The sequence below is a fragment of the Delphinapterus leucas genome, chromosome 17 (assembly GCF_059928025.1).
Source record: "Delphinapterus leucas isolate spDelLeu-1000000601 "Yukka" chromosome 17, BTC_Dleu_Yukka2, whole genome shotgun sequence".
Taxonomy (NCBI): Eukaryota; Metazoa; Chordata; class Mammalia; order Artiodactyla; family Monodontidae; genus Delphinapterus; species Delphinapterus leucas.
The window spans coordinates 80,645,324-80,717,412 of NC_143145.1; the positions used below are offsets into that span (position 1 = coordinate 80,645,324).

The 72,089-nt window shown below is 41.2% G+C and overlaps 1 long non-coding RNA gene across 2 annotated transcripts; it reads left to right on the forward strand.

The window, feature by feature from the left end:
* Positions 1-13,581: 13,581 nt before the first annotated feature.
* Positions 13,582-37,673, forward strand: LOC149747062 (uncharacterized). 2 transcript variants are annotated; one of them, XR_016388562.1, is made up of 6 exons: positions 13,582-14,034; positions 17,927-18,040; positions 19,995-22,246; positions 32,466-35,960; positions 36,648-36,748; positions 36,885-37,673. It is a non-coding gene; the product is annotated as an uncharacterized LOC149747062 (long non-coding RNA). The 2 variants fall into 2 exon arrangements; XR_016388561.1 differs by having other exon boundaries at positions 13,583-14,034; positions 32,466-36,748.
* Positions 37,674-72,089: the final 34,416 nt, after the last annotated feature.

Here is a 72,089-nt window from a genome sequence, read left to right on the forward strand (position 1 = left end):
TCTTTTGAATTTCAAATCCTTCTGATCTAGCCATGGTGCTATAAGTAAAATGAGTTCGTTATTTCTGACTGTCACAGAGTATTCTACTGAATGTGCACAGCACACTAATTATATTTTCCTCCAGTAATGAACCCCTGTGTTGCTTCCAACTCCTTACCATTGCCAATGCTATGATGAATATTCTTCTATGGATGTCATGATGGATTCAAGCAGGAATTTCTCTAAGATAGACCTAGGGATGGAATTGCTAGATTCCATCCATACTTAGTTTCTCCAAGTATTTTTAGATTTCTCTTTAGCTGAGCTATACCACTTTATACTTCCACCCACAATTCATAGTATTTTCTTTCTCCACATCCTGACCAGCATTTGCTATTATTCAAAGGTTTAAATTTTGCCAATATGAGCGATACAAAGGCTGACATGTTTATGATAAGATGCCCAGCTCATTGAACATCAGACATAGAACTCTCACTCCACACATTTCTACCATTATTTTCTGGGAGAGAGCTGGGAGTGTGGTAGCTGTGGGCAGCATCCAGGCAGGTCATGCGGGGAGAGCCTGCCCACACTTCCTTCTCTGGAGATACCTGTTGCCCAGCACGGGGAGACCATAGCTGATGGTGTGACGTGGTGGCTGATCGGAGGGAAAAAACTCAATATTTTTCAAAAGTCTTAAACTAAGAAAGTGTCAAATCATTGTACTGATTCAAAAATATATCATTGTAATACATAGATATATGAATATGTTGATCAATATAGTTTTTAAACCTCAATTTAAAGTATCTCTCAAATTAGAAGTTATAAAATATTTCATATATCCTAAAGTAATTTAAATTTCTGTTTTTCCTAGTCTCTTATTATTTAGCTTCAGAAGTTTTACCTTTCATATGTAGATATTTTATAAATTTGAAATTTGTGGATGATTTTTGAGGTAGGAATCTAGCTTTATTTTGATATTATATATCAACCATTGTTACCAACACCATCTACTTAATAATCTATATTTTCCCTAATAATTTATGATGACACATCTAACATGTACCACGTTTCCAAGTCTGTTTCTGGGATCATGATCTTGTTTCATTATTCTATATGTACTTGTGCTGGACTAACCTTATTACTCTTATTTCTGAAAAGGTTTCTTAATTAATTATTTGAGGACATTTACTAGTTTGTATAATTTTAAAATATAATTTATATAATTTTTAGAACCAATAGAAAATTTCCCTCCAAAATTCTTCTGAGATATTTATTCTAATTGGTTTAATTGAATAATTTATGGAGATTGACACCTTTATAATTTTAGGTATCCCATCTATGAACCAAGTATATATTCTATTTGTTTAGGTTTTCTTTTATGTTCTTTAATATAGAGTTTGAATGCTTTTCTCCATAAAGGTTGTAAGTCTTCTGTGTTAGGGTATTTCCCATTCTTCATAGTTTTTCTTACTTGTGAGTGGTATCATTTTCTTTTATAATTTCTAGTTGACTGTTACTGGTTATAGAGAATTACTACTGATCCTTTATACTGCACCCATGGTGGCCTTTAATTATTTGACTATTTTATTATTCTCTTCTGATCCTTATTCCACCTATTCCTTTTCTATATCTTTTCTCTTTGGCTATCAGTACTATATTTACACCTACAGGAAATGCTTCTAAAGTTTCTTCACTAAAAACTAAGATTTGATATGGCTTTTAGTTGTTAGATTCTTAGTTTAAGGGTTTTTAGCCCAAATAGGTGTTGAATTTTTTACGTACTTTTTTCTACATCTGTTGGGATCACCATGCGGTTTTTCTCCTCTAGATGCTTTTTTTTTTTTTTTTTTTTGTGGTACGCGGGCCTCTCGTTGCTGTGGCCTCTCCTGTTGCGGAGCACAGGCTCCGGACGCGCAGGCTCAGCGGCCATGGCTCACGGGCCCAGCCACTCTGTGGCATGTGGGATCCTCCCAGACGGGGGCATGAACCCGTGTCCCCTGCATCGGCAGGCGGACTCTCAACCACTGCGCCACCAGGGAAGCCCTAGATGCTTTTTCTGATGTTAAACTATTCTTGAATTCCTGGGATAAGACATAACTTAGTATGATGCATTTTTTCCCTATAAACTATTAGATAATTCAGTATATTACTTAAATGTTTGCAATTATGTGAAATTGTCTTACAATTTTTTTTCTTTGTACTGTCCTTATAGTAGCATCATAAAATAAGTTTGGAAGCTTTATCTTTTTTCTATTTTTTGAATCTAGTGTAAGATAATCTGTTCCTGGAAAGTTTGGTACAATTCAGCTATAAATCCCCGTAGTATTGCCAGTTATTTTGAGGTTGGGGGGAAGACGTGAGAGTGTGGTTTCTGACCAGCAATTCAATTTATTTAATGGCTATTGTTCCATTTATTTCCTTATAATTTTAACATTTCTATAACAAATCTAGTTAAAAACCTTCTTTCATGATTATTTTGCTTGTATATATTTTTTCTATATTTTTTTCTTGATAATGTTTGGACAGAAGTGTTTTAAAATTATTAATCTTTTTTAAAGAATCCAATTTGTGTTTTGTTAACTATTTCTACTGTTGTATTTTTGTTCTCTATCTCAATTTTTGCCATGATTTTTATTCATTTTTTCTTATTTATCTTCATTCAGTTGGCCTTTTCTGCCCTTTTCCCCCCCACCATCCTTTCTTACTTTGCAGTTTAAGCTATAAATTTCCCTCTAAGTATTTTTAAACTATTTCTCATAAATAATGTAATATTTTCATTATCATTCAGTGATTAATATTTTTAAATCTTTCCTATGATGTCTCATTAACTCAATGGTTATTTTAATGATGGTTTCAGTTTATTTTAAAATTTCAGGTGCATATAAAGTTATTTAACTAGCCATTACTAATGATTTTTATTGCCCTATTGCCTGATTATCAAAAAACATAATCTATATGTTATTGATTCTTTTCATTTATTGAGTTTTTCTCTCTACCTTGTGAGTGCATATAGTCAACTTTTGTGATTGTTTTGTGTGCTCAAGAAGAATATGGGGCTTCCCTGGTGGCGCAGTGGTTGAGAGTCCGCCTGCTGATGCAGGGGACGCAGGTTCGTGCCCTGGTCCGGGAGGATCCCACATGCCGCGGAGCGGCTGGGCCCGTGAGCCACGGCCGCTGAGCCTGCGCGTCCGGAGCCCGTGCTCCGCAACGCGAGAGGCCACAACAGTGAGGCCCGCGTATTGAAAAAAAAAAAAAGAAGAATATGTATTCTGTGCTTTGAGGATGTAAAATGTTCTGCTCATCTATTAGCACAAGCACATCAATTTGTTCCCTTCTGTGTCTTTTTCAACTATTTTGACTGTTGGCCAATTAATTCTCAGGAGGAATTTATTTAAAATCCCGTCAGTTGTCAATTCAGCTATTTTTTCCCCTGTAATTCTGTCCATTGTTGAAACTATATTTCTAGGTGCGTATGGGCTTACAGTTTTGAGGTCTTCTGGATTATTTGTTCTCTTACTAACATTTAACAATCTTTATCTTTTCTGATTTTGTTTACACTCTAAATTTTGTTTTGTCATGTTAAAGCTTTTTCCCTGAGTGTATGGAAAAAGGTCATATTTGGTTCATGTTTCATGAGTATATCTTTTTCTTTACTTTTCTTTTCAAACTTTCTCTGGGCTTTTGTTTAAGTGTGTTTCTTTTAAGTAATATACTGACAGTTTTCATTTTTATTCAATGTGGGTTTTCCTCTTGGTTAATTTAGGCTTTATTTGGTAATTCCTGTCATTTAAAAATAATTTAAACCATTTTAATTCATATCTTTATTTACCTCGTATCTTTCTGTCTTTCTTGTAATTTCCAACCTTCAATTGGATCTAGTAAGTTTCTTTCTTATTTTTAAGAAAAGGTCAACATGTTGTCATCATTACCATGGCAATTTCCCAATTACCAAACTTTTGTTTATTTTTCTTGACATTTTCTAAAGCTTTTCAATAACCAAGTCTTCCTCTCAACGGAGCTCTTGGTTAGTATCTTTCTCCTAGTGTCTCCCCCATACTTGTCACATAAAAATACTTTTAGAGTTCTAAACAGACATATATGTTAGCCATTTCTAACTTAGATAATAGTGACATTATTGAGCTTCTGGTCACTCATATTTTTTTGCACCTGCTTCCTGTTCTTTCTGAAGAGCTCTGTCAAGAGTCCCCCGAGAGCCTTTGTATGATCAACTCTGCAGGCTTAGTGTGCACGATAATATCTTCATTTTGTCCTCACTTTAGATAAGAGTTTAGCTCTTTGTCTTTTGTGCTTTGAAACTATTACTCCGTTGCTTTCTTCCATCCACTGTTACTGTTGTGAAATCCGGTGTCTCTTTGAAGTGCTCTCCTATTCCTTTCCAGAAGATTTTAGAATGGTCTCGTTCATTGGTTTCGCTGAACATTACCCTAATGGGTCTGGCAGTTGAGGTTTTCTTATCTCCGCTATTCAGCATTCTTTGTTTGAATCTGGAAAATTTTAAGGAAATGTTTTCTCATGTATCCCCTGTCCCCCACCCACCTGACTTGTTAATTCTTTTCTTCTGGGACGCCTGTTAGGTCCGTACTGACACTTGTCCCTCTATCCTTATCTCTTGAGGTTTCCCTCATACTTTCTATCACTTTATCCTTTTCTGATGACTAAGACTCCCTCAGCTGTACCCCCCAGCATGGAAACATGTTGCTTTCTCTGTATAGTCTATCATTCAACCTGTTGATTGTGTTCTTTATTTCAACAGTTACCGTTTTCTCATCAATAACCCGAACTAAACATTCTGTTACTTCAAGCACTGGCCTCCTGTTTCCAGTGTTCTTCTTAGATCCCTGAAGATATTTATTTGTGCTTAACGTGAAATTCCTGTTCCAGCCTCTGTCAATTCATTCTGTGACCCTTGTTAGGTTTACTTTCTTGCTCTTCAAAGTGCTGACGCTTCTCAATTATTATTACTTTTTTCCCCTTTGAGTTCTTATTCCCCTTGGAACTCTCTGTTACCTGGGGCTGGTGATATGGGTCTGGGAACAGGGAAAAAACCTGAAATCCCAGTTTGCTCTTTCTCCTAGGAGGTTTGGATTTGGGGTGAGCGTGGGGTCTCAGGACAGAGGTGCCCCAGACCTGCAATATAAACTCCACAAATCTGCATTTCCTCTCTTCCTCCTCTGAAGAGCCTTCCTCCTAGAGAAACCCCTGTAGCTCTGCCATGTCCTGTTCTTCTGCATGATGCCATCCTCTGATAATTTCTTAATCCACAGGGTGCGGTTAGGGAGATGGAGAGAAGAGAGGTTCCCCAGAGGTGACCATCGCTCATGCAGCTCTTGCCCTGTGCCGGCCCCAGGACCTTGTCTCCTGCTGGCACAGGGCAGTGTATGGCTCTCCTTTTCCACAGAAGGCACTGGGCAGACCGTGGCCACCCTTATGTGTGGAAAAAGGGAGCAAAAGAGGAAAGGGCGCAGCTGGAGTGGCCCTTCCCAGCCTGTCTCCTGCCTTGGACAACGGGGTCTCTAAGCTACTGTTTCTCTTCCAAACAGGAATAAAATTCTCTCTCAAAGCATTCCTCATGGCTTTATGTTATGTTCAGAGATGAATTAAGCCCCTCACTTCTGTGTTCTCTCCTGACTGGGTTCAGAAGAAGTCAGCAGCTCCTGCAAGCTTACCATCTTCTCTAGAACTAGAAACCCTGGTGACTTTAGGAGAACGTTCCTGAGATAGCACCTCTTGTTTTATATATTCATTGATTTATTTTTGAGAATAATGACTGCAGTGTTAGCATAGTGAGGTGCAGAGATTTACTGACGTTCAATGTCAACACCATCAGTTAATCCCTATGCTTCTCTGGGCCTTGCACTTCTTTGCGTTTCAGTTTCCTCATTTGCAAGTTGGAAAAAATAACATGAATACACTTTTATTCAGCAGACACTGTGTGTCAGGCACTAATATGAGGCCCAGACTAGTTCTCCAGATGGCTGGGACAATCAAAGGAGACAGTATGTGAAATAGCTAGATTGGCCAAAGAATCCTCAATTGAAGCAGGAAAAGTGCATAGAACTTAAGGACTTGGGCTCTGGAGTGAGAAAGAGGGTTCAAATCTTGTCATTTCATGCTGTTATTTTTGAGCATGTTACCTAAAGCATCTGTGTATTCGTTTCTTAAACTGTCAAGTGGAGGTAATGCCTACATCAAAAGATTGCTGTGGATTTAAATGAGATAATCTGATGGCACACTTAGTGCTTACCCAGCGCCTGACCTCTCTTATGTATTCAACAAACCCTGGCTGTTATTCATGTGATATTTGCTCCTTTCTGGAATGGCTGTGCTCCAAAAGCTTCATCACTTCTCAAGGGAAATTAAAGGGACATTAGCCTTAAATAATTTGGTGATGCAGAATATAAAGGTAGTAGGTCCTTCATTAAATAATGAATCACTATGATCACTCTTTTTGGCATAAAAGCATCTCTTGAATTCTTGAGTTATCTGGCTCAATACATGGTCTTTGGAGCAATAGGTAAAGCTGTTTGAACCATTGCCTAAGAACTTGGTCTTGAGGGACACTGCAGTATGTTGAAAAAGGAAATGCTTTGAATACTGACAATTCAAAACTTAAAGAAAATGTGTCTGGACTGGATTAGTCAATGGGGGATGTGAGTGGAAATAAAGACAGAGGCTATAAGCTGAAGAGCAAGAATGCCATTATAAGACGCCGGGTCCAATGATTCCAATGTTTCCGGTGTGGATTATGAATGAAATTGTGGGAATGCAGAGTCATATTCCACAATAGCATTAATTTCTCCTGTCCCATACAGTAGCTACTGGCCACATGTGGCTATTAAACACTTGAAATATGGTTAGCATGATGGAGGTGAACTTAAATTTTATTTGATTTTCGTTGAAATTGAAATAGCCACATGGAGCCGGTGGTTACTGTATTGAACAGTGCAATTGTTTCCTTTTCCTAAAAAAGGAAATTGGCAAAAGAATGATGTCAGATTAAAAGTGGGTAATGAAGGAGGGAGAAAGATAGGTGTTTACAAAGACCCTCAGGGGAAGGCTTCAGGGAGCCGGGAGATATGGATATCTTTTGTTTCCTTCAGGGTCCTTTAGAGAACCATCTGTCATCACCACTTTCAAAACCCTATGCCTCTGTGACTTTGTCATCACCCTGCAATGCCTGCTACCATTTTCCCTTGTCACAAACATACCCCTGTGCTCAGAACCCAGGGGAGAAACACTCCATACGGCACGGGTTCTACCAAGGCCAGAAGAGCAGCGCTGACGCCAGCGCATGGAGATTAGTATTCACAGCATCAAAGGATGTCCTCCTGGACGCGTAACACATACCACCCCATATGCTGGCACGCAAAGGGCAGAAAGCCGCCCTGTGAGATGGCAGTGTGATCTCCCCAGACTTCGTCATACAAAGCCAGAGTCTGTAATTTTCTAAGAAGAAATTTTAGCTCAATTTCTTGTGTGTTTGGGCAGGATGTATATTTAGATATGGGACATACTTTTGTGCGTGTGGTTAAAAACACATAGTAAAGTGCAGTAGATAATAGCACTTTTTGCACAGCGAGTTTAAAGAAAGGAAAAGAGGTACTTCCTCTCGTAGAAAAAATGTTGTGAGGATGACCTCACGCTTGTTTGGTGCTGTGGCTTCTCAGCCTTTTCCTGCGTATCTGGTGCTGTGCTGAGGTTTATGCTCAAGGCTTCCCAGGTTGAAATAGCAAGGTGAGGATGTTCCCAGGAGCACTCGCGACCTCACCTGAGTGCCCCCCTTCCAGCACCTATGTAGTGGGGAGATGTTCTCTAAGCAGCAGATGAGTGGTTTGCCAGTTTTTCCCAGGCAATTCTGACTGCACTAGTGAAAGCAGGAAATGTGGGCTAGAGAGAGATTAACATGTAGAGGGAAAATCTCCCAGGTCACAAGGAGACCTCCCCAGACAAAAGCAGAGAGCGGGTCAACCCGATAAGAGGGTGCAGTAGGGATGCATTGATTGTTAAGACTCATTGCCACATGGTGACAGCTTTTAATAGAGAACTTTTGTGGTTTCAGGGACACCTAACTGTCTTCTGTAGTTATGGTAAAAAGCGTTTTTCCCCATCCCCTGAATGATGCTCAGATATTTACAATATATTACGGAGGTGAATGTTGTCGTTTACAGAAACACGAAAAACTACAGTTGGATATATTGTTGGCCTAAACCCTAAATTAATATAAAGTTCACAAAGAAAAATAATTTAAGATGAAAAATTTCTCTCTTCTTTTATTATGAAATGAAGTTACTATATTTAGACCTGTGAACTTTATTTTTTTTAATTAATTAATTCTATTTTTGGCTGAGTTGGGTCTTTGTTGCTGTGCGCGGCCTTCTCGTTGCAGTGGCTTCTCTTGTTGAGGAGCACGGGCTCTAGGCACGCGGGCTTCAGTAGCTGTGGCTCGTGGGCTCAGTAGTTGTGGCGCATGGGCTTAGTTGCTCCGCAGCGTGTGGGATCCTCCCAGACCAGGGATCAAACCCATGTCCCCTGCACTGGCAGGTGGATTCCTAACTACTGCGTCACCAGGGAAGTCCCAGGTTCACTGTTTAAGAATTCTAGGATTGTATAAAAAGAAAGATTCTAGTCATATTTCTTATAGCCCAGTCATGAGATAGGATCCTTTCTTTTTTTAAAAAAAATAATTAATTTATTCTTTCTTTCTTTCTTTTTTAATTTGTGGCTGCACTGGGTCTTCGTTGCTGCGGGCCGGCTTTCTCTAGTTGCGGCGAGCGGGGGCTACTCTTCGTTGTGGTGCGCTGGCTTCTCACTGCAGTGGCTTCTCTTGTCGCGGAGCACGGGCTCTAGGCACGTGGGCTTCAGTAGTTGTGGCACGCAGCCTCAGTAGTTGTGGCGCACAGACTTAGTTGCTCCATGGTGTGTGGGATCTTCCCGGACCAGGGCTTGAACCCGTGTCCCTGCATTGGCAGGCGGATTCTTAACCACTGCGCCACCAGGGAAGCCCCCACTTTATCATTATTTATTTACCCTCTGGGGCAGGACCCAGACTTCTGTGCAATAAAAAATGGTTGCCGGCAGTGAAGAATGGGTAACAGTTTCAAAGAAAGTCTACTTCTTTCACTTGTTGTTTTTAAAGTTGACTGTACCTACACCCCTAATTATCCAATATTCCTAAACACATGCCGGTAGGTGTTATGGGAGGTGGATGCAAAGCGTTTGAGTTCTCCCTCCACTGTGTGGTACGCTGGGAGTTTTCCTGATAAAATTTGGTTGACCCCTGTTTTATGAGCCCTTTTATTTTATTTTTCTGGCTGTTACTGCTGTACAGCTTCTACAGATCTTGTGTGGCTCTGTCTTTCCCGTTTCCTTTCACCCTAAAAACATACCTATTAGATTCTCATCAGTGAGAACTTCCATGAAACTTCAGTTTCCTTCATTTCACTTCATTACCATGTGATAATGCAGGCTTTTTCTCTTATACATTATTTCTATCAATAAACCACTCCACTGTAAAAGTGATTTTTCTCCGGAATCTCAATGTGAGGAAAATAATCTAATTAGGAACTTTCCTTTTAGGTTATTTTGACTTCATTGTCTGCATCAGAACTTTCTAGACTCTTCACTTTTTTTTTGGCTGCACTACAGGGCTTGTGGGATCTTAGTTCCATGACCAGGGATCGAACCCACACCCCCTGCAGTGGAATTGTGGAGTCTTAACCACTGGACCTCCAGGGAAGTCCCCTTTCTTTTTTTTTTTACGCGGGCCTCTCACTGTTGTGGCCCCTTCCGGACGTGCAGCCTCAGCGGCCATGGCTCACGGGCCCAGCCGCTCCGCGGCATGTGGGATCTTCCCGGACCGGGGCAGGAACCCGTGTCCCCTGCATCGGCAGGCGGACTCTCAACCACTGTGCCACCAGGGAAGCCCGGAAGTCCCCTTTCTATACTCTTCAAATGGAAGAACAACAAAGTAGCACAACTTGCAATTAATTATGAGTTAAAAAAAATTGTTTTGGAATCGATATCAGATAAGTTCAAGATAAAAGATATTTTCCTACTCGAAAAATAAGTCTGATTGTTATGAAAAGGTACTAATATCTTAAATCTTAAATATATTTGAAATTAATAGGTTTGAATTTAATATATAATTAAACAACTAACCCGAGAAACCTGTATTTTGGCAAACTTATTATTAAATATGTGCTCCTTTACCTGTCACAGATTTTGGTGACTTATTCTTGAAATGGATTTTAGAATTCCAAAGACAGTAGAATACTTCAGCAACTTAGCTCTTTGTTGTTTTTTTTCCTCCTTATTCTGTTTTTTCAGGAATTTAAATCAACACTGTCTCTGAATCATATATCACACAAAGTTTTCTTTAAATCCTTTTATTTATAAGTTACTTTCTCTTCTAAAATTGACTAAAGGAAAACAATGATAATGGAAAACATTTACATAATGCTTATTATTCTAGGTACTTTATAGAGAGTAAATCATTTATTATTTATTTATCTAAAGAAAACAAAACACTAATTTGAAAACATACATGCACCCTATGTTCGTTGCAGGATTACTTACATAACCAAGATATGGGCACAATCTAAGTGCCCATCAATAGATGAATGGATAAAGAAGATATGATATATATATACACACAGACACGTACACACTGCAATATTACTCAACCATAAAAAATGAGTTCTTTTAATTTGCAACAACATGGATGGACCTAGAAGGTATTTTGCTAAGTTAAGCAAGTCAGACAGAGAAAGAAAATATGAATTCACTTATATGTGGAATCTAAAAACAAAACAAATGAACAAATATAACTAAACAGAAACAGAGTCATAGATACAAAGAGAAAACAGGTGGTTGCCAGAGGGGCATGGGGTGGGTGTATGAGAAAAAAAGGAGAGGGAGATAAAGAGGTACAAACTTCTAGCTACAAGAAAAATGAGTCATGGGTAAAAATGTACAGTGTGGGGAATAGAGTCAACAATTATGTAATAATTTTGTATGGTGACGGATGGTAACTAGACTTATCATGGTGGTCATTTTGTAATGCGTGGAAATAGTGAATCACTCTGTAGTGCACCAGGAACTCACATAGTGTTGTAGGTCAATTATAGCTTGAAAACAAACAAAAAAACAATGTCACAGAAAAAGAGATCAGATTTGTGGTTACCATAGGTGGGAGGTGGAGGAGGGGGAACTGGATGAAGATAATCAATAAAAATTTACTAAAAATTATCATTTATCCTCTCAGTCCAATTAGCTCAACACTTTGTGGAACCCCATTTTAGAGATAAAGAAACTGAGGCACATTTTTCAGGCAGTCTAACAGCTAAAGTTCTTGCTTTTAACCTACAGTAGGCTGGTCCCAGTAGCTCCATGTCAATAAAAATTTTTGAATGATTAACTATTGTCTTAATTTGTGTTTTAATTTGGCTTGTAAGTGTGGACCTGTTTGAATCCAAGAGGATGTTCCCTGCCCACCAATAAGCCACACCAGGTGCTGTGTGCCCTGGGGAACCCAGGTGTGGGTTCCCTGGGGTGTGATGTTCAGTTTTGCTGAGTGATTTTTGTCGGCACAGATGGGGGATCCATTTCGCCAAACAGATTCACATCAATCAAACAATTCACATCACCAGCTCATGAGATGGTGAAGCTAATTACCAGGGAGATTGGATGGTTGGTTTCTCTGCTTGGCACCTTCTCCAGCGGTATGTGGACTCGAGGGGACCCCAAAGTTTAACCAGAAATATGACCAGTGGGCCTGGATCAGTGCAGGGGGGCTCATGTGATTTGAATAGTAGCTGGCATCAGGTTTTTACAAAATGACTGTTATGCTATGGGTAAGCCTCCTACTCAGACCAGACAGACTAAATCCTTAGGTTAGGGCCCCCTTGACCCTGGGCCCCACCACGGTTCGTCCATGACACTCTTCCTTTCCAGAATTCTATTTCTGGGCAACCATTCCCAAGACCCAAATGATGACATTTGGCTTAAATATGTTCACACTACCAGTTAGGCAAGTGGATTTCAGCCTTTTTTGACCAGAAACACAATAAGAAACATACGGGAAATTCACATTGTACGTGGCCAGTCTTCCTCTTCAAGTGGCTGTGCATTTTATCTCTATTACTTTGCATTGGGTTTGTAGAGTGAATCTCAGAAGCTGAGCTCTTAGCACTTAGGAGATCCCAACTGATGCTGCTTTCTTCCCAGAACCTGGAAGCAGAGCATTTCTCATCGAGGGAGAAATGGTCATACCTTCCAGAGAAAAACGCATCCTGTCTTCAGTAGAGTGCAGTAGCTCCTATAACGTAAATGCATTAGCATTAGCCATTTATTCAATAACTCTGTTAAGAACCCATTATTTACTCAGAGTCCAGTTAGGCAGACGATTAATTGAGTTATTCATTTTATTTTCCATAAATTGGAAAGTGCTTCTCCTGACACAGGGTTGGAAGAACTCTCAGGTCCTGTGCATCTCTGACCAGACCTTATTTAAAAAAGAAAACAAATACTTTAACGATAGTAATTATTAGAATTTACCGTTGTAGTTTTGTGGTGACGTAACTAAAATCTCAAGGGGCAACAAAACACATGATGCAAAGCTAGTTAGCTGTGACCCTCAGATTTGGTTTCCTCCTCCATAGTTTCCTTTAAAAAGCACAGATTTTAGGTCTGTGGAGCTGAACAGCTGCCCACAGAGATTTACTTTTCAGTATTTTTTTTAAAACTTAAAAAATGTCCCCTCTTCCACGAGATCCTTCTTGGCCACATTCTACAGTGAGAGCTTATTGGAGTGAGTCCTTTGTACTCACTTTGCGTGTATGGCTTTGTGGCATCGCGGTGTCCTTGTTAACGTGAGTTAACTTGTGTTGATGGTTCCACTGTCCCGTGTTCACTGCTGATGGAATCACATGCTCTTTGGGGACGGACGCTGACGCTGCTGACATCAGCTGTCATCACACAGCACCAGGACACGCAGGCACCCATGGAAGTTGCTGACTGATGTATGTGCTCCTTGTACCCAGGCCCCGGGAGGGTGGAGGGGTGGCCGCCCCCGATGGCCCATGTGCAGCCTTCAATAATCTGCTTTGGGAAAAGATGCTATGTGAACAATCTGTTCTTTCTTTTCAAAAGGCAGTTTTCAGCACACCCTTTGGTTTACTTTGGGATTGACAGGAAACTACAATGAGGAAGTAATTTCTTAGAAAAATTCTTCTGTTTCTAATCAAAACCTGCTTTTGTCTACCAACTTGCCTGTGCTTTCATGTCCCAAAGCATCCATTCTCAACTTGCTTCTCTTGTTTTCCCACCATCACTTCTACATGGATTTGCCTCTTGACAGAAACGAAGCAAAGCAAAACAAAAACGCTCTGAAGGCCCCCAGCTGTGAAAAAGGGAAGGTCACCATAATGTTTATGTTTATAGGCTGATTTTCTTCCTTCCCTCCCTCTCTCTATCTCTCTTTCTTTCTCTCCTTTTTTTTCTTTTTTTCCTGTCCAGAAACAAAAACTACAATAGTGGCTAAATCCACGTTTTCTTGACTGAAAATATCAAGGAAATGATGAGGGGACAGTACTTCATGATTCACGTCCACGAGCCCTCAGCGCACTCCTTCTAACACACCTTCTGAGGCTCTTCCCGAGAGATGGGGGGAGGATGACATAAAAAGAGGGTTTTACCAAATGCTCCAAAGAGAAAATTGAGAGTGAAAGCAGGAAAGAAAGCTCATGGGAGGAGGTGCTGGGGTGCGTGTGTGCGTGTGTGTTGGGGGAATAGCTGAGAGCTAGAAAAATGCAGCGACATAAATCAGGCTTGTGCTGAGCTTCCTGCTTTTTTATTGGTTTGTTCCCCGTGGTGCTTTCACTAAAACTGCTTCCTCTTTCTCTACACTCGTTTTGTTTCCAGTCCAGAAGGTCTTCGATGATGTTGGTGAGATTCCAAACATCTGGGTTTTGAGACAGAGAGAGAGAGAGAGAGAGAGAGAGAGAGAAGCATGCGCGCACGAGATCTCCACGGGTAAGTAACTTAATCTTCACAGCCCCCTGGAATGCTCTGCTTCCTGTTTCCAAGAGGTCTGATGACTCTTCATTGCTGGACATCTATTGATCACTGTGGGAATCAGGCCTGATGCTCACCTGTTTACTTAAGAGATAAATAAGAGGTAATCGAGTTGATGACATTTTCATAATACCTGGAGTTATCATAGTTACACCATACCCCAATATGTAATATTTTATTTGTATATAATTTTTACATTATCATTACTAGAAGCCCCACATTTAGAGTGTTACTTTGTGCCAGACCCTGAGATAAGTGCTTTACACACATTAGCGCATTTAATCGTCACAATAATCCCAATAGGTAATTAGTGTTATCATTCTTATTGTATAGTTGAGAAAACTGAGGTTCATATAGGAGCTACGTGACTTGCTATAAAATAGTATAACTGATCTCTAAATCTAAGGCTTCCTGGCTTAAGAATCCTGAACAATGATTTTTCTGATATTTCAGTTCATAACTGTAAGTACTAACATGGATAATGAAACTAATAAATAAAGCAGTGAGATCCCCTACTTTGTTCATTTGAAGATGTATAATTAAAATATTGTTTTTCATTTTCTGCACTTTATTTCTCTACCTACATGATCTCTTTAGTAGTTAACAAAAGGGAGATGTGAGCTGTTTTTTCAAGGAGAAAAATCATAAAACATTCAATAAATATGAGGCTCCATACTTGTTACAAATAATTCAAAGCAAAAGTAAGGCATTAGGTTAAAATGCATGGAAAATAATGGTGAAAATGACACTTGAATCAACCACATTTCTCCCTTCTAAATTCTAAAAGATTGAGTATAATAGCTATCAGTTACTTAATATTTTTTATGTATAACTCCAGTTACCTATTGCTATGGAACAAACTACTCTAAAATTTAGTAGTTTAATACAACAACTACTGTATTATATGTCACAAATTTTGTGGGTTAAGAATTCAGAAATAGCTCAGCTGGCTGCGTCTTCTGCTTCATGTGACATCGCCTGGGGTCACCCAGCAGTTGTAAGCTGATGTTTGGGGCAACTTCAAGCGGTGCTGTCCAATCACATATATGCATAGAGTTTTAAATTTTCTAATAGCCACATTTAAAAAGTTTAAATAAGTAGAATTAACTTTAATAGCATATTTTATTTTCACCCAATACATCTAAAATATTATCATTTAAACATATAATCAATATACGAATTTTAATGAGATATTTTTGGTGTGATTTTTGAAATCCAATGTGCATTTCACTCTTATGGCACATCTCAGTTTGGGCTTTGAGGGCCCAGTAGCCATGTGTGGCTGCCATATTGGATTGCGCAGGTTGCTAGAGACTCCACGATATCTCTACTCTCATGCGTACCCGCCCTGCTGGAGTTGGCTGGAAGGCTGGGCTCACTGAACTTCTCTCCTTCTCTGAATATTCTCAGGATTTACCATGTGGTTTCTGCTGTGGGTAGTCAGTCTTCTTACAAGGCAGCTCAATTTCCAAGAGATAGAGGTAGAAGCTGTCAGTCCTTTTAAAGGGTGAGTCCTAAACTAGCATAGCATCGTTTCCTCTGTACTGGCTATAACAAAGCAGTCACAGGCCAGCCCAGATTCAAGGGGAAGGAAAACTGCCCCACCTCTCAAAGGAAGGCTGATCAACGAATTTACAGCTATCTTTAATATGCCAGGAGAACATTTATTAGTTTACCTCAAAGTATGAAACAGTAAAGTTGCATATTTTAAAAACTCTTTACATACTTTTTAGGATACTGAAATACAGTGTATAATGGAAGTGAAGAAATAGTTATACATATTTTGTAGACCTGGAGTTATAGTAATATATGAATTGATTATAGATGTTGAGTCATATATACACTTTTAGAAAGGACAATTTGTCATATGTGATTTATTTCATATTAGATTCTTGATTAAATAACACAATACCTAATATCAACATTGTTCCTACAGGAAAATAAAAAGCATTTTTCTTCTTCCATTATTGTCCAATAATGGACAATACCATTGGACAATGGACAATTGGACAATTGTCCAATAATGGACAATACCATTGGACAATACCAATGGACAATGTGGTATAGCTACCACTATACCACATTCAGAAGCGAGGGGTGCCCATTTTAATTCTACAGTTATGACAAATCATTATGATTCTTTATCTTATTTCTCTATGGACTTTTATTTTAATAATTGTTCTGCCATGGACTCTAATGTTCTGAGTAATCATTGTTCTGCCAACGATTTTAAACCTTGTTTGGATGAATATTTAACAAACTGGAGATTGTTATTTGTTTTCAAATAACCACCTGCAAATATGAAAGTGGTGACTATAGCAATTACAAGAAAAAAGAGAAACATAGGGACTTATTTCCCTTTGTAAAAAAGCTTTCCAGATATTTGGATAGGTCAGATGAACTCTCATTTATATTGAAATCAATAATTTATGAGTACTAAAAACAGAGAAAAAAATTAAAACAAGGGAATAAGGAATTCTATGAACTGCTGTCTCTAGGTAATAATATGTTGTGATCCTGAAATATGTTAGTTTCATCACTAAGCTAGAGAACAGCAACTGAGTTCAACCAATTTAACACCATCATCAAAAGTGCTGGACTGTCCCCTGGAAGAAGACAGCCTCTGTGACTAGTCATAGGATTCGCCCAAACTCATTGTTCTTTTGTTTTTTTCATCTTTATTAGATTATAATTGCGTGACAATGTTGTGTTAGTTTCTGCTGTACAACAAAGTGAATCAGCTCTATGTATCCCTATATCCCCTCCCTCTTGGGCCCCCCTCCCACCCTCCGCATCCCACCCTTCTAGGTCATCACATGGTTTTGATAATGACAAGTTTCTGCTTTTGGACTTGTCTGCTCTCTGTTGAGCAGAGCTGAGATTAGCAGGTGTAGTAGAGATCTATAACGGATCAACCAAGAAGTAGTGAACTGGATGCATTTACCAGGTCCTTCAATCCTCACATTTCATGATGTGCCTGAAAATAAGTGGTAATTGAAAATATAATCACTAAGGCTAGAGAGTAGAGATTATGTTTCCAGTTCAGATCTTCATTGGATTATGTAGAAGATGCCAATATACAAGTTTGCACACAAACCAGACAGTTTCTTTAGCGTGACTTGGTGATTCAGTCTTTTCAGTTCTCCCACATGGAGCAGCGGAAGCTTCTATAATGGAATTTGATGTGGGAGTCTGGAGGGCACGATGATCAATACATTTGCTATTGGCTTGTAAGGCACCTGACAAATTCACCATCTCAGAAGTTCTGAATTGAATTAGAACTCTTATCCACTGTATACACTGAATAAGTGAGGCATCAGATTAAAATTTATCTTGTAAATTCAGACCCAAGAAACCCCCAAGAAATAAGGGGGATTGACCACATTAAAAGCCACTGGGCTTTTATGCACTCAACTTATTTATTACTGTCTCACTATATTCTATCCTTCAATTTTATACGAATTGCCAAAGACCATTCAGTAGAAGGAAAGTGGTCTACTATTTACAAAAAATAAAAATTTGCAAATCCACTTGTAAGATCCATTACTATGTACTGTGTAAGGCAGTGTACCTTTATGTTCCTATTTGTGCTCACCACAAATCCTAAAGGTGAATACTATTATCATGTCCATTTCACAGAAGATAAAACTGAGGCTTGAGGTGGTTAAGTCACGTGACCAATATCCCACAGCTGATGAGTGGCAGATGCATGTGAACCCAGGACTGCCTGTCTCTGGAGGGCTAGCTCTTAAACACTGCACAACAGTAGCAGTAGCAGGAGTGCCAGTAGTTGTCATAGTGGTGATAGTAGTAAATAACTAACATTTACAGGGTACTTTCTACACATCAGCACCTGATCTTTATCCCAGACGCCTGCCTGGGGCCTGGCAGGACCGAGTTGCCCAGAGAACCGTGTTGGACTAATACAGCAGTGCTCAGTGGACAGCAGTATCCCCAGCATCTGGTGAGTCCCTCGGCCCTGCACCTCCCTGTGGAATGTCTCCCCCACCTCCCAGAGAGGAGATTTCCAGCAAGTCCCAATAGTGAGACACCCGAGTGCCTTGTCTGCCATCAGCGAGTCACAGCCATGCCGCCCACACCAGGTCTGGGTTCCGGCAGGGAGGTCTGGGGAAGATCTTTCTTGAGCCCACAAGTTGGGGTTAACCTCACATCTGCTGCACCCAAGTTCTCAACATTCTCCTTATGCTCAGCAGCCAGCTATCCTTGTCCCCAATCTTCTGCGAATCATTCTTTAGGTTCAACATTGTGTTTGCAAACATTGTGTGGTTTCTGTCTCCTGGCTGGACCCTGACTAATAAAACATGATATTTTTATAAAATCTTCATAAACAAAGGCAATCATTGCACTTTTTTCTTTCTTTTTTTTTTTTTGCGGTACGCGGGCCTCTCACTGCTGTGGCCTCTCCCATCGCGCAGCACAGACTGTGGACGCGCAGACTCAGCGACCATGGCTCACGGGTCCAGCCGCTCCGCGGCATGTGGGATCTTCCCAGACCGGGGCACGAACCCGTGTCCCCTGCATCGGCAGGTGGACTCTCAACCACTGCGCCACCAGGGAAGCCCTCTTTTTTTTTTTTTAATAGGGGAAGCAACAGAGGTACAGAGCAGTAAGGGTCTTGCTCAAATCTTCTAGTTCTGGTACTCTATAGGGCCGGCTCTGCATTATCCCCCACCGCTTTCAAAGGTTGGAGGTTCCCGGGGCTCGTTCTCCATCATAGTCTGGGCAGCTTCACGATTTTTTAAGCACCAACTAGCACCCTTTTATGGACTGAGTTGTGTTCCCCCAAATTCATATGTTGAAGCATTAACCCCTCAAGGTCCCTCTATTTGGAGAAAGGGCCTTAAAGAAGGTAATTAAGGTTAAACGAGGTTATAAGGGAGGGGCTCTAATCCAATATGACCGGTGTCCTTATAGAGGCACAGAGGAAAGGCCACGTGGGGACACAGAGAAGGCGGGCATCTACAAGCTGAGGACAGAGGCCTCACAAAGAACCGGCACTCCCTACGCCTTGACCTTGGACTTCCAGGCTCCAGACCTGTGACAACACAAATTTCTGTTGTTTAAGCCACCCAGGCTGTGGTACTTACCACCCCAAAGCTGGTGAATCTTTATCCATACCTCCAGCTTTATTGTTTACCATACATCTGCACATTGTTTTCAAACTTTAACCTTTCCTTTCAAAGTAGTCCTAATTATAAATTCTGTATTATAATTAATGGCTTCAATAGTTATGGAGTCACTTGAGCCTCAGACCTCAGAATCTCCCCTTTCCTTAGTGTCTCATAGGTCTTTTAGTCATGATAATTCTAACTATTATATATTCAAGTTCATTTCCTCCTATGCTTCCTATACCACTTGCTTATATCATGATTTCATTGTATTTATCTTGTACCTTTGCCGTAGGCAAGGTGATCTCAAAGTGTCTGATCTCTCCTTTTCTGGTGCATCCCTTTTCACTCCAGACCTTAAATCTTGGTCTGATTATGTCACTTTAAAAACCTGTAACAGGGCTTCCCTGGTGACGCAGTGGTTGAGAGTCCGCCTGCCGATGCAGGGGACACGGGTTCGTGCCCAGGTCCGGGAGGATCCCACAGGCCGCAGAGCGGCTGGGCCCGTGAGCCATGGCCACTGAGCCTGCACGTCTGGAGCCTGGGCTCCGCAACGGGAGAGGCCACAACAGTGAGAGGCCCGCGTACCGCAAAAAAAAAATTAGAGAACAGTTCTAGCTCAAAAGTAGATTTTAAGCTTGAAATGTATTCCATAAAGGCACATGGTGTTCTCAGGATGCAATTCAGAAGAAACTACTGGAAGATTTTGTTAAAATATCTCAGTCTTTCTCCAAACCCCTGAATTTATGAATATTCCTTACCACTTTCTATCTACTTTTTTCTCTGCAGATAGAGCATCACTATGTATAATCCATTATAATCAAAATCAAGCAAAAGACAAGACAGGTGTGTGGTAAGTCAGAGCAGCACAGGGGTTCTCTCTCCTTTACGGTCCATGTCCATGGTGGCCTTGGTTCATCACTCACCACTCAGCTCTTCCTGGAGAAGGGGCAACTGGGTGAAAAATCCCAGCTCTATAGCCTTGGGCAAGTTACTTCACCACCCTGTGCCTCGATCCCCAACGTATGACGTTGGGATGGTGCTGACAACAGTACTAACATCCCAGGTTGTTGTAAGGATGAAATGCACGTAAAACACGTGAGAAGGGCGCTGTGGTCAGTATACTCTTCATGAGCATTAACTACTATTGCTATACATGCATTTCAAAGATACCATTTCCGATTTCACCTTAAGATAATTCAAGTTGTGAAAATAGGCTGCTGAATAGGTAGTGTTACAATTCCGAAAAGTTGCATTTTCTTTTTAACCATAGTATGCATTTATATGTTATTGATTTCCTCTTAAATGATGACTTCTCAAGTCCCATTACTTTCCTTATATTAAGTGCCCATGTCCATTGCAGAAGATAATTCCAATAAGCAGACATACAAAATTTGGTATTATAACAAAAGAGGTGTTAACTTATTTTATTTAAAAAATAGAAAAATTATATGGGAAAATAGCAGATGCAACTTGTAAATAAGTAATGAAAATAATCAAAATTGCATACAGTTGTAAAAGCAAAGGAAAATATTTAGTATGCATTTAAATTCCATACACATTCGCTGAGCTTCAGCCAGGATCTAGAGAGAATGAGTGTTATATAGCTGTTATCCTGGAGGTTCTCAGGGCAGTGGGAGAGGCAGACAGATCAAGAAGCACTTGAGTGTAAAGTGACAACTGCTGGAGCAGTGACACTGGAAATTACTGTGGGAAGTGAGTGAAGACGGGGCAGCAATGGGGGAAAAAGATTTTTGAAAGAAATGAATGCATTTTTAAGGTTAAGCAGCAGGGAAGGATGCCTCCTGACTCAGGGAAATGCAATTTAAAACAAGAGGCTATCATTTCACGCACATCAGGTGGACAAAAATGAAAAGGAAGACAATATCAAGTGAATGAGAAGATGCCTGGGAATAGAATTCTCATATGATGCTGGAGGGAGTGAAAATTGGTCCAAATGCTTGTGGAGCGATTTGGCAATACCCAGTAAAACTGAAAATGTACATCCTTATGCTGTTCTACTCCTAGGTACATATCCCGGAGAAACCCTCAAATGTGTGCATAGGAAACAGGAAAATGAATATTCATAGTAGCACTGTTCATGAGAGTGAGAAATGGGAAATAATCTAAGCATCTCTCATGAAGGAGATGAATAGTAACCCATCGTTAGATACTGTTTTATATTCATGCAACGCGTTTTCAGACTACAGTTAAAATGAATGAAATAGATCTATATTTCCCTCAAAGACAAAATGTTGAACGAAAAAGTAAATTTCAAAAAAAAAAAAAAAGAAATCCATATACGATCATACCATAAAAATTCAGAGTAGAAGCTGACCTTTAGGGAGGGAAGAAAAAGAACAGGAATGGAAGAAAAAAGGGAATTTAAATTTTGTGTACAATGTCTGATTCCCACGTAAGCTGGGCAAGCAGACCCAGTTTGAGGACCACTGGCCTAGATCACGGGAATGGAACCCTGAGAGGCAGGTGCCAGGAAAAGGAGAGGGGGAGATAGAAAGGGAGGTGGGGTTACCAAAGGCAAGGTTTGCCATGTCCGGTTTTTTATTATCATTAGTCCTGCCTGCCTTCATGGGCACAAAACCCTTCCCCTCTTCACCTTCCTGCCCGTGTTTCTTTCCCATTTACCCTATTCCTTCCCTATTCCGGGAGCTCTTCCCACAGCAGCTTTGCAGACGCCCAATTTCAGAAATATTGTGGGTGAATCGATTGCAGAGACTGGTCAAGGAGCTGTAAGTAGTTTTCTTTATAAAAAATAAATCTAAATTTAAAAACAACACATATACCTGTTTGAAGTAATTTTTTTGATTTCACATTTTTTAGAGACTTGTCAGAGAAGAGAGGAAGATGGTTTCGGTGAAGAAGTAAGGGAGCTCTTTTCTGACAGTCCTGGAATAGATGGGTAGTTTTATGCGTCATCTTTGAAAATGACTCACAAGTGCGACATCTCTCTAGAGTTCTCCGGACAAACCGTGTTATGACCACGTGGGTCCCCTCTGCTGTCTGCAGCCAGGGGCCCCCAGGTAAGCTCAGGTGCTCTGTCAAACCGCATTTCATCAGGTTCTGTCTACTCTCAGGTGACCTCAAACAGATAACCACACTGAATGCTTCCCGATGTCACGGCGAAATGGCCCCTTTATCTCTGAGATCAATCACGGAAGAGCAGGGAGCAGATTGAAAGCAGTTTCAGCCAGGACAAAGGGAAGCACTATTACGGGTCTCCCCCTTGCCTTCAATACACTGAGAAGTATTTTTCTGGGATAGAAAATATAGAACATGAGAATAATGTCCATTAGGGGACAGCACCGACGTCTTTAAGGACATAATAGGTTAACCGAATGTTATGGTCATATATTGGATTGCCTTTGATCATTTTATTTGTGACTTCCTGGAGATCATTTGAAATAGCTTTCCGTGTTAGTATTGATAAGTGTGTTTCTAGAGCTGTCAAGCTCCCTATTCACATCTTTCGAGAAGACTGAAGCTTAGCGTTCTCCCGTCTTTTCCTCTCTGACATCCCTCTGCCCACCTCCGCTCGCGCCGCCTAGTGGATTGTGAGTATCACTGCCCGGAAGTACTCCCTGCTCTTCCGGGACTGTTTCTCTTTACTGCAGTCTCTTTCTGCGCAGCTTCTGGTTCTCTGCTTTCCTCCTGAAGTTTCCTTACTGAGTTTGAACACCCTCCAGGTGTTCTTGCCTGAAAGGGGGAAAAACACCACCACCTGCTGGACCGCTTACCCTCTCCTCCATCAGCCTGTGTGCTGTCTCCCCTTGTCTCCAAGCCTGCTGGCTGCAGTCTGCATCACCTGTGTTCAAGTAGCCTGCCCTGAGGTCATGAGCACACCCAAGACGGACAGAAACAAACCCTCATGTCCATGTCTGCATCCCCCTGGCTGTCCTGGGGTCCTGTGGACAGCTGTCACCAGGCCTTCCTGCCATACTTTGGGTTTTCATTTTCATGGAAGGTGTCTGCTGAGATCTGGTGTAAGCAGGGCCCCACTGAGCTGAGACCAAAGACATAGCCCAGGAATCACAAGGATCCTCTCCCTGTGAAACTTGGAGGATCGTTGACAAGAAAGATTAGAGATCTGAGTGGCCTTGGAGATGGCCTGGGGAGAGACCACAGAAGCAATAATCAGAGACTGCATCTCTAGGCTACGGGAGATATTTACCATGACTTTGCTTCTCCTAGAAGTCAGCTAGTACATAGGCTGAGGTTATGCATTTTTTAAAAATTTTATTTTATTCAAGTATAGTTGATTTACGATGTTGTGTTAATTTCTGCTGTACAGCAAAGTGATTCAGTTATACATATATATATATAAATTCTTTTTCATATTCTTTTCTACTATTGTTTATCATAGGATACTGAATATAGCTCCCTGTCCTATATAGTAGGACCTCGTTGTTTATCCTTATCACAAGATATTGAATATAGTTCCCTGTGCTCTACAGTAGGACCTTGTTGTTTATCCATCCTGTATATAATAGTTTGCATCTGCTAATCCCAAACTCCCAATCCACCCCTCCCCCACCCTCCCCCTCCCCCTTGGCAACCACAAGTCTGTTCTCTATGTCTGTGAGTCTGTTTCTGTTTTGTAGATAGGTTCATTTGTACCATATTTTAGACTCCACTTATGAGTGATATCATATGGCGTTTGTCTTTCTCTTTCTGACTTCACTTAGTATGATAATCTCTAGGTCCATCCATGTTGCTGCAAATGGCATTATTTCACTCTTTTTTATGTCTGAGTAGTATTCCATTGTAGATATATACCACATCTTCTTTATCCATTCATCTGTTGATGGACATTTAAGTTGTTTCCATGTCTTGGTGTGTTCTAACTTCCTTGATTTACATGTGGCTGGAGGACATGCATTTATATTCAAAAAGTAGGGTATCAATAGCTCATGGTTAAAAACTCAACAGTTCGGTGATATATTTAATACACATACATATATATAATTGTTTTCTCCATTTCCCCCTTTCCTAAAATAACTAGCTAAGCACTTGTTTCAGGCATGTATGCATATACTTCCAAGCTTTCTGCTGATATTCTATGTAATGAGAAATAACTTTACATAGAAGCAGAATCATGCCTCACACACTACTTTTCAACTTGCTTTTGTCATAATGATCATGGATATTTCACCATGTAAATATTTATACTATATTTATTATTTAAATACCTATATAGGGTACCAATGCATATGGGTATTCCCATGCCCAAATTCCATTTTCTCTATTGAGGAAGGAGTAATAACATAAGACATTTCTTGCTTTGGACTAAGTTGCTCCTCTTCAGTCAAACAATTCATGTGCCTAATCTAATTTTCCCAGTTAGTTGGACGGATGATTGAATTATTCAGAGTGGTTCAGTATTAGGGTTTAATTTAACTATGAGACAGTTATAACATTTTTAAAAATATTTATTTATTTGGTTGCGTCAGCTCCTTAGTTGCAGCACCTGGGCTCCTTTAGTTGAGGCAGGTGGGCTCCCTAGCTGTGGCTCGCCGGCTCCTTAGTTGTGGCGTGTGAACTCTCAGTTGCGGCATGCATGTGGGATCTAGTTCCCTGACTAAGGATGGAACCCAGGCCCCCTGCGTTGGGAGCACAGAGACTTCTTCACTGCCCCACCAGGGAAGTCCCGAGACAGTTATAACATTTGAAACCAATTTTTAAATAAGGAAACCAAAATTTTCATAGCCTTCTGGAGTCTAAGGATTGGCCCTCACTTGAAAGGTCACCTGAAAAGCCACCTATTTATGTGAGAATCTGCTCTACGTCACAGAAGCCCAGAGGTCATTAAGCCTCGTTGGTATATGGCCAATTACAGGGAAATCAGTATTTTCAAAAGCAGTAAATTCTTTTGATGCAACGTGTTCTAGTGGGAGAAAGCATGGGTTTGGGGGCCCCCCACCCGTGGGTTGAACTTCCCTTCTTTTATATCCCTGGATTTAGACATTAAACAAGTTACTAACATGTCTCTATTGGATACAGTGTGGTTTATGTTAAAACTATATGCTCAGACTTAAAGCATTGCTCTTGATATGAAAAGCCTTTGGAATTTAGAAAATCCCTTTTTCTCTCTCTGGAGCCCAGATTTCAAGTTTATTGCCTCATTGGAGGAAAAAAAAAAGAAGCCTAATAAGAAACTCAGAGCCAAGTCAGGGCACCTTTGTTCTCGGCTGTACTTTCCCTCTCTGAAGAAATGAATGACTTTTAGTTATTGGGGAGGGAACCTCAGGGCAACAGAAGGTGCAAGGATTGAAAATATTTCGGAAAATATTTTTCGAAGTATTATCCCATCCTCTGTGCTGGGTGGGCTCTGCTGTCTGCACACTTCAGGGGGCCCCAGAGCTCTGTTTCCAGGCTTCACCTCTTTTGAAGTTCAGTCCTGCAATGTAAGCAGTTGACTGGCTGTGTTTGTCTAGATTCAACAGTTGTACACATTTACTGATCGCCTTCTGTATACCAGCCCGATAGTGGAGACGAAAACATGAATAAGATAGTGTCCTTTGTTAAAAGATAAACTGAGGCATATTCAAATTTTTAACAGTTTGAGTAAGAATCCGTTTGAATCAGGCAGCGACAAACAGGAAGTGCTTAGGGGCCCTCCACCCACAGGAGCTGGGGAGACACCGTACAGAGAAAAGGCAGAAGCAGAGTAAGGAAATGGCTGGTTGGTTACAGCTAAAATCCTACTGGGCTGCTTGTGATTGGATGTCCTTGGGTTTTGAGTTTGTAACCTTGAGGCCAGTGCAGGCTTAGGTTTTGAGTTACTTACATAGGCTGCCACAGCATTCGAGCCACTTCAGCCTGATGGCCTCTTTGTTTAATTAAGTTCACCCCCTTGTTCTCAAGGCCCCTGGGAGAGCTGGACCAGAAAATGGGGGACCATAAGCTCCCATGTGAAGACCAGGCAGTGCTGGAGCCGATGTTGCTTAGATGGAGCCCTGATGGATTTAGCAGTCAGGACTTGCTGAGCGTGTGGGGTAAGAGGTGAGGATTAGAGGCTGCATCTTGGAAAGAACAGAAATAAAGGAAAGAGCATTCCAGGCATAGTGATCAAACCCAAGACACTTGAGAGAACATCTGTTTCTAGGGAGTCACAGGCAGGGCAGTGTGAATGGTGCGCAGAGGAAAAGCAGGCAGTGGTGAGAGACGAAGGGAAAGTAACTTTTCTTGCTGCCATAACAAATTACCCCCAACATAACGTTTTCAAACATCTAGCTCTTATCTCCCAGTTAAGTCAGAAGTCTGACACGGAGCATCCCAGCGGCATTGTCTGCTTAGAGCGTCACAAGGCTGATAGCTGGCAGGGCTGAGTCCCTTTCCGAAGGCTCTGGGGAATAAGCTACTTGCAAGCTTCTCCAGGTTGTTGGCAGAGCCCAGTTTCTTCTGTGTAGGACCGGAACCCCATTTCCTTGCTGGGTGTCAGCTGCGGCCACCTTAGTTCCTCTCCTTCCAGGTGACCCTCTACATCTCACAACCAACCATGGAGCATCAAACCCTTTCCCTACTTTGAATCTCTCTAACCTCCCCCTCCGACTTCCTCTTCTGCTTCCAGGCTGGGGCAGCGTTCTGCTTCATGTGCTCATGTGAGTTGACTGAACCCACCCAGATAACCCCAAACAATCCACCCACCCCCCCATCCTCAAGGTCCTTCGCTTAATCACACCTGCAAAGTCCTTTTGCCATGGGGATACAGGCATGGGCATTGTTGGGGGGCATTCTGCCTACCACAGTTGGATCACCAGTCCCGAGAGATGCTCTCGACGGATGTGTGTGCATGCACACAGGTACACATGTCAGGATGCTTTAGTCAAATGTGGGAAACGCTGAATAATGTATCCCTTTCCTGGAGATTCAAAAAACACACTTTGATGTTAAAGACTAAAGCTGTGTGACTTTTCCCCAGGGTTCCCCAAATTTGTTTCGCCTTTTAGAATCTTTTTCTCCAGGTTCCAGTTCAAGATGGCGACTTAGATCCTGAACCCACCTCCTCCCACAGACACATGGAATCTGTAGCTGTTTTACAGGGAACAAGTTCCTCTGGAAAAAAACTAAAAACTGGCAGAGCGACCGCTTCACATTGAGCAAACAAGAGGCAAACCGCGTCAAAGAGGGGAGGAGAGGCTGGGACACGACCTCACTGTAAACCCCATCGCCAGCACAGCTACCCACATTTGGGAGGAAACTCAGAACCTGGAGCTTCTCCCTGAGAACTGAAGGCTTTGTGGCCCGCATCAGGCATTCAGACTTTTCAGCTCCACACCTGAGAGACCAACCCCACAAATATCTGAAGTTCCAGGGCTTTGTGCCCACGAGACCTGCGGGCTGTGGGAACAGAGGAACGGCTCTTGGAAAAGCACCCAGACTTTATGTGAGAGACCCATCCGCTGATTTTAAAGCATTGGTCTGAGGGGCAGGGGCTGGGCTGCTTTCTGGGGGAGAGGCTGGAGGGCCCTATCTGCCCACTCTCCCTCTGCCTCACTCCAGCCCGTGGGCACCACCCGCATACCCTCCCTCTATTGCTTTCCAGGGCACCAGAACCTCCCGGACGGGAGCCTCTATGCACATCCGCTACCCTGGTTTATACCTCCGGTGCACCGGGTTTTGAGGCTGCCACCCAGGGAATGAATACCCCTTGATCGCCTGACTCCGGTACCCAAAGGGAGGGGCTTGCAGCCCTAGGTCCCATGAATGGCAGGCTGCCATCCCCAGGGCACTGCATGGACAGCAGACTCAAACACTCCCGCAGCCTCTCCAGAAGGCCTACTTCCTGGTCCCGGAGCTTCACCTTCAGGGGCAGCATTCAGATTTGGCACATCTGAGAATAGTGGGGCTGCTTTCTTGGGGGGGTGCCATCTCTTCACTCTCTGTCTACCTGACTACAGCTGGTAACTCCCAGCAAGGAGCTTAAACACTGGTCTAGATCCCCAGCTTTTGCAGATGCTGGCCAGGGGACACCTCCAGATTGCCTGACCCTGGTGGCCAGCAAGACTTATGCTTGCTGTCCTGCAGGACTGTATATATTTGCATTCTTCAAAAGCTGCTGCTAGGGGCTTCCCTGGTGGCGCAGTGGTTGAGAGTCCGCCTGCCAATGCAGGGGACACGGGTTCGTGCCCCGGTCCGGGAAGATCCCACATGCTGCAGAGCGGCTGGGCCCGTGAGCCATGGCCGCTGAGCCTGCGCGTCCGGAGCCTGTGCTCCGCAACGGGAGAGGCCACGGCAGTGAGAGGCCCGCGTACCGCAAAAAAAAAAAAAAAAAAACAAAAAAAAAAAAGCTGCTGTTAGACAGTCTGGCTTCCAGTCAGCCAGAATCTAGGTGCTGACTGAGATCCTCTCCATTGTGTCACTGACAGATTATGACACACCCAACTACGGGGTGCTATTAAAAACAAGATAGGCTGATTGGACAATACAGAGGTTTGAGAGACAGCCAAAGGATAAGGCACGGTTGAATGACAAGACTCATGAGGCCTCCATGAGGCCAACTCTTCAAGACTGCCAAGGTGGATATTTCATTTAATGCGTAGAAACCAGCACAGAGAGTCAAGCAAAACAAAGACATAGAAGAATATGTTCCAAATGAAAGAACAAGAAAAAACCTCAGAAAAACCTTAATAAAATGGAGATAAGTAATTTTTCTGATAAAGAGTCAAAAATAATGGTCATAAAAATGCTCAACAAACTTGAGAGAAGAATTGAAGAACACAGCAAGAACTTCAACAAAGAGATAGAAAATGTAAGAAAGTACCAAACACAAGTAACAGAGCTGAAGAGTACTAAAAGTACCCTAGAACAAGCCAGTACACCGGGTTAGGGGCAGGAGGTTCAGCAGACTGGATGGAGCAGTAGAAAGGATCGGTGAACTTGAAGACAAGGCAGAGAAACTCACCCAATCAGAGCAGGAAAAAAAGAAAAGAAAAGAAAAGAAAGAAAACAGTGAGGCTAGCATAAGGGATTTATGGGGCTTCAAGCAGACTAGCATTTGCCCTGTACTGAAATACCATATGATCTCACTTATACGTGGAATGTAAAACAACAAACAAACAAACAAGCAACAAACCCCAGGCTCATAGATACAGAGAAGAGACTGGTGGTTGCCAGAGGTGGGTAAAATGAGAGAAGGGAGTCAAAAGGCATAAACTTGCAGTTATAAAATAAGTATTATTAAGTCCTGGGGATCTAATGTACAGCATGGCAATGCTTGTTAATAATACTGTATTGTATATTTGAAAGTTCCCATCACAAGAAAAAAAATCTATAACTATGTATGGTGACAGGTGTTTACTAGACTTACTGTGGTGATCATTTCTCTCTCTCTCTCTCTCTGTCTCTCTCTATATATGTATGTATATATATATAGACTCATTATGGGTAAGTTGTTTACTTTCCATGAATTTCTTCTTTTTTAAGATGAGGTTGATAGTACTTATGGCACAGAGCATATTACAGTATATTACATAGGAAGTAGTGAACACTTCCTGGGTGATAGTTGTTACCATACACAGCAGTTGTATCACCATTATTATTTTCATCTGGCAAATCAACCAGGTGGCTTGACATTATGGAATTCTGCTTGGCCTACTTGGCTATTGTAACCTAACTATAATTCTAATATAAATATCAATAGAATCCAATTCTGGCTTTCTTCTCTCATATAACTGTGGCCTTCTTAAAAAATGTAAATGGATGAACATGACGGTGGCTAGATAAATGATTAAAGGCAACCACTTGTTATATAAAAGAGAGATGGTCAGCTTCGGATTTAGATTTTTTCCCACTTTTCATAACAATAAGCATTGTGCCAGGGCTTTGGAAACATACGAATGAAGCAGGCAGACACTGACCTCAAAGAATATTCATTGTGATAAAAGAAATAAGACATATGCATAAATAGACACTAAACAAAGTAGAAGTGGTAAACATCTTGAAAAAGAGGTAGTGATACCACTGGCCGTTCAGGGGAAGCTGGATTACTTCCAACTGGGTGGGTTCCACAGAGGGCACAGCATGAGATGGGGGCCTTAATTCTGAACAGGTGTAGATGGACCCGCACTTTGGGAAAAAAGGATGGCTTTGGTCCATATGTGCAGAGTCTTTTTCATAGGCTGGGCTCCTCTGGAAACAGACCCTGAGATGGAGACTTGTGTGTTTTATTTTACATGTATTGGGGTATGCTTACTGGGACGGTGTTTCTAGGGGAGAAGGGAGTGAGAAAAGCAGAATTAGGTAGAAGCTGCTGTTGAGCTGTGATGCAGTTGTGACAGAGGCCAAGCTGATGCCAGGAGGAACTGTGAGATGAGGCTGGGGGCTAGACCTCTATATCTCGCAGTGTGAGCTGCCCCTAAAGAAGGAGGCATGTCCCATTAGCCTAGGACAGTTCCTAGGGAGGGACTCAGCTCTGAGACATCAGCAGGCAGCCAGCCTGGGGGCCCCCTGCAGCATGTTCTCTTTCTTGTCTTAGATGTTCACATGGGGAGATTGGACCCTGTATTAGTTTGGTCGGGCTGCTGTAACAGAGAACCACAGACTGGGAGGCTTAAATAACAGAAATTTATTTTCTCACAGTTCTGGAGGCTGGAAGTCCAAGGTCAAGGTGTCAGAAGGTTGTTTCAAGCCCATCAGCTTAGCTCATAGATGGTTGCCTTCTCCCTGTGCCTTCACATGGTCTTTCTTTCCTGTGTGTCTGGGTCCTAATCCCCTCTTCTCATAAGGACATTGGTCACGTGGCAGGAGGGCCCACCCTCATGACTTTGTTTAATTATTTAACCTCTTTAAAGGTCCTATTTCCAAAACAGTCATGTTCTGAGGTATCAGGGGTTAGGACTTTGACGTACGAATTTATAAATAAATAAATAATTTATAAATAAATAGTGAGATCATGCCGTATGTTTTTCTCTGTCTGACTTATTTCACTGAGTATAATGCCTTCAAGGTCCATCCATGTTTTCACAAAGGGTAGGATTTCCCCATTTTTTATGACTAAATAATATTCCATTGTGTATATATACCACAATTTCTTTATCCATTCACCTATTGGTGGACACTTAGGTTGTTTCCATGGCTTGGCTATTGCAAATAATGCTGCTATGAACATGGGGGTGCAGATATCTTTTCAAGTTAGTGTTTTCATTTTCTTTGTCTATATTCCCAGAAGTAGAATTGTTGGATCATATAGTAGTTCTATTTTTAATTTTTTGAGGATGCTTCATGCTGTTTTCTATAGTGGCTGCACCAATTTACAATCCCACCAACAGTTCACAAGTGTTCCCTCTCCTCTACATCCATGCTAGCGTTTGTTATCTTTCGCTTTTTTGATGATGGCCATTCTAACAGGTGTGAGCTGATACCTCATTGTGTTTTTAATTTGCATTTCCCTAATAACTAGTGATATTGAGCATCTTTTCATGTACTTGTTGGTCTTTTGTATATCTTCTTTTGACAGATGTCTATTCAGTTTCTTTTCCTTTTTACTTGGGTTGGTTTTTTCTTTTTTCTTTTTTTTTTTTTTCTTGCTATTGTTTCAAGAGTTCTTCATATGTTCTGGATATTAACTCTTTATGATAAAAATGGTTTGCAAATATTTTTCCCATTCCATAGGTTGTTTTTTCACTTTGTTGATAGCTTCTTTTCCTGTGGATACATTTTGTTCTGATTTTAACGTTATCACTTAAAAATATCTATGAATGGGCTTCCCTGGTGGCGCAGTGGTTGAGAGTCTGCCTGCCGATGCAGGGGACACGGGTTCGTGCCCCGGTCCGGGAAGATCCCACATGGCGCGGAGCAGCTGGGCCCGTGAGCCATGGCCGCTGAGCCTGCGTGTCCGGAGCCTGTGCTCCACAACGGGAGAGGCCACAACAGCGAGAGGCCCGCATACCACACACACACACACAAAAATCTATGATTAATTTTCCATAGTATGCAAGTACTGTTACACAGTTAGCAATTTGTATCTTTCCTGTTGGTTATCTGTTTGCCCTTTTCGGATTAATAGCTCCAGACTTTCTTCTGAGGGTCTATTAGTGTTCCAGCAGGTAGACTCACCTCTCCATCCCCAGTTCGAACTCCAGAAGTTGTGAGTGATTCAGGCTTGGTCAATCAGAGCCTTGGCTTCCTCTGGCCTCAGTGGTTGGTTGGAGAATGGATGTATCACCATCAAAGTTAATGAATGATAGCCAGATATTTGCTGAGGCTTCTGGAACTAAGAGAGATAATCCTTCCCCTCTGCAGAGTACCTGGAAACTGTCACTGAAGTTCTCTCCTCCATCTGGCTAATGTATGAGGCACATGAGAATGAGATCTGCACAGTGGGCAGCAAGCATGAAAGACAGAAGAAACCAGCACATAGCAATTTTACTTAAGTTCTGATCAAGACTTTCCTGAATTCAGTCCTACCTCTAGACTTTTTAGGTATGTGGAATAATTAATTTCATTTTGATTAACTCAATTTGGTTTGGGTATTCTGTCACTAACAACATTTAATTGGAGGAAACTGATTCAAAAATATCATTAGGAAAAGGTGGTGAGGAATTACTAATAATATCTTTCCCAGTGTTTCTGGGTTGATAAGAGAATAGTATTTCCTTTGTTAGAAAACCTGTACATTTCTATGAACTTGTTCTCTGAATTAGAGAAACAAACCGTTTTGCCTAGGTAAAAGAATCGGCAATTCTTTAAACAATTCAAAAAGTAGTAATAGTGTTGGAAATGTTTGTATGACTAGAATGGTTCCATCTGACACTGCTCATGTTTTTTGAAATCCAAGGGGCATTTCAAAGGTCAGACATGCAGGACTACATAATCAGAAATTTTAAATGACCTTCTGTCTTGGAAGAGTAAGAAGGGGGTTTTCCTCCCTCCACCCTCTGGTCTCCCTCCCTTGACAAACACCCTTCTTCTGGGCAGAGGCAGATTCGGGTCTTGGCATCCGTCACACGCTGACAGTTTTTTGTTTATCTTAAGTGAGAAATGGACGAAAGGAAACACAAAACAGATGAATGGGCAAAAGTATGAATAAACAACTTTCACAGCTGAGTAACAGATGGCTGCAGGACCTCAGTGACTACACAAATTGATTTGTGAGATTTCTGGAAGGGGACACTTGTTAATGTTTTTCTCAAGCAAAAGTTACAGTGATAGAATAAAAATGATCTCCTCTTGGTTACTTTCTGTAAAAAAAATAACATGGAATTTCTATTATAATACCTCCAGCGAACTGTGCTGCATGTTCTTCGTTTGTTATAAAGAGTGAGTGGGCAGCTGGGGATGCCAAGGAGAATAAAATGACTCCCCACTCGCGTTCATTCTCCCCCCCACACCCACCCCCTTCCCCTGAAGAAGTTCTTAGGTGAATTGAGGAGAATGTCTTGCAAACACATGCATGACAATGCATGCCGGGAGAATCCATAGCGCGGGTATGGATCCCATGTTGCCAACAGTGAGAGACGGGCAAACATCAGGGCTTTAGAAGCAGACACAGTAGACTGCATCTTGAGTGGTTCTGCCTGACGTAGCTCTTCAGAGCTCCCACTTTTCCTGTAAAACTAAAATAATAATACTTATACCTTTATTTGCTCAGCCAACATTTACTAAAAGCTGTCTCTGGTCTTCAGACGTGTGGAATAGAATAAGTGGGCAAAGGAAGCAGCACATCCTTTTGGTGGGAAGGTCTGACGGTTGTCACTTTCTCAGAGGACAATTCATCGGGGGTTTTTTGGAAGGCAGCTGTGGTTGGAGCAAACACACCCTGGAGCCAGATTCCTGTGAATGTCCTAGCTCCGAGCTTACTGTGTGACCTCGGGCAAGTTACTTACCTTCTCTGTGCCCCATGAGCCCACTTTGAAAAATTAGGATACTAACAGTCTTATTGGGTTATTATAATAATTAAATGAATTAATAATACATACAGAGACTTTCGTACAGGGTTTGGAACCTAGTAAACCCTAAAGAATAGTGAGTGTTATATAATGAGATGAGACAACATGTAAAGTACAGAGTGGGGTTCCCAATTCCTAAATAAATGTCTAGTAAATATTTTGTTCCCTGCAGAATAGGCACAGCACCTCATATTTTTTTTTAACTTGTTATTTTATACTGGAGTATAGATGATTAACAATGGTGTGTTAGTTTCAGGTGTACAGCAAAGTGATTCAGTTAGACATACACATGTATTTATTCTTTTTCAAATTCTTTTCCCATTTAGGTTGTTACATAATATTGAGCAGAGTTCCCTGTGTTCTACAGTAGGTCCTTGTTGGGTATCCATTTTAAATATAGCCCTGTGTACATGTCAATCCCAAACTCCCTAACTATCCCTCCCCCCTCCCCCTTCTCCCCTGGTAACCAGAAGTTCACTCTCTAAGTCTGTGAGTCTGTTTCTGCTTTGTAAATAAGTTTATTTGTATCATTTCTTTTTAGATTCCGCATATAAGTGATATCATATGATGTTTGTCTTTCTCTGTCTGACTTACTTCACTCGGAATGACAATCTCTAGGTCCATCCATGTTGCTGCAAGTAGCACCTCATCTTATAACAGCTTATTATTGAGTATTTTTATTATTGAGATTTTTTTATTAGTTAATGAGCTAAGTATCATAAGTTAAAAATATAAGATTGTCACACTTGAATTTGATAATTTTAACATAGAATGCTATAACCAGACTGGAAAATCTAACAGCCTCTTAATTTGGCTTCCATTTAATTAATTAACTGATCATTTAAATTAATTATTAATTTTCTTATTGGGCTAATTTTGTCAACCCCAGCGTCCAGTACTTTCTTTCTGGATTTTGCAGCAGGGCAATCCAAGTCCCTCTGCTGCAGATTTAGGAAAGCAGCTGGCTGCCCTATTGGATGGGGCGCTACGTGCAGTGATTCACAGAACGTGAAGTCAACCAACGCTCTCCACTTCTGAGAAATCCTCGGCGATGGATTTGGAGCTGTGGACATTGGCGCACGCTGGCTCCAGGACACCCATTTTGCTGGAGCAACCCATCTTGGAAGCTCTCTTTTTTCTCACGCGGGCTGCAGAGGTCTGTCCACTGGGGCCCCGGCACGACTTTTCACAAGATCCTCGTCACGCCGTGGGAGATGCCCTTCCTGCCGTTGCTCTGCTGTGGTCAGCACTGCTGGGGGCCTGGTCCATCTCCGGAACTGAGGGAATCGCCAGTGTGCGGGGGACCAGGGAAGAGAGGCTTGCAGGCACTGCCTGTGTGGTTCTGTAACACCTGAACCACCAGCCCTGCCACCAGGAGCACAGAGATGCCGAGAAAGAAGCGCGCACAGCCCCTGGCACTCCCTCAGTTTTTATGGCCCTGGACATACCAGCACACAACATGTGGCCTGGGGCCTGGTGCTTAGAACTTCTCCTTTTGATATTGCCGTTCTTCTTCTTCTGTTTTTAGTTCTTTTAAGGAGAGAGGTGTGTGGTCACTTGCTGCATCTGCACCCTTTGCAAGGGCTTGGCATCACGGAACTGTGTTAGAGACAGGCCGGCCTTCTAGGTGCAACTTAGTGTAGTGAAATAGCACCTTCATGAGTGGCGCTTGACCGGAAGGAATCCAACATACAACCAGGATGGGGTTTGGGAGTGTGAATCCTTTTGCTAAAACCGCATAGAAACAGCAGTGCATCTGAAAGCGCATCCCCGCCCTGGCCTCTCCTGGACCCTCTGGGTGAGGCTCCCTCTGGGCCCCGACCTCTGTATCTAATGGTGACAATGAGAAGTAAGTAGATATCTACTGAGGGCTTCTGAGAAAGCTTCTTTCTGATAAAGGAGCAGGCCTGGGAAGCAAGCTTGTTATTATGTCCTCTTCCCCTTGCTTCTTGCCTTTGCATATGGTGATAGGACCAATCTTTGGAACTGCTGCAGCCATTCTGGGGCAATGCGGCAAATGACGTGAGAAAAAAACTTATGTAACCATAGGTACTAGTTTGCCTAAGAGAGTCCCAGGTGAATCCTGCCGTCACACCGTAATTATTGATAACACCCCCTTTCACACTCAGAAGTGTCCTGAATTAGACAACAAATTTATGGTTAGTCTTGGAAGAAGCTTCAGATGCTCAAGCCGATAGAGAGGAAAGAATGACAGCATCAGTGTTGAGGAGTGGCTGGCCCAGCTCTGGATGGTTTATCTCCTAATTTGGATTTTAAGTAAACAGCCAATGTCTCCTGTTAAAGCCTGGGTTAGTTCAGTTTTCTGTTAATTTCAGCTAAGAGCATTCTTTCCAGATATATTTATCTTCAACTCAGGGATTTTGGAGTACATTTACAACTTGACTATTACTTTCAGACTAAAGCCTTTTAAAGTTCTGAAGTTTTTGGCTAACTTCTTCTTATCTGTAATTCCTGAATTGGCATGACAATTGCTGAAATATTGCACAGAAGGCTTATTTTGTGATATTTCCAATAGGAACCAGAAGTGGAAGTGTCAAAATTCTCACCACAAAGCTTGTTAGGAGGTGTTCCACCCAAGCTGGCAACCCCAGGGGGTTTGGAAAGTACAAATAAGAGGTATGAAAACACCTTCCTCAGTTCATCTGATTTTCCAACTTCTGGGGTTTCAATTTTTCCAAGTAGACAGTATGCTTCCCATAAATCTTTAAAAGTTTAAATGATAACCTTTTCCTTTATTTTGTTTTAAATACAGACCAAATTGTCAAGGAGATGAGAACTACAATTCTGGAGGAAATTATACTTTACTGTCTATTAAATCTGAAAAGAGTTTCAGAATATTTTTCTCTTTGGAAGAAGTTAAGATGATCCACACACTAAAAGTAGTGAGAGGAAAGAAAGACAAGAAATTGGACCAGGAGAGAAAGTTTTAGCTCTCTAAGGAACACAGAGCACCTGAAAGGCATACGGATACGGAAGCATGGCTTAAGGACTTCTGACAGATGTGACCGAGGGTTATGAACTGGATCTACTTTAATGTTTTTCTGTAAGACAAAAATCTAAGATGGGGTTGTTCTAAAATCACTTATGACTATTAAATTGTATGTCTTTAAAAACTCCTTCTACAAAGGCTGGTTATTGGGGCGTTCTACGTTGATTAAGGTTACACTGCTTTTGATACACTAGCGCAGTGATGTGGATAAATTGTTGCATCCACTCTGGGGGCATGAAGTTTAAGCAAACTAGGTACATATCCCCCAACCTAACAATACTTTTTTCCAGTTAATTGGGCTACTGGGAAGCAAAGGCTTGAGTCCTTAGTTTATCACATTGAACACAATGTATCAATACAGCAACATGCTGGGGGTTGTCTGGGCACCTCAGGAATCCTTCCTAAGCAGAACAGTTCAGGCAGGAGCCACAGGGGCACCAAAAAGCCCCTGGAGGAATTTGGCTGGACTGCTGGTAACACTCACAATTATCTCACACTTTTGTTACTGCTTTTCTCCTCTTGTAAACCTTAAGTGAGAAGAAGCTTTGCTTACTTAACGTAACTCCTAATAAGAAGATATTTTACATTAAACCTATAAGCAATTCTCTTCCAAATCCAGCTATTAAGAAGAAAAAGATGAAAGGAAACTCTTAAGAAAATTTTTTTCTCATAATTTGGAACTTAAGGAGAGTGAGGAAAATAAAGCTTCATGGTTACTGAAGAGGAGAGAGTAGATTCCCCCCACCCCCCAAATTCATAGATTATAGGAGAAAAAAAACTAACAACTTTGAATTGTGAGCTTGGGGAGAATCTGTGACATCCACTTTCTGTACATTTGCTAAATAGAACATGAATGTTGGAACGATACAGATGCCAAAGATTGATTTTTAAAGACAATATTGACGGTCATATCGTAACAGCGCTGACAGAGCAATTCTGTTTCCTGTGGAAACGCTGTCAGGCACCGGGAGGAAAGCTACAGACACGTGCACATTACTTCTCACCAATGACACTCAGTGGTACTAATATTTAAGTGGGTTTCCTGAAGTTTCTCTTCCAGGAAATGTTGGGCTGGCTTCATCCATTAACTCCTGCAAACACAGAGTTTGTAATACAAATTTTAAAGTTTCCAGACCTTAGCTTGGTCGCTAAACCCGCTTTTCTTTCTCTTGCCAAGAACTTAAACCTGTACCCTGAGGAATAAGTTGGGAACAGCTAAGGCTTGTGTGGCTCACCTTGCAGATGCCTTTTCTCCAAACTGCATTCACTTGTGCAGATAAAGCAGGTGTTAAGAATAAATCAAAACATCATAGAAAGGTTTACAATGAAAAGGCATTCTCGAAAGTATAATTATAGTTTTTCTGGTCATTATTTGTTAATGTCTGACCCCACCACTAGACTGTTCTACCCAGGAGCAGATTGGATTGTTGTATTCAATCAGCAATTGCGACGGCGTTTTCCTTCATGCCTAACCTAGGGCTTGGCATATAATAGGCTCTCGATACATAACTCTTGACTGAAAACATTAGAGGAAACCTCAACAGTCTCACATAAGCTCAAGTCTACAAATGAGACATTGAGTGTGTGGCACATCTAAGAAGATGAGATGAGTTGCAACAGAAACTTCACAAGAAGCCAGAAGGGACCCCAGGCTGCGTGACCTCCGGTTCAGTGCTCTTATTATCACAGTTAATTGAAATTGAAATTCTTTTCTTAATAATCCCCAAGCAAGATTCTCTCATGGCAACCAGATTAAAGAGCTCTGTAGGGCCTGTCATCTCTTATTGAATGCATCAAGGTTACCCAAAGTTACCCACCAGTTTCGGATGTAGAAGGTAGAGAATTAAGAACAGCTCCTCCATTAGAATATGATGGATGGGGACCATGTGTGGCCTTGGTACCACAAGCAAACAAATAAATACACAGACGTGGAACAATGTATGTCAGTACGTCATCAATCTCCTTAGTTACTTCTTTTCCCTTATGAAGGGGTGAATGGTGAGTGGAAAGAGAAGAAAAAAACCCATTAACCTTAAACCTTCACTCACTCTCCCCTCCTACCCAGCAGTGGGGAAGTTTAGCCACTTCTTATAAAATTGTGGGGATGAGGGAATAAAGGGCGTCACAAAAACACTCCCCAGTTTTTGTTTTTATTACGCAAAGTACACATAGGTACCTCCTATTGTTACATTTCCAAATAAAAATTCAAGTCCAAGATATGAAATTAACTCCCTTAAATTGTTGTGAAAACAAACTAAAGTCCAGAATTCTGCTCTCCTTGGTGCCACCTATTGCTCTGTCCCAGTCGAAGGGATTTCAGGAAGATGCTAGTGTGGCCCGGATGTCCCCTGCTGCAGGTGCACCCTCAACTTTCTTCCCAAGGAGTGGGGATGTGGGGCTTCTTTAACACCTACAAAGTTGATCTGCCCCTTGAATCAGAGGCCCCTTAAATTATTTAATATTACCGTTGTCTTATGTATATAAGTTTTTCTTATGAGTCAAATCCTTCTCTGAAAATTTTTTGTCCAGAATTCTTCTTGTTCTCATTAAACTTTTACTGTATAGCCTATTTTCTTTTTATTTTTAGATGCCTTTTCTCTCTTTTTTTTTTCTAATTTTTTTAACATCTTTATTGGGGTATAATTGCTTTACAATGGTGTGTTAGTTTCTGCTTTATAACAAACTGAATCAGTTATACATATACATATGTTCCCATATCTCTTCCCTCTTGCGTCTCCCGCCTTTTCTCTTTGGCTTTTTAAAAACACTGTCACAAAATAAGACAAAAATTTAGATGGAATTTGAAAGTTTTCTTTGAAATATTTTCCTCTGGCTTTCCTATTACTGAGGGTTGGCCTTTGTCAAAGGGAAGAATGAAATGAGTAGTTTCTGGTCATTAGAAAGAGCTCCATCCAAAATCACAAATCATTTATATTTTATGTATCGATTTTCTTCATTCATTGAACAAATATTATTGAGAGACTTCTATGTGCAAGAATGAAGTATTCCCAGCTCCCGTTCTTTGAGTCATATCCACCCCCATGGCTGCTTACTCTTCATCCGTCAGACAATCTACATCTTCACACTTTCACCCCTTCTCCCTCAAAAGCTGTGCTTTTATCACCAGTGTTTCCAGTTTTCTGGGCTCCTCAGTAGATAACTTCCAATGTGCCTAAATGATGGAGAAAGTTTGACTTACTTGATGTGTACACAATGTTCCAATTGCTTGGATGTCATTGGGTGACCTCTACTGCGTGCTTCTTGTGAGGTATGTAAATGATAGCTGCGTGAGAGCTTGTGAAGAGATGGAAAACAAAAAAGACCACAGTGACACACCAGGATGTTATGAGGGGAGACAGGTTATGCTGGATGGACAAAGTTTGCTCATATATTTAACTTCTCTTGCCCCTGCCTGGAATGCTGTTACTTTCTTCACTTCTTGGCTATCTCCTGAATCTTTTCTTAAGCACTAACCCTTCCTAGAAGCCTTCCCTGTGTGTCCCCAAGTGGCTATTAAGTGATCATTCTCTTTGCTCTTTCTTTGGTCTCCCAGAGCACAAATCTCTCCGTGCATATATTTATTTTAGTATTTATCACACTGCATATTATTAACAATTTTCTCTGCCACTTCATCTTTTGAGGGTAAAGACTTTGTTCTGTTCTTTTCTGAACACTCCAGACCATTAAAAAAAAGTTCCTTAAATCTAGTGGCTTAAAAACATCTTTATTGAGCAAACACTAGGATTAAATTAAGGGAGACTTAAGAATTGCCATTAGGGTGCATTCTACGCCATGCTGGTTTAATTAACTATTGTGGGAGCACGTGCATTCCAAAGGTTATGGTCAATTCTACAAATTGCAGAGAATTTTCAAAGGAAGGAGGAGTCCCTCAAAAATCATTTGCTTGTGAGGGTTTTAAAAACTGGAAGGAAGCTTCTTACAAGGACTTTGAATGATCCAGAGGCTCTACCTCAAATTGCCTCTTGCACACAATTAACTTGGTGGTATATTTCAAGAAGTGCCAGGGCTTCCCTGGTGGCGCAGTGGTTGAGAGTCCGCCTGCCGAAGCAGGGGACACGGGTTCGTGCCCCGGTCCGGGAAGATCCCTCATGCCGCAGAGCGGCTGGGCCCGTGAGCCATGGCCGCTGAGCCTGCGCGTCTGGACCCTGTGCTCCGCAACGGGAGAGGCCACAACAGTGAGAGGCCCGCGTACCGCAAAAAAAAAAAAAAAAGAAGTGCCAAGGGGGCAACGGTAAAAAATTAATTTTGTCACTGGGCAAGTTCCTGGAAATTCTGGCAAGATGTTTATTAAATGAAATATTGTGCATTTTTAGTTGTATCGACCAGACAAATGGCTACGCAAGCTCGAAATGAGGATGCATACACCTCATACATCTCCTTGGATTCTCTGAATTAGATGATAAAAATTTTGACAGTTTAAAAAGAGCACAACCTCTGTGACCATGAAATGTGTTACAATTGGGTCAACACTCTTCTTAGTTTCTAGGGTAAACGCAAGCTGCCTTGTCTTCAGATTTATAACACGCCATTTCAGAAGGCATACACTTGTAAAGACTTCACTATGAGTTTTATAGCCTCATCTTAGAAGAGCTAGAGTCACTGAGAAGTCTATCATATCTTGTGTACATTCTCCAGATATGTTCATAGCCCTTCACTTAGCCCATGACAGCCACTCAGCCACTCATCCCTACATCACTTCTCAAGTGATGTCCACACTACTACAACTTTCCTGGTTCTTTACGTATAACCACTTGCTTCTTCTTCTTTCCTCACCTTTTAATTCAGTTACTACTTATTTTATATTGCTTCCTTGTACAATGTGTTACTTTTTTCTGTTGAGGGCATATTGCCTATAGGCAGATCCTCATATATATAGATCTTGCAAATATCTTTTACAGGGTAGATTAGTAACAAATATGGTTGAATGAATGAAAGATAGTTACAAAAACTCAAAAGTACACATCTTAATCCCTTTTTTCCCAGGAGGCATAAGATTCAAAAACTGGAATTTTGAGTTAAAAATCGACTTGTCTAATGAGCTTAAATCAACTATCGCTGCCACCACACCAGCACCAAGACATTCTTACCTTGCTTGTCTTATCCCCATCAGCATCATCATTGTATTAGTCAAAAAAAACAGAACCAATAGGATATATTCATATACACATTAACAGTCCTGCTTTTGGACTCGAACTGAAACACTAGCTCTTCCTAGGTCTCAGTTGTCCTATTTCTCAGGCCTTTGCACTCAGAATGGAACTACATCATTAGGGTTCCTGGGTCTCCAGCTCTATATAAGATGGTGTAGCTCCAGTCTGAGTCCAAAGGCCCGAGAACCAGGAGAACTGACGATTTAATCCAGTTCTGAAAGCCAAGAGGCGTGAGACCCAGGAAGAGCTCATTCATATTTCAGTTAAGTCAAAAGGCAGTCAGAGAGGAGAAATTCTCTCTCACTTGGAGGAGAGTCAACCTTTCTATTCTATTCAGGCCTTCAACTGATTGGACGAGGCCCATCCTTGTTAGGGAGAGCAACCTACTTTACTCAGTCTACTGATTGAAATATTACCTTTATGGCAAAATACCCTCACAGAAACACTCAGAACACTATTTAATCAAATATCTGGGCACTCCATGGACTAGCAAAGTTGACATTTAAATCAATCATCAACCATCATCATTACTTAATCATTAGGAGAAGATATCACTTATTAAATGTCTGTGGAATACATTGTTGGATTCATCACTACCAATGAAGTCATGGGCTCTTCAGTAAATAATAACCTAAAGTGGCATCACCCACAAAATAATATTATTGTTTGGGAAAAAATAGATTTGAAGAAAAGAAGAATTCTGTGACAGGTGAGAGAATATGTTCATGAACTAAATGAGAAAATAAACTTGGCTAAATATTGAAGAAAATGATGCTTGATTGAAAGAAATATATTAAAAATTAAATCCGAGTCTGATGAATATTAATTGCTTTCAAAAATCTTTATCGCAGAAAAATTCTTACTCTGTATTAGTTATGGTTACTTTTTTATCTAGAAGCATGTGGTGTAAAGCTTCCTGCAAATTCCAATGCCACAAATGCAACACGATAAAAATAATAGTGTTTTAGGACTCTTCCTGCGGCGGAGCGGGCTTGAGGAGGTTACGCTCGCGGGGGTGAGGCGTTTAGGGTGAGGTTAACATCGACTTCGGAGCCACATTGGCTGGGTTTGTACCCCCGCCCCAACATTTACGTGCTCTATGGCTTTGGGCAACTCAGGTAGCATGAATCTCCTCAGCACAGAGAAAAAGCTTCCCTGAAAAGGCACTGCAGAGTGGCGGGGGGAACCCAGATCCCATGACGGCAGCAGCAGGGTTTGCGGCAAGAATCACGGTTTGCAGGCCACCCTGGGCGGTCTCGTCTTCCTGTGGCTTGTAGACCCTCAGGCGTAGGAGCTGTTTCAAGCACACAACCTTGAGGGAGTAAGGTGTTCTTGAGATCACCTGCACCGAATCCATGACTGAACCCAGGGAAGACCTCAATATAAACGTTTAAGGTTCTGGCAGTGCATGCGGAGGCCTACTCTTTCAGCCACCAGCTGCTGGAGACAGCCTCGTAGACAAGGTGCTCCCAAGTCATCCTGTTCTAGCTGAACAGCTATGGTAGACCCTCATAACCTGACTTCGTAATGGAGACTGCCACATTCCCTGCCGTGCGGCTGACAGGGTCTTGGTGTTCTGGCCGGGTGTCAGGCCTGAGCCTCTGAGATGGCAGAGCTGAGTTCAGGACATTAGTCCACCAGAGACCTCCCAGCTCTATGTAATATCAAACGGCAAGAGCTCTCCCAGAGATCTCTGTCTCAAAGCTAAGATCCATTTCCATTGAATGACCAGCTAGACCCAGTGCTGGACACCCCCTGCTAAACAACTAGCAAGACAGGAACACAACCCGACCCATTAGCAGAGAGGCTGCCTAGAATCATAATAAGGTCACAGACACCCCAAAACACACCACCAGAGACAGTTCTGCCCACCAGAAAGACAAGATCCAGCCTCATCCACCAAAACACAGGCACCAGTCCCCTCCACCAGGAAGCCTACACAACCCACTGAACCAACCTTACCCACTGGGGGCAGACACCAAAAACAACGGGAACTACGAACCTGCAGCCTGCAAAAAGGAGACCCCAAACACAGTAAGTTAAGCAAAATGAAAACACAGAGAAATACGCAGCAGATGAAGGAGCAAGATAAAAACCCACCAGACCTAACAAATGAAGAGGAAATAGGCAGTCTACCTGAAAAAGAATTCAGAGTAATGATAGTAAAGATGATCCAAACTCTTGGATATAGAATAGAGAAAATACAAGAAATGTTTAACAAGGACCTGGAAGAGCTAAAGAGCAAACAAACAGTGATGAACAACACAATAAATGAAATTTAAAATTCTCTAGAAGGGATCAATAGCAGAAGAATTGAGGCAGAAGAACGGATAAGTGATCTGGAAGATAAATAGTGGAAATAACTACCACAGAGCAGAATAAAGAAAAAAGAATGAAAAGAATTGAGGACAGTCTCAGAGACCTCTGGGACATTAAACGCACCAACATTCTAATTACAGGGGTCCCAGAAGAAGAAGAGAAAAAGAAAGGGACTGAGAAAATGTTTGAAGAGATTGTATTTGAAAACTTCCCTAATATGGGAAAGGAAATAGCCACCCAAGTCCAGGAAGCACAGAGAGTCCCATACAGGATAAATCCAAGGAGAAACATGCCAAGACACATATTAACCAAACTATGAAAAATTAAATACAAAGAAAAAATATTAAAAGCAGCAAGGGAAAAGCAAAAAATAACATACAAGGAAATCCCCAAGGTTAACAGCTGATCTTTCAGCAGAAACTCTGCAAGTCAGAAGGGAGTGGCAGGACATATTTAAAGTGATGAAAGGGAACAACCTACAACCAAGATTACTCTACCCACCAAGGATCTCATTCAGATTTGATGGAGAAATTAAAACCTTTACAGACAAGCAAAAGCTAAGAGAATTGAGCACCACCAAGCCAGCTTTACAACAAATGCTAAAGGAACTTCTCTAGGCAGGAAACACAAGAGAAGGAAAAGACCTACAATAACAAACCCAAAACAATTAAGAAAATGGTAATAGGAACATAAGGTAAGGTAATAGGATTACATTAAGGTAATCAATAATTACCTTAAATGTAAATGGATTAAATGCTCCAACCAAAAGACATAGACTGACTGAATGGATACAAAAACAAAACCCATATATATGCTGTCTACAAGAGACCCACTTCAGGCCTAGGGACACATACAGACTGAAAGTGAGGGGATGGAAAAAGATATCCCATGCAAATGGAAATCAAAAGAAAGCTGGAGTAGCAGTTCTCATATCAGACAAAATAGACTTTAAAACAAAGTTTATTACAAGAGACAAAGAAGGACACTACATAATGATCAAGGTATCAAACCAAGAAGAGGATAAAACAATTGTAAATATTTATGCACCCAACATAGGAGCACCTCAATACAAAAGGCAAATGCTAACAGCCATAAAAGGGGAAATCGACAGTAACACAATAATAGTAGGGGACTTTAACACCCCACTTTCACCAATGGACAGATCATCCAAAATGAAAATAAATAAGGAGGACTTCCCTGGTGGCACAGTGGTTAAGAGTCCACCTGCCAACGCAGGGAACACTGGTTCGAGCCCTGATCCAGGAAGATTCCACATGCCGTGGAGCAACTAAGCCTGTGCGCCACAACTAGTGAGTCTGCGCTCCAGAGCCTGCGAGCCACAACTACTGAGCCCATGTGCCACAACTACTGAAGCCCATGCACCTAGAGCCCATGCTCTGCAACAAGAGAAGCCACCGCAGTGAGAAGCCCGCGCACTGCAATGAAGAGTAGCCCCCACTCGCTGCAACTAGAGAAAGCCCGTGCATAGCAACAAAGACCCAGTGCAGCCAAAAAGGAAGAAAAAAATAAGGAAAAACAAGCTTTAAATGACACATTAAACAAGATGGACTTAATTGATATTTATAGGACATTCCATCCAAAAACAACAGAATACACTTTCTTCTCAAGTGCTCATGGAACATTCTCCAGGATAGATCATATCTTGGGTCACAAATCAAGCCTTGGTAACTTTAAGAAAATTGAAATCATATCAAGTATCTTTTCCGACCACAACACTATGAGACTAGATATCAAGTACAGGAAAAAAACTGTAAAAAATACAAACACATGGAGGCTAAACAATACACTACTAAATAAACAAAGATCACTGAAGAAATCAAAGAGGAAATCAAAAAATACCTAGAACACAGGGAGGGGGAAGGGTAAGCTGGGATGAAGTGAGAGAGTGGCATGGACATACATACATTAACAAATGTAAAATAGATAGCTAGTGGGAAGCAGCCACACAGCACAGTGAGATCAGCTCAGTGCTTTGTGACCACCTAGAGGGGTGGGATAGGGAGGGTGGGAGGGAGATGCAAGAGGGAGGAGATATGGGGATATATGTATACGTATAGCTGATTTACTTTGTTATAAAGCAGAAACTAACACACCATTGTAAAGCAATTATACTCCAATAAAGACGTTAAAAAAAATACCTAGAAACAAATGACAATGAAAACATGGTGACCCAAAACCTATGGGATGCAGCAAAAGCAGTTATAAGAGGGAAGTATATAGCAATACAATCCTACCTCAAGAAACAAGAAACATCTCAAATAAACAACCTAATCTTAAACCTAAAGCAATTAGAGAAAGAGGAGCAAAAAAATACCTGGGAAATTTTAGAAATGTCACGTAAGCTCAGAGCCTCAGTTTGTTCATCTATGAAATGGGGATGATGACAGATAGCTTTCATCAATGCCTGGGATGCAAACATGATGCCCAATGTGGCACCTAACAGGTGCTTAGTCATCGACAGCTGTTATTCCATAAGACTCTCTACTGCCTGAGTGCAGCAGTCATTTCAATACTGCTCATGATCTGTCCGCAGAATCCAGCACACCGTCTGCATAGGGTGGATATTTATTGATTAAATTAATGAACATGCTTTTCCAGACTTGTGCAAGACTGAGCTAGGCAGGGAAGAAGAACTCTTCACCAGAGATTCATAAGAAAATAACAACCTTTTAGTATAGTAGTATTGGACACAGTCATGTAAAGGATGGTTAGGTCCAAAAAGTATAAGTGATACAGGCTGGGCTGCATTTGCCTCTGAGCGCAGATTACTTCTACCCAATGGTAATGCATTTAACATTTCACTTATTTGGGGGGACGTTTATAGAACGCCTACCGTGTAATGCTGGAATGTACCTATGTTAATGTCATAAACGTGTCACTACTGTGTGTTTGTTGCTAGAAATTTAATGAATAGGCAGAAGAAAGTTTGACTGTTTATATGAGGCAGTGCCAACTCCCAGGGAGAAAGATGGTCGGATTTCCTTCCCTGGAAATCTTTTCAAAACAGGATACTGATTCACTTTCCTTAGATAATTTCACTCCGTCTACTCCATCGTAACTAGATAAATCACATCTACTTTTGCTTCAGTTACCTGGAAAATTGAAATTAAAGCCCAATTTTAGAAACTACCCTTTCTACAAGGACCGCTGTCATTATCCAATTCCATTTTCACAATGAAAACACGGGAACTACGTATAATCGTACCCAGAAACAGAGTTACATTCACACATGGCTAACAATGCTTCCCTCTGGGGGGTTGGTACACTTCTGGTAAATGCTGTTCCACTGCAACTTTGGTGCAGCTGAGGGCCACCCTTTAACACTGTTCATTTTAATTGGGCACAAATTGAAATCCTGCAGCAATTAGATCAAGGCAACTCCAGACTCCCCTTGCCTTGGACTCCATAAGCTATTGGGAAATCTGCCAAAACTTCTGGCTGGCAAAGTGTAAGAGGGTCATAAAGCTTCCCAGACCAATTGTTTTCAAAGTAGACATTTTTTTCTTGACAACTTTTATAAGCCTCTGGGGTGTCTTGATAGGGTTTAATTCTCTGACTACTTATAATAAAAAGATTTCATGCTGGATAAAGAAAATGAATTTAATTGGAGAGAAAATATTACCCAGGTGGCTTCCCTTGCTAAAGTCTCCAGAGATGGTAAGAGGTGGATTTAATGCTCACTGCCTCAATGGGACTTTGACAAGGCAATAAGCTAAAAATGATTCAGACTCTGAAACAGGCCGTAAGTCAAGCTTTCTCCATATACACTAGTAGTGAGGCAAATATGTCTATGTAATGGAGGTGACAAGGGTTTGGGAACAGCCTGCTAGAGAATGAGGAGGGAGAAGTTTCAAAGAGATTTTTTTTGGAGAGGGCAGACTTTAGAAACTAGTTTAGGGTTAGAAATAAAAGGAGAAAAAGAGAAGAGGGACCAAGATGGTGACAGAGGCTCCTGAACTTCCCTCCTCACAAGGATGCACTGAATATACAGCTAAATATGGAGCAACTCCCTCTGAGAGAAATCCAGAAACCAGCTGAGTGACTTCTACATTTGGGGCAAATGAGAAAAGGCCCACATGGAAATGGGTAGGAAATGCTGAGACACATTCCTGCATAAACTCCTCCCACATTACACAGACAGAGAATTGCCAGGGATTCTCCCACTCCCAGCTTCTCCCTGAGGAGAGAAAGGTCCCACGCAAGGGACAGGCCCCCAAAACACCCAGCTCTGACAGCAAATGGAGCTTGTGCCCTTGAGACCTGTGGACCCTTGCCAACAAAGAAGCAGTTCTAATGGGCACAAGTGCAAGCACTCAGCATGGCTATTGCCCCAGGGTGCAGTGCAGAGGGAGCAAAAATGCTGGTCTCCCAGTCTCTTCCCCTGGAAGGGGTTTGACTGCATACTTTACAAGCTGTTGTCAGAAGGTCCAACTTCTAATTAGCATGTATCGAGGGGCCAGCCGTGATCCTTCCTGGAGCCCAGGGGAGCTGGTGGGCATTTCTCCCACCTTCTTCTTCTGGCTCTCTTGAATGATAAAACCAGGTTGCCAGCATCGTTGCAGAAGGAGCATGTACACTCTTCTATTACCCCAGCATTTGTGACTGCCACCTGAAGGGTGGGTCCCCGGGTGTCCTGGCTCTGAGAGCCAGTGGGCTTGCCTTCATGAGACCCACAGGGCTGTAGCAAACAAAGAAACAGTTCTAAATGGGCACATGCAGGAGCGCTCACCATAGTCACATCCCCCCAGGGCTCAATGCAGAGGCAAAACCACCTATCTTCCATTCTTTCACTGGAAAGGGTTTGACTGTATACTTTAGGTTTTTTTTTTTACATTTCCTTGCTTGTGAATTTTCTTTTTTAAAAATATTTTATTGAAGTATAGTTGATTTACAATGTTGTGTTAATTTCTGCTGTACAGCAAAGTGATTCAGTTATGCATATGTACATTCCTTTTCATATTCTTCTCCATTGTGGTTCGTTACAGGATATTGAATAGAGTTCCCTGTGCTGTACTGTAGGACCTTGTTGTTTATGACTGCATACTTTATAGGTTGCTGTCTGAAGGTCCAGCTTCTAAATAGCATGCATAGGTGCTGACTGTGATTCTCCCCAGACTCAAAATAGCCAGTGGGCACTTTCCCCATCTTCTCCCTCTAACTTGCTCCAACAATAAAAACTTGTCACCAGCATGCCCCTTGAAGGAGCTTATCAACACATTCAGTACCCCAACTTTAACAGCTGCCATCCAAGAGACGAGTCCCCCAGTCACCTAGGTCTGATATCCAATGAAGCTTGCATTCACAAGTCCCACGAGACACCATCAAACAATGATGCAAAAAGCCCATCTCCCAGTTTCTCCCTGGAAAGGACTTAACTACATATTTTCCCAGCTGCTGCCGAAGGCTCTGGCTTCTAATCAGCCTGCATCTAGGTGCTAACTTCCATCTTCCCTCAGAGACATAGGTGGATCTTGGGAGCCAGCCAGAACAAAGGTGGTGGCACAGACAATCACAAATGTTTGAGAGACAACCGGGAGCTCAGGCCAAACTGATTGATGAGGTTCATCTCCTAGGGCCAGTCTGTAAACACTGGGAGAGGGGGCTGTTTTATCTAATGTGTAGAAAGCAACTCAGAGAGTAAAGGAAAATGAAGAAACCAAAGAATACTTTCCAATCAAAAGAACAAGGTATGTTTCTAGAAACGAATCTTAACAAAATGGAGAGAAAGTGATTTACCCAAAGAAAGTTCAAAGCAACACTCATAAACACGCTCATAGAAGCCAAGAGAACAGGGCCTAACAAAGTGAGGATTTCAACAAAGATAAAATATTAAAAAGTATGAAAGAGAAATAATAGAGTTGAAGGATACAATATTGAACTAAAAAATTCAGTTGAAGATTTAAAAGCAGATTAGATCAAGTGGAACAAAGCACCAGGAAACTCAAAGACTGAGCAGTGACATTCATCCAAGCAGGGGCGCAAAAAGGAAAAAGAATGAAAAACAGTAAAGACAGCTTAAGAAACTTATGGGACGCCGTTAAATGGAGCCAAATATGCACTATAGGGGTCCCAGCAGGAGGATAGAGAGAGAAAGGGGAAGAAAGCTCATTCAAAGAAAAAAGAGCGGCAAATTTTCCTAAAGTGTAAAAAAAAAAAAAACAGATCCAGGAAGCACAAAGAATACCAAATAAGATGACTTTAAAGAAACCCACATAGAGACATATTATAATTAAATCGTTAAAAGCTAAGGACAAGGAGAGAATCTTAAAAGTAGCAAGAGAAAAGCAACTTGCTAAGTACAAGGGAATCCCCACAAGACTATCAATAGAGTTTTCAGCAAAAACTTTGAAGGCTAGAAGAGAGAGGCGTGATCAGCACGATGAAAAGGCAACCCACAGAATGGGAGAAAACATTTGCAAACCACGTATCTGATAAACAGTTAATATCCAAAATGTACAAGAAACTCATACAACTCAATAGCAAAAAAATATAAAATAAAATAATCCAACTTAAAAATGGGCAAAAGACCTAAATAGACATTTTTCCAAAGAAGACATACAAAGTGACACCAGGTACATTAAAAGCGCTCAGTGACACTAATCCTCTGGGAAATGCAAATCAAAACCACGGTGGGATACCACCTCACACCTGTTGGGATGTCTATTATCAAAAAGACAAGAGAACAAACGCTGGCAAGGCTGTGGAGAACATGGAACCCTTCGACACTGTTGGTGGGAATGCAAACTGGTCTAGCCACATGGAAAACAGTATGAATGTTCTTCAAGAAATTAGAAATAGAGCTACCGTATGATTCAGCAATCTCGCTTCTGGGTATATATCCAAAGGAAATGAAATTATTTTTGAAAGAGTTATCTGTAATCCCACATCCACTGCAGTGTTATTCATAATAGCGATGATGTGGAAATAACCTCAGTGTCTGTCAGTGGATAAATGGATTAAGAAATGTGATCTCTTTTTCTCTCTCTCTCTGTCTGTCTCTCTCTAATGGATTATTATGCAGCCTATAAATGAGGGAAATCTGGCCACTTTTTACAACGTGGATGAAACTGGCATGGGGGTGGGTAGGGTTATGCTAAGTAAAATAAGCCAGACAGAGAAAGACAAATAATACATGGTGTCACTTATGTGTGGAATCTAAAATATAATTTATTTTTGACCTCATAGAAACAAAGTGGAGTGGTGGTTTCCTGGTGTGATGTGGGTAGTTGTGGTGGGAAAAATAGGTAGAAGCTGGTGAAAGGGTACAAACTAGCTGTTATAAGGTGAATAATGTCTGAGGATCTAATGTATAACATGGCAGCTATGGTTAATACCACTGTAATGTCATTTATTTGAAACTTGCTGAGAGATGAATGTAGGTGTTCTCACCAAAAACTAAAAGGTAAATAAGTGAGGTTATAGAAGTGTAAATCACTTAATGATGGAAATAATTTCACAGTGCATATGTACATCAAATCATCACGTTGTATACTTTCCATATATTAAAATTTGTCAATTATACCTCAATAAAGTTAAAAAGAAGCAAAAGGACGGAGGAAAGAGGCAGAAGAGGGAGAGAAGAGGTGAAAATAAGTATAACAAAGGTAATTCCCGTTTGCACGGTGTGCTGTTAAAAGATGCCATTTATAGAGGCTAAAACAATAAACAGAAGCATAAGAATATTGCTAGAAGTTATAAAGGTCATCTCAAAGATCTAACAGTAGTGAGCAAAGGTGTCTGTTGCCTGGAGTGGCAGTAGCGTTAAGCAAGCTAAATCTATAGCGTGATTTTTACTATTATTTTTTTACTTTCTATTTGATACTGAAGTACAGTTGATTTACAATGTCGTACTAGTTTCAGGTGTCACAGTGTGATTTTTATATCACAGATATATTTTATAACAGTGTTTAAATAACCTTTTGAGAATAAATTCTACTAAACGTTTAAAAATGGAATGGAAAAGGGAGAACGTGAAAGAAAAGGAAAGGGTAAGAGAAAGAATCTCAGTCCTAGGAAAGCCCCAAGATAACTTTTGGAAGTGGGAAGGAGGTGCCAGGCTTAGTTTATTTTTTTAAATCTTCGTCTTTTAGTCATTCTTTTGTACACACTATATACTTAAAATTTTGTATAATTGGGTTGCAAGTAATAAAATACATAATGCTTCATTTTGGAAAGATTTTGTCACTTAGATGAGCCTCGTAGCGATGGAAGCACCCTCACTGGCGGACAGAGCTGAGGCTTTCGTCACGTAACAGGGAAGCTGAGGGAGGCGGAGCTCAGGGGACCGGCCGGCAAGGCTGCAGGGCGCATGATCAAGTTAACGCAACACGGAACAGGGGACTGATTGGCACAATGAAGAGACTGGGAAAGTTTTTCCCAATAATTCTTGACTTTTTGTCTAGACATTTTCTACCTTCATTTGTGTCAAGGACCCCCAACTTCTCATGGACAAATTAATTTATATATGAACAAGGTTTAACAACCTACAATCATGTTTAGGTGGATGGAATTGAACAGCACCGACAAAAACCCCGAACACGTCATATAACACAATTTTATCAATATGTGGAAGTCGTTTCCACTGTACAAAAACAGCTGTGTAAGTTCTGCAGGAGAAGCCACACTCCCTGCACTTGCCCAGAAGGACACGCCGGCAGCAGCAGCCCCAGTCACCTCTAACCTCTGACTCTCTAATCGAGCTGTGGATTAGGAAGTTAATTTTGTGCAGAGATCTCATGGAGGGTGAGAAGAGCAGCTCTACAATTCTCATCTTTGTTTGAATAGCCAGGAGGAGTCTTTCTGGAGCTTGGATCTTCCGGGTATTTGCCATCTGCCTATATCCCTAAAAGGCTTACTTATTTTTCCTCTGGTTTAAAGTGTATATATTTCTGGTAGTCCTTTAAAAACTGTGATTTACCCTGGACTAATTTGAGCCAAGCTCCTAATTTGGAAGCCAGTTGTTCTTTGATGAGTAGTAACATAATAGAATTCTCTTGCTCAGAGTAGGTATAGGTAAGGATCAGATTCTGTTCCCTCTCGGCAGCTGTAATTCGAACGCCTGATTTCTCAGTGAACCAATCATCAAGGCTTCTTTTTGTTGTTGTTCTTGTTGTTTTAATGTATCTGCAAAAGATGCAAGATTGTTCATGGGTGTTAATGAATTCTAAAGTTCTTCCCTAAATAACCGGCACCAAGAGATATTGATTATTGATCAACAGTCCTTTTTCTGGAAAGTCCTGTTAGTTAATGAGACATCATTTTGAATCAAAGTCTATCTGAAGTGTATAAGAATTATTAACTCAATAAGTATGGGCAAAGAAAGCTCTAAGCTAAGGACTTGTATAGAGGAAAAGGTGTTATCATGTATGTATCTGCGTTGACCCTTAATTCGTTTTAATTTATTTTTAATCCAGTGCAACAATAGTCATTCAAGTAGTTACTGTCTAACTTTTAAAGTTCCAGATGAAAGGAGAGAAGTGATTTGAATTAATCACTGAACTGTTCATTTTCTTCCTATCATATTTCCTCTTGAGGAAAAAAAACCTATTTTAAAACAAATTACCTCAGGATAAAGTCAGTCAAAACCTTACATACGCAAAACAAAGCTTTGCATGTTCATCACCAGAAAATGATAATATTGAATTCTTTCAAAAAGTAGTTGCTTTGGGGCTTCCCTGGTGGCGCAGTTGTTGAGAGTCCACCTGCCGATGCAGGGGACACGGGTTCGTGCCCCGGTCCGGGAGGATCCCACATGCCGCGGAGCGGCTGGGCCCGTGAGCCGTGGCCGCTGAGCCTGCGCGTCTGGAGCCTGTGCTCCGCCACGGGAGAGGCCACAACAGTGAGAGGCCCGTGTACCGAAAAAAAAAAAAAAGTAGTTGCTTTGACTCATTGTTTATGTTTATATAAGTATAACTAACAACTATAATTTATGTTCACAGTTTTAAATGTCAGTATTAAGTTTTATGGAAATTATAGGAATGTGTGCAAAAATATGTTGTAGGATATTCATTGCACCATTGTTTATAATAACAAAAGAGTAGAAACGTCCTCAATTTCCATCAACAGGAGATTGATTAAATGCTAAATGCATCTCTACAACAGAATACCATATAGCTGTAAAGAGGGGTGTGGTGGACCAATACTTACTGACAAGCTATCTGGCGGTATTGTTGAGTGGACATGGCTGGGTATGTCGCAAAAATAAAAATAGAGCTCGATGCAGAACAGTTGAACTTATGGCAGCTTGTATGTGCGGGTGTGTTTTTATAGAGATTGGACCTGGGAGTAGAGAATGGAGAAGGGTTTGTGGGGAAAGAAAGAGGTGAAATATTCCATTCCAGAAGACCCCCAAACAATTCCATCTCCCAGTAACTGATTCTGTGTCTTTGGGTCCAGAATTTAGGGCGTGGGTGGTCTCATTATTATTATTTTTTTTGCGGTACACGGGCCTCTCACTGTTGTGGCCTCTCCCGTTGCAGAGCACAGGCTCCGGACGCACAGGCTCAGGCCGTGGCTCACGGGCCCAGCCGCTCCGCGGCATGTGGGATCTTCCCGGACTGGGGCACGAACCTGTGTCCCCCGCATCGGCAGGCGGACTCTCAACCACTGCGCCACCAGGGAAGCCCTGAGTGGTCTCATTTTGAGATGTGTCATGAAATAGCACCTGCTGGGCTTTCCTCTTTATCAGTTAAAGGATAAAAATGGCAAATCTGTCTTTATAGGAAGTATTTTCTCAAAAAAGGTAAAAATGTTCCCTCACTGAAGTGTTCATCCTCACCAACACAATCATATTTCTTAACTCAAAGTGAGTCGAACTCAGAAAATTGTTTTCAAATATCTTCATATATATCTTCCAGTCTTCATATTGGGAGATAATTCTCCATGAGTCTTTTGTGTTTCTCCATGACTTACAGGCAGAGACACTGACTGTAGTGGTTCCAGACTATCTTCTAAATTGTTTCTATAGTGAACAGCCTTAAAATACCAAGATTGTGTCTTCTTCTAGGCAAATGGCTGGCTTCTTTACCATAGGAAAAATAATGTCTGCCTCCCAAGATAAAGTTCAGACAGGCTTATTGCCCATATTATAAAAGATTTAGTTTTCCCAAGCTTGCAGTTGTTCTCCCATAATATGCCCCACTGCATGTGCGGGATCATTTGGCCTTCTTCATAACTGGGAAACTGATGAAAATGCTGATACATTGTCAACTGCTATTACTACGAGTAATACATTGTTTTTGCCTGTGAGTAGGAATCTTGTGTCATCTACCAGCAACCATGAAACTTGTTGGCTGGCAAGTAGGATAAAATTTCAGATCTTCCACAGTTATTGACTGGACTTTGTCATGACTCAAAGTTACCTAAGTTACAGTTGCCTTTGTTAGGACATTTAATTGCATACTTTTTTAAATACGAAGAAATAAGAAGGACTTATTTAATGTCAAACTCCAGCCTTGGATTTATTGATTTGGGACTGGTTGAAGTATAAGTATCCTGCTTATGTTACTTATCATAGCATAAAATAACTTTAAAAATACACTACAAAATAATTGTTCTTTAAAAGTTATTTCAATTACAATGATTGATAATTTGCCAGAACAGTTCTCTGACAAATCAATAGAAACAGAGACTCTGTACTGATGGATTTACTAAGTTCATATTGCCAGTGAATTCAAAGAAATTTAAATAGAAAAGAGAAGAGATCTGGGTCAATATCAATGACCAAGTTAGACTGCATTCTATAAACAAAGAACTATCTTTGGTTTGTTTTCAAGTAAGTTATCAATTGTTGGAAGCAGTATTCCTCAACGAATATCTTAGGCATGAATGGACTTTTGGTTAATAATCTCATTTTCTTCCTTGAGGACTCCTATATAACTTTGAGAAATCAATTTCTCTATAATTCCATATAATCCAGAGAAAATACCTCAGTCAACCAGTTGCTTATGTTTGTACCTGATGCCAGATTTGTGCAGAAGCTTGACTCATCTCCATTCAAGTGCCTTGCACCACAGATTTAATATAGAAAGAAGCTGCTATAATAGAACAGAGAACCCAGGAGGAGGGGTAAGGAATGGTGGAAGAGGGACATCTGAGAAGTCTTTCTGGAAAAAGTAACACTTAATCCAGACAGGGGTCTAGGTAAGACTTCAACAGGTAGGAGATGGAGAAAAATCTATCAGAGTGAAGGTGCAGACAACGCCGAGGAGGCTGAAACAGTGCAGGAGTCATCAAGGACGCAGGGAGGGATGTGAGACAGCTGGAGTGGGTAGGGCTGAGTGGTTTTCCAGCTTGAAAGATGATTAGTCAAGTTCAGGGCTAGAAATGAGTACTTGGGGCATGTTTGCATCGAGAAGATATCTGAGAGTGTGGAGAGAGAGAAATGTGCTCATAGTTGAACTCTGCAGAAGGCCCACAGAGGAAGAGGAATCCACCCAGGAGACTGGGAAGACCCCAGTGCACAGCAGGCAACTCACTCATGGGCACAGAAATCCTGGGAGAGTGAGTGCTGAGAAACACTGAGTGACCTCAGCCAAAACAGGTATTCAATCTCTGTCCATAAGAGAATGGATCTCTGAGGACATCATGGTTCCTCCCATCTAATTCTCTAAATTTATTTCACATTAGCAGTGAGTAGAGAAACTGAGGCAAGATCACCAATTGGGCAATATACCAAGGAATCACTGGGGTGGAGATGGTAGGCATCACAAATGCTGTGCCCTCAGGCAAATATTTTGGTCACTGTGTTTATTCCAGTGACCTCGTGTGGACACGGAGGCACAGCTTCAGATGTACCCAACATTAAGTGTTGGTGCTATTAAAAATTTGCAGCCATTGTGACATAATAAAAATATCAAGGCACAATCTATAGTCATAGACTCTATTTGGTGAGATGCATGAAGTTCACTTGCATTTCTGTGTCAGATCAGGTCCTAGAACCTGTATTAAAAGCAATGGGGGCTTCCCTGGTGGCGCGGTGGTTGAGAGTCCGCCTGCCGATGCAGGGGATGTGGGTTCGTGCCCCGGTCCGGGAAGATCCCACATGCTGCGGAGCGGCTGGGCCTGTGAGCCATGGCCGCTGAGCCTGCGCGTCCGGAGCCTGTGCTCCGCAACGGAAGAGGCCACAACAGTGAGAGGCCCGCATACCACAAAAAAAAAAAAAAAAAAAGCAATGGGAGCATTGGTTCCAGTGGCATTTCTGTTGACTACTAAAGTCAACAGGAGAAATGACAGTCAGATGCATGTAACGGAGTATGAGAAATCCAATTTGCATCCAACCCAAATCTGTTAATTCATATGTTCTAGAGTTAAGATAATAATAGGCTGGGGAATTTCATATTTGGTTCGATGGATGAAACGTTTGTTGGAATGACTTTTAAAAATTCAGAGTCTGTGTGTGTGTGCCAGGCAGGATCTTTCACATTATAAAAACAAAGTTTAGGCCAAATTGTCTTATTCCTGGAAGTAAAGCAAACTTAAAATCCAACAACAGCGATATCTTAATTAAGCAGGAAGTATAACACAGTTAAGGTTGTTTTCCAAGATGATCTAATATTTTTATCCAAATAATTTTTGAAAACTCACCCTCATAATTTAAGACCTGGATTTATATATTTATAAATATTATTTATTTGAGATATTGTATATCTCTAAAAAATGTTATAGCTAATAAGATGTGTTTGCTGTCCAAGTAAATTACTTTTCGGGAAGAAACACATGCACTGAGTGTTGACCATGAGCCAGGGAATTTGGTAGATGCTCTTAATCCTTACCTGATTCAGTCCCCACAGCAGTTCTGTAAGGAAGGCATTACTTTTCCCAATGAGGTAATGAAGGATCAAAATTTTAAGTATATCATCACATTTCTTAGCGGTAGAATTTGCATTTCCTTCTCTTTGATTCAAAAGAAGTCATTCTTTTGTAGGGGGCAGCATCAGAACACAGAGCAAGAAAGCCTCAAGGGACTTCTCCTTCTCTGATAGCAGAGGAAGAGTTGTCTTCTTTGCAATCGTCAGTAACAGAAGAGTAGATGGAGCCCTGGATGCTGGGTTAGGGACCTGGATCCTTCTTCCACTTCTGTCCCAAAGGTTTCCTAGCCTCACCAGGGATTCTCACACTCCTCCTAGGTTTAGGGTCACAGACCTTCCAGAGACTGCGTTCTATATGTCTCTCATTTTTTTCCCCTCTGTATCTAAATGTACTTGTATCTAAATCTCAAATGCTAACAATTTTCCCCCAATGATGATAATTATTAGAAGACAACAGATTTCTTTTTCTTTCCTTCATCCATTCTTTCTTTTTTTTTTCTAAGGATTTTGAAGCTCCCATTCATAGACTTGAAACATAGCTGATAAATGAAGAATGCTGAATCAGTTTTCTTTTTTTTTTTTAACTTTTTTTCTGAATCAGTTTTAATTCATCAACCTGATTACTGAAAAGTTGTTAATCAGACATTACAGTTCTGAGGTTATGAGAGTCAAGTGCTTCTTCAATACCTTTCTTGCTGTTACTGGCTTATGTGACCTAAGTATGCATCTCGTTACTGTGTCAGCAAGGCTCCACTATGCTTTTTTATTCACAACAACTACTGAATTCGCACGCATTCAGATTTCTTGGATGCCGCAGTTGAGTCTCTTTCCAATTTTTGTGGAGATTAGTAGAATAAGAATTACAAATGTGTAAAATCCTACCAGTTTAAATTAGGAATAATGAAGTCTGCCTTCTCCAGGGTGTATTTATGAGATTTTGGTCGCCAATCTTAATCAGTTCTCAAGAGGCAATCCCAGAAGGGATATAACAGGCTGAAGGCAGGAATTATTATTTTTCCATATTTAATAAAAATGACACTACTGATAGACCAAATCATTTCATAATTAGAATGTGAAGCAATTGAGTTCTGAAGAGAATGGCTGTGAAATGAACCAGAGCTGAATCCCCCGAGATTGGTCTCTGAGATGCAACAACAGCCATGCCAGCAGGGGTGAATTCCCTGCCTGATGTATCATGTCAAGGAGTGCTTATGGATTTATGTCACCTCACCAGGTGTCTCTGAGAAATCTCCCTTCAAGTTCCTTGCAGAAGCTATTCATCTATTCATATATTCTGTCTCATAAATCTCTATCATATTTCCCCAGTTTTCTAGCAACTCACTCCTGCCCAATCTCTCTTTTGCTTGAATTCATCTTAGCCCCACATTTCTCTGAAATGGAAACTCCTGACTGTAGGACATACATTTTTGTTCAGTCAATGTGCAGTCCTCTTTACTGATTTGGTCCCTGTCCGCTCTTGTACCAGTTCTCGCCATACTAAGAATATGTTTAGTGGTCTGCTTTCTCCAATGATGCCTGCTGCCAAGCAGAAGGTTTAGTTACCACAGAAATGGTCGGTTACCACTCTTAAGAGAAAACTATCCGTGCTTGAGAAATGCATCAACCATGGGTTTTGTGTGTCAGTGTGTGACAAGTATACACTATTGTTATTTATTCGAGTAATTTAAAAAATCAAAACAGCTGCAGCAACTTTATTTAAGTTATGGATTAGATCATTTAGCAGAGCAGTTTTAATTGTTTTTTAATTTGCACTAATTTGAACGAGCATGTCTTTAACCATTTAAGTCGGAGAAGTACTTGGTCTGATATTGTTTGACTTCTATGCAACCATATTAGTAGAAATAAAGCTTATTTACAAAATTTTTAAGTTTCCATCACCCAGTGACTTTAATTTGGTCAGAGTTTAGATGAACTTTCACCACTCAGTGCTTGTGTTCATATCGCACTAACCATACCTCTGACGGAACTGAAAGTTTTGCATGAGACCTGTCCATCCTAAAGATGGGTTCCTGATCACAAAGCCTTCACCAACTCCAAGGCCTGTCTTTGGTCTTATAGGATGTGTTTAAAGTAGGCATATATCCACTACACTGGATTTGACAGGCTCAGTGTCTGGAATGCATGTTTATTTTCAAAAGGGTGTTAGATAATAATCAAAATGACTTTGAGCAACATTGTTCAGAGAGGTGTCAGTAAAGAACATTCCAAGCAAAGGGAGAGTGTATGTGATGGTGTCAGGAATGGGCTTTGCATGTGATCAGACACGCAGGGCAGGAGGGTGGAGGGAGAATTGTGTGGGTCCAACTGGTGGTAGAGAAGCAGTTGGAAAGTAGCCCTAGGAACATCTCATCAGGCAAACATAGGTGTCAATAGAATTATGTGCTATACTGTTTGCAGATGACATGATACTATACATAGAAAATCCTAAAGATGCTACCAGAAAATTACTAGAGCTAATCAGTGAATTTGGTAAAGTAGCAGTATACAAAATTAAGGCACAGAAATCTCTTGCATTCCTATACACTAATGATGAAAAATCTGAAAGAGAAATTCAGGAAACACTCCCATTTACCATTGCAACAAAAAGAATAAAATACCTAGGAATAAACCTACCTAAGGAGACAAAAGACCCATACGCAGAAAACTATAAGACACTGATGAAAGAAATTAAGGGTGATACAAACAGATGGAGAGATATACCATGTTCTTGGATTGGAAGAATCAACATTGTGAAAATTACTGTACATTTTCACAATGACAAAGCAATCTACAGATTCAGTGCAATCCCTATCAAACTACCAATGGCATTTTTCACAGAACTAGTACAAAAAATTGTACAATTTGTATGGACACACAAAATACCCCAAATAGCCAAAGCAATCTTGAAGGAAAAAAACAAAGCTGGAGGAACCAGGCTCCCAGACTTCAGACTATACTACAAAGCTACAGTAATCAAGACAGTATGATACTGGCCCAAAAACAGAAATGTAGATCAATGGAACAGGATAGAAAGCCCAGAGATGAATCCACGCACATATGGTCACCTTATCTTTGATAAAGGAGGCAAGAATATACAATGGAGCAAAGACAGCCTCTTCAATAAGTGGTGCTGGGAAAACTAGACAGCTACATGTAAAAGAATAAAATTAGAACACCCCCTAACACCACACACACAAATAAACTCAGAATGGATTAAAGACCGAAATGTAAGGCCAGACACTATCAAACTCTTAGAGGAAAACATAGGCAGAACACTCCATGACATAAATCACAGCAAGATCCTTTCTGACCCACCTCCTACAGAAATGGAAATAAAACCAAAAATAAACAAATGGGACCTAATGAAACTTAACACTTTTGCACAGCAAAGGAAACCATAAACAAGACCAAAGACAACCCTCAGAATACAAGAAAGTATTTGCAAATGAAGCAACTGACAAAGGATTAATCTCCAAAATATCCAAGCAGCACATGCAGCTCAATATCAAAAAAACAAACAACCCAATCCAAAAATGGGCGGAAGACCTAAATATGCATTTCTCCAAAGAAGATATACAGATTGCCAACAAACACATGAAAGGATGCTCAACATCATTAATCATTAGAGAAATGCAAATCAAAACTACAACGAGGTATCACCTCACACCAGTCAGAATGGCCATCATCAAAAAAATCTACAATCAATAAATGCTGGAGAGGGTGTGGAGAAAAGGGAACCCTCTTGCACTGTTGGTGGGAATGTAAATTGATACAGCCACTATGGAGAATAGTATGGAGGCTCCTCAAAAAACTAAAAATAGAAATACCATATGACCTAGCAATCCTGCTACTCTCAGGGCATATACCCTGAGAAAACCATAACTCAAAAAAGAGTCATGTACCACAATGTTCATTGCAGCACTATTTACAATAGGCAGGACATGGAAGAAACCTAAGTGTCCATCAACAGATGAATGGATAAAGAAGATGTGGCACATATATACAATGGAATATTACTCAGCCATAAAAATAAATGAAACTGAGTTATTTGTAGTGAGCTGGATGAACCTAGAGACTGTCACACAGAGTGAAGTAAGTCAGAAAGAGAAAAACAAATACTGTATGCTAACACATATATATGGAATCTAAAAAACAAAGGTTCTGAAGAACATAGGGGCAGGACAGGAATAAAGATGCAGACATAGAGAATGGACTTGAGGACATGAGGAGGGGGAAGGGTAAATTGGGACAAAGTGAGAGAGTGGCATGGACATATACGCACTACCAAATGTAAAATCGATAGCTAGTGGGAAGCAGGTGCATAGCACAGGAGATCAGCTCTGTGCTTTGTGACCACCTAGAGGGGTGGGATAGGGAGGGTGGGAGGGAGATGCAAGAGGGAGGAGATATGGGGATATATGCATACACATAGCTGATTCACTTTGTTATAAAGCAGAAACTAACACACCACTGTAAAGCAATTATACTCCAATAAAGATGTTAAAAAACTACATTACAGAAAAAAGAATTATGTGCTATAATCATAGTATTTTGATGAATATTTATTGAGTGAAGAGGCCATAGAGATTTTAAGCTAATGAAGAAGATTTCAAGAAAAGAACAGGCAGAATGCTTTAATTACAGATATCCGCACATGGAAAAATACATGAATTATAAGGTGTGTAGGAGGCTCACAGGCATATGTATTGCTAAACCAAATATTTCATCCTGAGATGTCTGCTTTAACTCATTAAAAAAGGAATCAGCAGTATTGTCAGAGCACATATAAATAATGTCCGTAATGAAGAGTCTGGATGGAATCATCCCTGTGAGAGTAAGAGGCGCTCAGAGTTTGAGAAATGAGTCAGCGTCATGGAACACAGTATTTGCTAGTATTCAGAGCACAGTGAAGTCTGCATCTCACGAGGGGACACTTGGCGGCTACTCGGCATCCCAGAGTGAATCACGAGTCTGCAAGAAGGTGAGGCCTCCCCTCTTCCTTCTCTGGGTGCTCAAGCCCAAGCAGGGCTTGTGGGACAAGGCTTTGGACTTGCTCAATTCATAATGTGGAGTCGCTCGAGGTCGGTGTGAAGCACAGGATGGACAACTGCCCTCAGATTTGTAGGTAACAGATTAGGTGTTAAGGAGGACAGAGTAAAATAGGTGTCTGCGCTGCGTCTTGACACGGATAGGAGGTGGTTTTCAGAAAGAGGCCTCGATTAGGAAACGGCTTCCTTGCTTCTGCGTGATCACCAGCTTCTAAGAGCTGTACTTCTCTGTGGATGGGTAGCGCGAAGGGCGGCACCTACACGAGCAGGTTCTTCTGCTGTAAGAATGTTTGGGTCAGAGCCACTGTGAATAGAGGTCCTAAGGCGGTTACATTTGTTAAATATTCTCTACGTAAACTCTTATCGAGATTATGAACACAGAACACTAAAAACACTTACCAAATGATGTCCTAGGGAACCTATAAGCTACTGCTGAAATTAAGAGCTTACTAAGTAAATGAATTTGGGAAACAAGGCACAGTTACATCTCTTTGACGTTCACTGACTTTCACAATGACCATGAGTGTATCAAAGCTCGGAAAGGTATTGCAGTAAAGAAAACTGCTTCACTAGTAATTCCCATCCATCTTTATTACAGAAGCATTTTTAATAGCATCAGCAATTGATTCCTCTTGAGTTATCCTCTGAGGTCTACTTTTCTCAAAATCACCCCTTACTGCACACAACTATTGCCTTAATCCCAAGAATGGGCTCCCAACAGCCATGTTTATACAATAAACTAAGGAATTTGCTGAGATCGGCAGGTCAGGAAGGAAGGCAATGCTTACATTGAGAAGTACCTTATGTGCTTGAAGCCCACACCTCCAAGCTTTTCTCCATCCTCTGTTCCTTGGGCACATCCAACATCCCCTACAGGTAAGACAGAGAGGGCGACAGGTAGTTAAAATCACTTCTGGATAGCTATCAACCGTGGAAAGATAAGCTATGACCATTTTTTGTGCTCAGACCTATTCCTGCAGGACTTCTGTCTACAGGACGAAGCTGGACGTAGAGACATGTCAGATTTTTGAATCTGGGCTCCTCAGAACTCTAGGTTCTCAGTTTTCCTGGCTGTCTCCTGCCTCTCACAGCTGTTGCTATATAGGAATAATGTGAACATGAGCTTTCCCAAAGTAGAGATCCCTCCACACCTGTCTCAGCTGGTTTTCCAAGACTTTGAGGTCCTTTCAAGCCTTTTCAGTAGTCAAGGGACGGTTGGCGAAGACTGCAACCATGGCCACTACTGCGGAAATGAACCAGGCTCATACATTAGAAGGACACTCTTAAGAAGGGGTTAGAGAAACTCTGGATCTGGGAGTTGTCACATTTTCTCTGACACGACTTGGAAATAAAGAAAGGTGGTCCACAGAGAAGGAGGGAAAGCAGATGCTCAGAGAGGAGCAGAGATGAGACAGAGAGCAGATCCCAGAGCCTGGGTCCAGAACCTTCCTGAAGCCACTTTCAGATGCTTGGGTTCCAAGTATCTTTTTGTGCATCCATGAAAACTCAAGCTGAGTTTTGATTCATGGGGCGATAAGCTTAACTAGTGCGACACCCATTAACATCATGGGAATTCAGTGCTCAGTTAAAGCATACAGTGTAGACTGGAAACCCCGGAACCTTCCAGGAATATATAGAACAACACAGGGAGGACACAGTCTACTCTGTCTGTGTCACTGCACACTTAAGTGTTATTATTTTTAAAAATCCAGCTCAAAACTATCTCATTACCTCAATAGGGATCTATTAAGTTCAAAGAAAATTACATGTGAGGATATAAAGGAAGTAGGAGATGTTTTCAAAGGCTGTGGTGAAGGCTTGAGGTGAAGATGAATACTAGAGAAGTAAAGAATGAAGTCATCAGGGGGAGTGTAAGGGAAAGTCAAAACCCAGAAGCCAGAGTCAGAATTCAGTGCCTAACCTTAAAATCTCTTTTTTTAAAATAAATTTATTTATTTTTAAATTTATTTTTGGCTGCACTGGGTCTTCGTTGCTGCGCGTGGGCTTTTCTCTAGTTGCGGCGAGTGGGGGCTACTCTTCATTGTGGTGCGCGGGCTTCCCGTTGCGGTGGCTTCTCTTGTTGCGGAGCACGGGCTCTAGGTGCGCGGGCTTCGGTAGTTGTGGCACGCAGGCTCACTAGTTGTGGCGCACGGGCTTAGTTGCTCCACAGCATGTAGGATCTTCCCGGACCGGGGCTCAAACCTGTGTCCCCTGCATTGGCAGGTGGATTCTTAACCACTGTGCCACCAGGGAAGTCCCCCTTAAAATCTTTTTGCACATTATTTTACTTAGCTCTGCATTGGACAAATGATTTTTTAAAAAGACAAATATAAGGAATGCTAGGCAGGTAAAAACGTTCTGAGCTTTTCACAGCAGTACTTACAGTCCCTCATCAACGTGAACTCTTTTATAAGAAGTAAGCAGTTATTGATGCTGCAGTGATTCTCCCAGACATTGTCAGTCTCAGCCTCTGGCAACAGCCATAAATGGGAGCATAGCAACCAGAGCAGTTCTAACTGAGAAGCCACAGAACGAAATCAATCCTTGCTGAGGGGGTTAACTTAGGCATAATCGGCAGAACAGGCAAAGAATCAAAAAGTAAAAGATTTCAGTACTAAATAATGACAATTTGGACATATTAGTTTTAAAAAGTCATGTTAGGTTATTGTTATTGTGTCTCTAGCAAGACCTGTGTGGATAAAAACAAAACTTAAGGCAGGTAAGTACCACTCAGTGTCATTTGACTCTAGACTCCATTCCATCTCTGTATGTCAAGCTTGCCATAATTCATTGTCTTGTCATGTACCCCTGCATAACAAACGAAGAATGGATTAAACAATAACAATCAACGAGCAATTATTATTATTAATTATTATGATGATTCTAAGGGCCTCTCACACAATTGGAGTTGGAGCATGCATCCTTCCTCTCATGTGCAAACATCCTCCCTTTCACGTGGCTGGGTATCATCCAATCCACTGAGCATCTGAGTAGAACAAAAAGGGGCAGGAAGGGAGAATTGGCTCTCTTCCATGACTGTAAGCTGGGACACTGATCTGCCTTCAGGCTGGGACGTACACCATGGCCCCTCTTGTTCTCAGGCCTTAGGACTCTGGCTGGAGCCACACCACTGTGGTTGGGCTGTGTCCCGCAGGCCTACGAGTCCCACACTTGCCCAGCTTCAGGGCTGAACGAAGAGCCAGGAGTCAGCAACAGAGACATCCATGGTTTAGTGGATGGGGGAGCTTACGTATCTGAAGCAAGGTCCTGGAGCGACACCCCTCTGTGTGTGGTGGATGGCAGACAGGATATGGTGGCAGTCTTCGTTCCTGAGGGGGAGGGAAGATGGTAAGTTGTAGGGGAACTGATGTCAGGTTGGCTTAATAGTTACCAGGGAAACCAGCAGAGGGCCCCACCACCACCACCCCTTGGATAAGCCATCACTAGCTGGGGCCTGGGGTAAGTACTAGGAAGGTCAGTCACGTACATAGGGTGCAGGTGAAGCAGGCGCTGGTCAGGGAGGGAGGGGATGTACAGAGAGCCAGACAGCAGCCATCCTGAGCGGCCTGACCATACAACTGCCTTGGTCTGCAGCTTGCAGATGGTGGGTGGTGGGACTTCTCGGCCTCCATAAGCACATGAGCCAATTCTTCATAATAAAATTTCATATATATACATACGTACATACATATAATATCTATCTATCTGTCTCCTATTGGTTCTGTCTCTCTGGAGAACCCTAACTATTACACCTCCGTTACACTGCTTGACTTCCTAATTGCCTCCTATTGCCCCTCCAGGTACACAGATCTGGCCTTGAGTCTGGCCACAAAGATCTGTTACCTTCATGTTCTGTGTTTAGATACCATTCTGTAGCTAGCCCTTCTTCTTTTCCAAGAGATCCCGTGGGATTCTTTTTTTGCGGTACGCGGGCCTCTCACTGCTGCGGCCTCTCCCGTTGCGGAGCACAGGCTCCGGACGCGCAGGCTCAGCAGCCATGGCTCACGGGCCCAGCCGCTCCGCGGCATGTGGGATATTCCCAGACCGGAGCACGAACCCGCGTCCCCTGCATCGGCAGGCGGACTCTCAACCACTGCGCCACCAGGGAAGCCCAGCCCTGGGATTCTTAAGTTTCTGTACATGAGAGTTTTCTTTCCACATTTTGGCAGCATGCCTTTTCTTTAGGTAAAAATTTGTACTCCTCCTCCCTAAAGAAATTTCCTTAAAGAACGTTCAAAATCTATCCCTTTGAGAGAATTCCTTATTTCCCATTTCAAGGAACACTTTTGTATCTCTGCTTCCTGTGAAATTTCTTTCACTGCTTTGCTCCAGGGTAGATGGATTTTGGCATAAATCTCAAACTTCGATGGACTGTCTTTAGAGGATGAATCTTCCAAAGGAATTTAATCCTAAAGGTTTTTTTCAGTCACAAATATTTTATCCATTATATCTAGATTCATGCAAATATATCTCAAAATTTAAATCAATCTGCCTCTTTCCTGCCTTCCATGTTGACTTTAGTAAAATTAACCTTATTCCGTCTTATGGTTACAGTTGATATGTTTACCAAGAGTCTCGAAATGAAACATGCTCATTTCCAGCGTACTGTAAAGGTAAACATTTGACACTTAGAAGTCTTTGGTTACCCCTTACTGGTCCAATTTTTCAAAACAACTCAGATCCAAACATTAATTACTCTCATTAATCAGTAAATATAGAGCTATATACCGTCACGTCACTTGCGAGCCAGCTTAAACCCACGTGAAAATCAGTCGCACAGGGCAAAGTCCACAACTATCCCAACATCAATACCAGGAGTCCCTTTGAAGTATGTGTTAAAGGATGAAAATTGATTAGACCCCATTTGCACACTGACTTAGTTAAATCAGCTCCATTACTGGAGAAATATTCTCTGCCTTGTTCACCTGTTCCTTGAGTTACAACAACATAACTTAAGGAGGTGTCTTTTGTGTTATTCAAGTTTCCAGACATACTTTTTTTTTCTCAATTCACATGGACACCCGGACATTTGAAAATAATGCTGATAAAGTTGCATATAAAAAGAAATAATTTAATGGTAATTAGTGGGAGAGTTTTATATGAAAATAACTCAACCATGTCCCCTTAGGTGGAAGCAGCTAGTTCTGGGCAAACATCAACTACTAACTGGCATCCTTGAAGGAAGTGCTCTTCCCTTCATGCCTCCTCCATTTCCGCTTTCTCCCACAAAGCTGTGGGGACCATAGTGTCCTGCTGGTTCCTGGAGAATTCCTTCTTTCCGTCTTATTCTTCCTTCCCTAGTGTCTATGGCCAAGAACTCCCAACAACTTGAGGAAACATTAGCTTCACCTCTCTGTTTACTACTTAATGTCTATGGGTTTAGCCTGAGATTTCAAACTCTTCCTTCATCTCGCTTTCCCTTTCTCACTTCCTCTCAGTGGGACGTCCACTTCCTGGTGTTTCTGAGGGTGAGCGATGTATGCACAAGAGCATCCTCCCCAGAAGAGCGGCACTTGGCTACCTTCCCTGGCTGGCAGTGACTTCTGGCCTCAAGGCTTCTCATCTCATTACAACAAGCTTTTCGGGAAAATAAGCAACGGATGTAGCTGCAAGTGAGTACCACGCCACATTACAGAAGTTTGAATTCCAGATCTAGACAGTTACACAAATAGATGTGCATTAAAATATGGGTGGAATAGAAGCACTTCCAAAATGGTGGAGTAAAGGTCTTCGAAAATCTGCTCCTCCATAAAAACAACAAGAACACTGACTTAAAATGTGTCAAAATAAACTTATTCAAAACTCTGGAAATCAATTAAACGTTTGCAAAAATCTAAGGAGCACTTTTTCTAAAAAATGGCTGAGCCATGGTAAGAACAAGGAGTCTGTAGTGTTTTAACCTTTGCACTATTCCAATCTTCCTCTCCTAGCTCTGCAACAGTCTTGAAACCAACAGCCTCACAAGCATGGTAGCTATGAAAACCAGCAGGCTGGCCGCCACTAGAGAGGGTAAGAATGGGTTTAGTGCTCCCCCAAATCTCCATCCCCAGAGAACTGCCACTATTTGAACTGTCTGGCAAATCACTGGAAAAGGCCCATTCTAAGAGTTTGCTTTTATTTGATTGAATTCAGGGTTCATGCAGGGTGAGCAGTCCTGTCTGCAGAGTGTTACTCTAAAACAATCAACAACAATTGTTGAATAGAGCAGCTGCTGGAGGCAGCAATCCCAGTTGTAGCAAACAAGAGGCTGGATGAAAATCGTAAAAGGAAAAACTGGGAAGTGAAATGTTTGTAAGGTGTTTCTTTTTTTAGGTTGACATATTCCTGGAACTCTATCTAGAAGGCCACGCTCATGAGCAAGGTTAGTGCATGCCCAGGAAAGGCCTGAGAAAGACTATGCTCTCCACTCTGGTTAACTGTGTGGCTCTGTGCAAGCAGGAAGGGAAGGTTAAAACAGAGTTATAAACTGCTGGATCCTTGAAGGTGTGTTTGACAAAGGCTGGAAGACTTATTGGCTCCAGGCATTTAAGCAAATCTCTTTTCAATCATTAAATGACCATAAACCAGTAGAGACTCCAGTGGCTGTACACAACAAAGAATACAGACTTTATAGAATTAATCCATGAAAACTACTAAGCAAATATACAGCAACAACAGCAAACAGCAGCAACACTGAAGGATAGGAAGGAGGGGAAAACCAATTTACAGATTTGACATATTATTTTACTTAAAATGTTCAATTTTTAGCAAAAAAATTATGAGACATGAAAAGAAACAGGAAGGTATGGCTTTTACACTGGAAAAAAACCCAGAAGCTCAGATATTTGATTTACTAAACAAGACTTTAATTCAGCTATCATAAATATGTTCAAGGAAGTCAAGAAAACCATATCTAGAAAATTAAAGGAAAGCAAGAATTTGTCACCAAATAGAGTCTATCAATAAAGAGATGGGAATTACATACAAGAATAATAAAATCTTAGAGTTGAAAAGTAAAATAACTAAAATTTAAAAATATAGAGGAGCAAAACAGCAGATTTTAACTGGCAGAAGAAAAATATTAGTGAACTTGAAGATAGGACAATTGAGACTATACAGTCTGAGGAACGAAAAGAAAAAGAATGGAAAACATTAACACAGCCTCACAGAGCTGTAGGACACCATCAAGCATGCCAAAGTATGTACATGGGAACCCAGAGAAAGAAGAAAGAGTGAAAGAGACAGAAAGACTATTTGAAGAAATAATGGCTGTACACTTCCCAAATTTGATGAAAAGTATCAGTATGCACATCTAGGAACAATCAATTGATTGCCCAAATGTTGATTAACCTTACAATCAAAAATTAACAGCTACCTTCTTATTAGGAGCCATGCAAGTCAGGGAGCAGTGGATGACATATTCAAAATGTCTAAATGACATTTTGTGCTAAAAGAAAGAGTTTCAACCAAGAACTTGAGGTCCAGCAAGGCTACCCTTCGAAATAAAGGGGGAATTAAGAAATTCTCAGATGGAGAAAAACTGAGGGAATTTGTCACAAAGCAGACCTGTCCAACAAGAAATTCTAAAGGAAGTACTTGAGTCTCCCTGAAATGAAGGACATTGGACAGTAACATGAATTCATGTAAAGAACTGAAGAGCATCAGTAAAGGTAACTCTTATGAGCTAAATTGTGTACCCAAAATTCATATGTTGAAGTCTCAACCTCCAGCGCCTCAAAATGTAACTGTATTTGGAAGTATGGTCTTTAAAGAGGTGAGTAAGTTAAAATGAGCCACTAGGGTTGGGCCCAAATCCAATATGATTTGTGTCCTTATAAGAAAAGAAAGAGACACCAGGGATATGTATGCACAGAAGAAAGACCACGTGAGGACACAGCAAGATGATCATCTACAAGCAATAAGAGAGGCCTCAGGACATACCAAATTTGCCAACACCTTGATCTTGAACTTCTAGCTTCCAGAACTGTGAGGAAATAAATTTCTGTGGTCTAAGTCACCCAATCTGTGGTGTTTTGTTACTGCAGCCTTAGTAAACATATAGATAACTAAATAGATAAATATAAAAAACAGTAAAAATGTACTTTTGTTTATAACTGTTTTCTTCTCTTCTCTGATTTAAAAGACTACTGCATACAACAATAATTTAAAAACTGTGTTGGTAACCTTATACTATATAGAGCTATAACTTGTAGAACAAGAATAGCACAAAGCAGGGAGAGGGAATGGAGATATACTGGAATAAAGTTTTTGTGTAGTATTGAAATTAATTGGTGTTAATACAAACTAAATTGTTCTAAGTTAATATATTAATTGTAGTTCTTAGAGAAACCACTAAGGAAATGACTCAAAAACACACAGCCAAAAGAAAATCAAGGGAATTAAAAAGGTACACTAGAAAATATCTGTTTAACATAAAAGAAGGCAGTAATGGAGGAATAGAGAAATAAAAAAGACATAAAGCATATAGAAAACAAATGCAAAATTACAGACAGAAGTCTACATTATTGGTAATTACATTAAATGTAAATGGAATAAATAATATAATCAAAAGACATAGATTATCAAAAACCGTGATCCAATTATAGTCTGTCTACCAGAGAA